Consider the following 71,923-nt stretch of genomic DNA (forward strand, 5'->3'; position numbering starts at 1 on the left):
TTTTTTTGAACTGGAATCTATTACTTTGGATGATGCATGCTGGCGTTTTCTAAAGTTTCCTTATTGATTGTGTCTTTCAAAAATAATCTGATAATATTTTAGCTTCTTGAATTTTGTGGCATATTTTTACGGCTCTGCTAAACCCATTTTTGAGTGCTATGACATTGTTCATGTATGAAGTTGTGCCAATGGAAACAAAATGCTGTCATATAGACTCCCCTAAAACTTCAAATCTGGTCCAGATCTTAGACTGACAGGTTCTGCTGTCATTGGATCTCAGTGAGACTTTTGCACCCATTTCCTCCCTTTGTGATTCATCCATGGACATCCCCATCTCTTTGAGAACAATCTCAGGAATATTCCTTGCCTTCTTTCGGCTCTCACTCCATCTCATTTCCTGCTATTCACTCGGGAATAAAGAAATGTCCCACACTTTAAAGAGTAAAAACAAAAATTGGAGCTCAGAGAGGGTGAACTTGTCAATATCACACAGAGCTGGGAGTGTGGTAAGCCCTTGAAATGGGGCTCAATGACACCGCTACCTCCCAGGGATTCTTAATGTCTGAGGGTTCCAGTGAGCTGAGATGAACCCAGGGCCTAAGAAGCACTGTCTGATCTCCTCACCTCCAAAGCCCCACCCAGTGCACATGGCCTGAGGCGTCCATGGTGATGGTAAAGAAACCTCACCTGCCATCTCTCCCATTACTGCCATGTCCTCTCTCATCCTATTCTGTGCCAAATGTCCAGATGTGATCAATAGAATCAGGAGAAAATTGAGGCCTGAGGGGAGGGGCCAGACTCTGGGAGTAGAGAGTGGATTGAAGTCAGATTAGGGCTGTTCAGCAATGAGTTCAGGGCCTTCAAGTGTTGGGAGCTTGGCAGCAATGCCAAGGGGAATGGGGGTGGATTTGGGTCCAAGTTTATGTTCGAAGAATATAAGCATGATTTGGAGACTCCTGATGTTCATATGGCCCCATCAAGCAGAGCTAGGGGTCACCAGAGGAGAGAATGATGCTAGAAGTTCAGGTGAGAACAGGGCAGACCCTGCATAAATGTGGGATCTCTCTGTTTGAATCACGGCCCAAACACTGTGGCAGGGACACTCCCAAGGAACTCAAATATGTATTTTATCAGGGCTTTAACATAAGGAATATTGATTCTTAAGAAAATTGGAAACATATGAGAATCTAATTTACTTTGTTATGAGACGCTATACACCTGGAAGAATAGGTTAACTGTCAAATTATTACCAAATTGTTGCAAAAAATTGCCAATGAAGCAATCATACAAGGCTCAGGTAACACAGTGGGTGGCCATCACTCTGGGAGAGGGAGATAGCACTGGAGAAGGTCCTTGTGACTCAGATCAAAGAGAGCAAATGGCAAAGAAGGGGGACAGTTGCTGTTTTCTGAAGTATAGCCTCTTAGGTGTTATTTGACCATTTGTTACCTGTGAATGTATAACTTTGATTTTTAAAATAAGTAGAAAAGAGCCTCTTTCCTAACACCAACCAATCTCTGAGCCCCACAGATGGTCTTCTGGTTTCTTGCAGGAGGTTCTGGTCCCACCCGCCTGCCCCCTTCTAGGACAACCCCACCAGCAAGGAGGTCTTTTAGTTCCTTCTGTGTGTGTTCACCTGCTGGTCCTGGCTTGGGCCCCAGGGAGCCCAGGAACCTCGGGGTTCTCTCAGCTGCACTTCCATCCGTGGTGCCCAACCTCAGTGCCTAGGACTCTGTGTGCCTGACCTCCTCCAGGCAGGGCTGCTCCCTCCAGGTGTCCACCTGGTATGGGCCTCCCGTGGCAGCTCTCCTCTGATGACCTAGTGTGGTGGGGGTGCTAAGGCCAACCTGCTGCTGGCATGCCCAGAACTTATTTGCTGGCTGTTTCAAAGACTCCCGAAAGGCACCATGGATTTTCCTTAGAATACAGTTCTGTGCAGTCCCACCCATCCTCTTCCCCTCTATTTCCCACTAGGGCTGATACTTGCTTTAAGGTCTGATGGCTCACCCAGTCCTTCATAATTTTCACAATGTTACGTTCCTTCCTAAAACCCTTGCAGTTTAATCTGCTCTTGGCGTCTGCTTCTCAGAGGAGCTGAGTAACAGAGACTCCAACCCTTCTTCTCTCAGTCCCTGCTGCCCCTGTGGTGAGGTTGACAGTTGCAGACCATAGAGCCAGCCTGGCCTTGCCCAGAGCATACATGACCTCTTAGTAAGGCTGGGCCCTGCTAAGGGCTATGTTTTGCACACGTTCCTGCTAGTCACATCCAGCACATCTGGGCTACCACTCGGATGGCAACATTACGTTGAAGACCACTGTGGCCATGGCAGGAGTAGACCAGATGGCAGTCTTGTCTTCAGTCGTCATGGAAATCCCAGCTATGCAGCACTAGCAGGTGTTTTATAATGGAGGATCAGATGCTTGAGCTTCTGAGCAGGCCTCCTCCCTCTACTGCCTTCTGTAAGGGTCTTGGCAGCAGCCGGCTCTGGAAGGCATCCTGGCTCTGGGTTCAAGAGCTTGCTGGGCTTCTACATGAAGGTGTGAAGTGTGAATGTCACCTTTTCTGATTCACACTTTTGTTTTCTGCTACAAATTTGGGATGTTTTCTGAGGGACACTGAATAGATGGGGGTGGATGGGGAGGGAGGCAGGGGCTAGAAAGTGTTCTCCTGGGGCCACCCTCCAGCCTAGGGCATCTGATGGATGAGGAGGGGAGAATCTTTGAGATCCTGTTTATGAGGGCACCGCAAATACCACATTTTTTTCTTTTTTGCAAATTCTAGTGGAGAAATTTTACCAGGTTGGGAGAGAGGCCTCAGGATTAACTCCCTGTCTCCTGCCACAGTTTACACCGGTGAAGCTTCCTGGCCAAGCATAAACTCCCAGGTGGAGTACAAACAGCCTTCAACAATGGCACCATCATTGGTACCAATGGCATTGAGAGGAGGTGGCACTGACACCCTAAGTGGGTGGCTGCCTTATGGTCTTCTGCTGCCTGGAGAGCTTTGCCTCCATCACTGGTGCCCACCTTGGGAATTCCCAGGAATTACTCTTCAGAGGTACACTCGGAAGCCCACTCTGCAAGGCCATTTTGTTCCCTTACTGTGTCTCTGAAATCATTTTGAGACAGGAGAATAGGGAATTAGGGTAAACAACGGTTAAGGCATAAGCAAAAGAACAGCAGGTGCAGCCAGCTCTAGACAGCATATAGGCCACATCCTCACTCCTGTTATAACAAGACAGAAGTTTCCACTTCAGCCTCTTGTTTCATCCTGGGTAAGTCCTTCATAGGATGTAACCAATTGGAGGCCTCTAAAGGGCACCTAAGGGTGTTGCTAAATTATTTTCTTAATAGCTTAAAACCCTAAAGAACATTGTAATCAGCGCTCTTGAACCCTTTACATAAGCCTGCTTCCACTCTGTGGAGTGTACTTTTGCTTCAATAAATCTGTGCTTTCATTGCTTCATTCTTTTGTTGCTTTGTTTGTGCACAACAAATCTGTGCTTTTGTTGCTTCTTTCATTGCTTTGCTCTTTTGTTGCTTTGGTTGAGTGTTTTGTTCATTCTTTGTTCAATGCTCCGTGAGCATGGACAACTCAGAGTCAAGACTTTTTACCTTGTAACAGTTTGTTATCCCAGCACTTGCAAATCCATCTGTCTTCTGTGTGTGGCTTTCTATGTGGCATAACTATAGACATTGAAGGTGAAACACAAGGTAACACTCCATTCCTTAATGAGCTCTCAGTTCACTGGATGAGACAGAAGGAAGCCACTGACTCTGAAAGGAAACAGAGTGTGGCAAAGATGGGGCAGAGGAGTGAGCACAGACAGGATCAAGAGAAAGGGGAGACAAACTATTGTCATCAGTGTGACCTTTCTAGGGAGCAATGTGTGAGTTGAGCTTTGGAGAAGAAATGAAGAAGCTGGATGTGGTGGCTCACTCCTGTAATTTCAGCACTTTGGGAGGCCAAGGCAGGTGGACAGCTTGAATCCAAGGGTTCGAAACCAGCCTGGGCAACAAGGTGGTCTCAAGATGCTCTATCACTTGTCCTTCTGACTCAACAGACCCAATGATACTTTAAGTGTGGCAAAAGGTGAAACCCCATCTGTACTGAAAATACAACAAATTAGCCAAGCATGGTGGCACACATGTGTGGTTACAGCCACTCGGGAGGCTGAGGTGGGAGAATCACCTGAGCCTGGAAGGTCAAGGCTGCAGCGAGCTGAGATCGCACTAGTACACTCCAGCCTGGGCAACCGGAGTGAGACCCTGTCTCAAAAAAACATGAATAAATAAATAAATAAATAAGAAGAGCCTTCCAGAGCAGTATGGAATGGCCAATGCCCCTCCTCCCTGCTGCTCCTCCTCCTGTAGCTGTTTCCTTCTCCCCTCTCTCCTTGTTTGGAACAGCCACAGCGACTCTCCAAATTATGACACTCAAAATGCCACTTCTAAAAAGAAAATCAGGGTTGGTGCCTCTGCTTCTTCTTACTTGACCTTCCTTCTCTGCCCTCTTCTGACTCGTCCTCCCTTCTCTTTTGGATGTAATTCTTTCCAGCCTCCACACTCCCTTGACAGAAGGTGAAAAATTTGTATCTCTGAATCCTATATCTGCTTGTCTATGATCTAAATACTTTTTGAGTCAACAAGGTGAACATGTTCCTCATATTTCGTTATGGAATGTTTAAAATGTCTAAAATAGACACTGCCACTGAGAAAGTAAATTCATGCACCTACAAAGAGAAAGGAAAGGACAGCCATCCACCATTTGACTACAGAGTTTCCACCTGCACCCTTCGACACTTATTAGAACTTTCATGAAACAGTGTGACATCTCTTATTCCTGTCAAACAAAATGGAACTTTCTTCCTTGTATGTAAAGAAGTTTGCACCCTCTACACCGAATAAGGAGATGCACAGTTCCAACAGTTATTGTATACATCACTGACCATATTAGTCACTCCTCAAAATCCATCATAGGTCCACCAAATATTCTGTTACCTTAAGACTACATTGTAAGATTAAACTCCAACAACATGTATATACAATAAATGAATGGAGAGAAAAATAAAAGTGGTGAGAATATAATATTAATGTGTACATATTACAAATATCCAAAGCTACTACCATACTTGTTTTTGTAATTTATCATGAGGCCATGACACCTTTTAAAAAATATATTTTAAAAATATAAAAATTTATTGATTTTATTTATTTATTTATTTATTTATTTATTTATTATTATACTTTAGGTTTTAGGGTACATGTGCGCAATGTGCAGGTTAGTTACATATGTATACATGTGCCATGCTGGTGCGCTGCACCCACTAACTCGTCATCCAGCATTAGGTATATCTCCCAATGCTATCCCTCCCCTCTCCCCGCACCCCACAACAGTCCCCAGAGTGTGATGTTCCCCTTCCTGTGTCCATGTGTTCTCATTGTTCAATTCCATTTATTCTTTTCACTATGCTTCTTTTATTTTGTGGAATCAGGACATGATGGTACATTTGTTTTCTTGTTTCACTACTCATTCCATATTTTCCCGGTCCTCACTGAGAACCTCAATTTGTCTCAGGTCTTTGTCTAATATGAGTGACCTAAATCACCAAAGTCCAGTCCTGAAGACAGGCTTTTCTGGGGAATATGCAGGGTTTGAGCAGCCGAGGCCCACTGAGTGAGCCCTTTCCAGGCACCAAGGGAAATGCCTTCAGGATAAGGAGGAAGAAAATCTAACCAAAGATCCAAACCATAGGACCATGTGGACATGGCTACAATGCCAGGTGATTCCCAAAGAGGAGATACTGATGAACTTCCCATGAGGGAAATTCTCTCTTGTCATCAGTCCATGAGAGGGCAAACACACTTAAAGCTCTGAGCAGTATCAGGAGAAGATGCCTGAGCAGCTTTGGTGCTGACTGTGAAGAAACTGCAGGATGACCAGAAAGACCTGAATCTCCATGCTGAGGTCTGTGCTGTGAGGACAGGGGTGTATCTAATGCATCTAACTCCACCTTCTGCCCTGACTTCAAACTCTTTAAGAAACTGCATCAGGGCAGAGGCTGAGGAACTTCAGTCCATAATAAAACGTGAGGCCTTATGCCCTGCAAGGTGTGTTAGGGACTTGATGGCAACCAAGGTTGCCAAACATGTCAATTCTTCTGGACACAGGGGCACAAGTCACGGAGGTGCCAAGAAATGTCTATGCCCATTTTGAAAAATTACTTTAACTGGATTTGGAAGTAACCGTGAACAATGGGCTGATATATCTTTGTGGGTGGGCCCTTTTGTGCCAATATACACTGGAGTGGCTGTAATTAATAATGCTGAATGTATTGTGGGAATAGATGTAGAGTGTGTATGTAATACTATGTTTAACTGTAAAGGACATTCCCTGTAAGAAAATACAAAGTAGAACAATGGAGAGGCACAAGTACATAAGCGGGAGTAACAGCACGTGTTGTTACATGCCAACATCCCTATCCTGGGGTGGGTCAGAAATGAGAACACTAACAAAGTCGGTATTGCCTGACAAGCATCCATTACTAACGGAAGTGTTACATCCAGGAAAGAAGTAAACTAGACATTAATGGCATCTCACAGCTACATGAAAAAGTGCCTAGTCACCCTCTAGATGTGGCTGTCTCAGATACAGGATCTGTGCCAGCACCCTGGGCTTCTTGGGGACTTTAGTGCACTGAAGTTGTTGAGGATACCTGGGCTTGGTTCACAGATGGGTCAGCTAAGTTCAAGGCCAGTGGGGGATATTGGGCTGCTGCTGCTGTGGAGCCCCAAAGGAAATTGCCCAAAACTGCATGGAAAAAGGAACTCTGCTCAGTTGGTGGAGTTGCAGGCCAACACTTGCCCTAGAAACACTCCCCTGCCCCCAAAATGCACCTTGTTACAGTTCACTGACTTGTGGGCAGTCAACAGTGGAATTGGCAGTGTGGTGCTGGTGATGAGATGACTGGACGATCAAGTTGTAGCTTCTATGAGGACAAACGTTATGGTGCAGATTGCACAAGATTTCAACCCCCGGTTTGTGACACATGTGGATGCCAAGAAAAAAGACCCTTCAGTAATGGACATCACTGAAATCCACAAGCGGATCAGGAGACCTGTACTGCCCTGGTGCCAGGAGCCATTAAAAGATGGAATGTGCTGCCCTTAAAGAGAAACGGATAAAGGTAACTAACAATGAAGGCTATGCACCAAGTGGAGCATACTCATCATGAAGGCACTTTGGGCAAAAAATGTGGCAGTTCCCTGAAATGATACCTTCTATTATATTTAAAAAGAATTTGTGACAGATTGGAACAGAGGAGGCCCAGGCAGCCTATAAAATTCCCAAACCACATAATTAACACTTCTTGCACTATCTTCTGTGTCTACTTCTGAGCTACTGGAATTTCAGAGTAGCAAAAATGAGCCAGAGAATAGGTGACTCTAATATGGTACATCTTCTGCTGTCTGGCTATGCTTACTGAATTTAGGCAGTTATGGACATTGATGATAATGATCATGAATATGAGGTGGCAATTCCTAAGGTAGTCCTGGTGGGCCAAAGTGCATCAGTAGGGAAGAGAGAGTTTTTAGGGTGGTACAAAGTATATAAGGAAGAAACTCCTGAGCCACTTAAGGATGAGTCTGAATGTGTGGTGTTGGCTAGACGTGGGAAGAGCTGCAAACACAGTGAAGTGACTGCTGCAAGGACTGATCATACTGACCACCCGGCTGTGCAAGGAGAAGAGCAACCCTGGTTGATGTGAGGAGAGAACATCTTGGGCCCTGGAGTGTCAGGGGTGGAGGGAGTGGTCCGCAGGGCATCTGGCCAATTTAACCCAGAGTGCCACCACCACCCTCCACTGCTGGCCAGCATAGAATCTTAATCAAAACCCTCCCAATAGCCCTTGGCACCAGGAAATAGCTTCCAGTGAAGTGAAAGAACAAGGTTAACTTCGCAGACACTCATGTTGTTAGAATTTTTAATATGCTTTTCACCGACTATTCTAAACTCTGTAGCATGAGTGATAATGGACAATCATATTGACCTGGACTTCCTGGTGGCCAGTGAGTGTGGGAGGTGTGTGGTTGATAACACCTCATGCTGCACCTGGGTTAGTAACATTTTCACTGGCTTAACTCCAGCATCTGGCTATGGTCCGATTGCACTAATGTGAGTAATAGCATGATCGCTGTCATCTAATTTTGCCCAAGACAAACAGAACAGACTTGGTCTGATACCTTTACAGTTACTAAAAGAATGTAATAATGGTGGCCTATGCTACCAAGAATTCTTCACTGCATATGTGAACAAGCAGGAGGCAGGGCATGAAGTTGTAGGGGAATGCCCCCACCTTGCACCCTGACAACCTTGCACATATCCACACAGGCCTTCTGGGCAAAGGCACAAATCACAGGTAATCTGACTCTTGGCAGAACACCCTGTTATCCTCCTGGAACACAGGGTGAGAGGCCTATGAGGAGCTGCTGTAAGGCCATTTCCCACTCCTGTATATCTGCTAAGAGGCTGCTATTGCCTCTTGGGTTCTGATGAGGTATGAGGCTTTCTATCCCACCCTCTTCAGAATAGAGTTGCATAACAGAGTTGCAGAATTGGATCCTCAGCAGTGGGTACCCTCCAACTTGTCTTGCAGTCATCTGGCTCCTTTCATTTCAGTTTCATGTGTGTGTGTGTGTGTGTGTGTGTGTGTGTGTGTGTGTAGGGATGTGGTTGGGGGACAATAACCACAGGGAGCTGTCATCTTTGACTATTCTTCCTTTCAGTGTCTACGTCTACGTACATAATAAACAATCTAAATCAAAAAATGGCTTTTGTATCTTTACTGGTCAAATCAGTCATGCTTTGCCCTTTTTTGTACATTTGACAAGTGAAAGTTCTTGCAATTTCCCCTCCCTACCAAGAATAAACCAGAAGCAAAGCATCACTCGAGAAATTGTATCAATGAATGCCACAATCAAAGACTCAAAAGAAGTGGTGATACCTGTCACATCCCCATGTAACTTACCAGTTTGGCCTGTTCAGGAGTTAGATGGATTTTGGAGAGAGGCTGTGGGTTATCATTAAGTAAATCAGGTAGAGACTCTCATTGCAATTGCAGGCTCAGATATAACAACTTTACTGGAGCAAATCATCATAACCCTTGAAACTTGGTATGCAGCTACTGACTCAGCTAAAGCTGTTTCTCATCATACCAATTTTCAGGGACCACTAGAAAGAATTTGCTGTGACCTGGTAGTGCTAACAGTATACCTTCACAGCATTGCCACAGGGTAGCTCTATTCTGTTCTCCACCATGACATGGTCTATAGAAATACTGAGTGTTAAGCCACAGACATGGTGGCTCATGCCTGTAATCCCAGCACTTTGGGAGGCTGAGGCGGGCAGATTACCTGAGGTCAGGAGTTCAAGACCAGCCTGACCAACATGGAGAAACCCCGTCTCTACTAAAAATACAAACTTAGCTGGGCGTGGTGGCACATATCTGTAATCCCAGCTACTCAGGAAGCTGAGGCAGGAAAATTGCTTGAACCCAGAAGGTAGAGGTTGCGATGAGCTAAGATCGCGCCATTGCACTCCAGCCTGGGCAGCAAGAGCAAAACTCCATCTCAAAAAAAAAAAAAAAAAGAAAGAAAGAAAAGAAATACTGAGTGTCTTGACATTCCACAAAACATAATACTGGTCCATATTGATGATATTATGCTGATTGGATTTGATGAGCAGGAAGTTACAAGTACTTTAGATGTCTTAACAAGACATATGTGAACCATATTGAAGGAGATAATACCCACACAAAATCCAGGGGCTGGTCACCTCAGTGAAGGTTTGGGGATTCAGTAGTCTGGAGAACACAGAAATATCTCCTCTAAGGCAAAAGACCAACTTCCGCATTTTGTACTACCTACCACAAAGAGGCACAACTCTTGATAAGCCTTTTTGGGTTTTGGAGGCAACATGTATCACATTTGTGAATCTACAGAGATACTTGTAAGGCTTCCCGTTTCACATGGGACCTGGGACAAAGAAGGCTCTGCTCTAAATTCAGGCTCTAGTATAAGCTGCTCTATCACTTGTCCTTCTGACTCAACAGACCCAGTGATACTTTAAGTGTGGCAAACAGTTGATGTATGTAGCTTCTCAAAAGCATGAATAGGAAAATGACACCTTGACCTCTAGAATTTTTGAATAAAATCCATGTCTTCTATAGATAACTATACTCTTTTTGAGAACAGCTTCTGTCTTGCTACCAGGCCTTGGTAGATACTGAATGCCTAATGCTTCCCATCACAAACTCACCTTGCCAAGAGATCAGGCATGTGCACAATCTATCATCAAATGGACATGGTATATAAGAGATCAAGTTTGAGTAGGTCTGGAATATATGAAGAGATTTCATAACAGGCACTTCAGATTCCTTTGACACAAACTCCTGTTGCATTGTGTCCTGTCCTTCACCCCATGCCTGTGACCTCATGAACTGCTCCTTATGACCAGTTTACTGAGGAAAACACTTGGACCTGGTTACAGCTGAACCTATGTAGTAAGCTGGCAATACACAAAAGTGGACAGCCTCAGCATTACAGGGGTGACCCTGAAGTATGATGGAGCTGCCTGCCTTGCCTGTAATGCTTCTGCCAGCAACACCATCTGCGGACTGACAGAATGCTTTATCCACATTCACAGGAATCCAGCCATCATCTGAGGAAGCAGTTCATGTCGCAGCAAAGGAAGTTCTGTTCTCACCACAGCCCCTATCTTCTGGAAGCAGCTGGTGTAATTGAAAGGTGGAATGGCTTAGATTTGGTTATGACACCCTATAAGGATGGAGTTCTGTTTTACCTGATGCAGAATCTGCTTTGAATCAGAAGATATATGGTGCTGTCTCCCCCATAGTCAGAATATGTTGGTTTATAAAAAAGAATAGAATTAAGTGTGGCTCCTTTGACAATCACATCTAGTAACCCACTTAAAGAATTTTTGCATTTTGTCTCAGCAATTTTTAGTTCTGATGATTTAGAGGAATTTGTCCCTAGGGGGTTAATATCAGAGGACAGCAATTGCTTCATTAAACTGGAAGATGAGACTTCTACCTGAATACTTAGTTAGGTTCTTTATTTTATTGAACCAACAGACACAAGGGATTACTTGACTGTCTGGTGTTAATGATTCTGATTTCCAAGAAATAATTGGGTTGCTGCTACCCTGTGGGTCGAAGGATGGCTGTGTTAGCAACCCAAGGGATTCTTAGGGTGGTTCTTTGTACTTCCACATTCAGTTGTAAAGTTTAAGGGAAAGATACTAAACTAAAAGACAGCAGGATGGCTGAGGACTTAGTCCTTTGGGAATGGAGGTTTAGGTCACTCTAAAATACAAAGACCTGAGATGAATTGAGGTTCTTGATGAGGGCAGGAGAAATATGGAGTGGATAATGAAAGGAAGAAGTCATTGTATCCATCATGGCCTGAATCCACAAAGCAAAAGAAATGTGGTGAAAAATAATTAATTAAAAAATTTTAATGGTATTACGGCCTCATGACAAATTACAGAAACAGATATGGTAGTAGCTTTCTAAGTTTTTTCTTTGTAATATGTACACATTTATATTATATGCTCACCAATTTGATCTTTTCTGTTCATTTGTTGTATATTCATGTTGTTGAAGTTTAATTTTATAAGTTAGTCTTCAGGTAACAGAATATTTAGTGGACCCATGATTGATTTTGTGGAGTCATTAATATGGTCAGTGATGTATACAATAACTGTTGGAACTGTGCGTCTCCTATTCTGTAGAGAGGGTGCCAACTTTTTCAGATACAAGGAAGAAAGGTGTATTTTGTTCGATAGAAATAAAAAGAAAGGTGTGTTTTGTCACATAGTTTCATGTAAGTCCTAGTAAATGTTGAAGGGTGCAGATGGAAATTCAGTAGTCAAATGGTGGATGGCTGTCCCTTTCTCTTTGTAGGTGAATGAATTTACTTTCTTAGGGGCAGAGTCTGTTGCAGACGTTTTAAAAATTTTCACAACTGGGTAGGCACGGTGGCTCATGCCTGTAATCCCAGCATTTTGGGAGGCCGAGGCGGGTGGATCACGCAGTCAAGAGTTTGAGACCAGCCTGGCCAACACGGTGAAAGCCTGTATCTAACTAAAAATACAAAAATTAGCCGGGTGTAGTGACACGCACCAGTAGTCCAAGCTACTCGGGAGGCTGAGACAGGAGAATCGCTTGAACCGGGGAGGTGGAGGTTGCAGTGAGCCTAGACTGTGCCATTGCACTCCAGCCTGGGTGACAGAGCAAGACTCCATCTCAAAAAAAAACAAAACAAAAAATCACAACCAATTGAGGAATATGTTCACCTTGTTGACTCACAGAGGATACAAATCATACAAAAGCAGATGGGGATTCGGAAATGCAAATTTTTTCATCTGCTGTAGAGGGAGTTTGGAGGTTGGGTGAGGGGAAAGAACTACATGAGACACAAAGAGGGCAGGGAAGGGAGGCTAAGTCAGAAGAAGCAGAGGCACCTACCCGGATGTTCTTTTTAGATGTGGCATTTTGAGCATCATGATTTGGAGAGTCGTTGTGACTGTGCTGAGCAAGGACAGAGGGAAGAAGGGAACAGCTGCAGGAGGGGGAATGGCAGGGAGGAGGGGACATTGGTCTTCCAAGAAGAGTCCCTGGAAGACTCTTCTCCCACACTCTTTAAAACCTCATTTCTTCTCCAAAGCTCAGCTCACACATTGCTCCCCAGAAAGGCTGCACTGATGACAGTGGTCTTTCTCCCCCTTCTTTTGATCCCCTCTGTGCTCACCCCTCTGCCCCATCTTTTCCACATCCTGTTCCCTTTCAGAGTCAGTGGCTTCCTTCTGTCTCGTCTAGTGAACTGTGAGCTCCCTAAGAAAAGGAACAGAGTCTTACCCTTACTTTTCACTCTCAATGTCTATAGATATGCCATATAGAAAGCCACACACAGAAGACAGGTGGATTTGCAAATGCTTGGATAACAAACGATTTCAGAGGTACAGTAAGGGAACAAAATGTCTTTGCAGAGGGGGCATCCGAGTGTACCTTTGAGGGGTACACTCAGGAATTCCCCTGAGTACACTGAGGAATTCCCCAGGTGGTCAGCAGTGATGGAGGCAAAGCTCTCCAGGTAGCAGAAGACCATAGAGCAGCCACCCGCCTACAGTATTAGTACCACCTCCTCTCTGAGGGCTGTTTGTGCTCGACCTGGGAGTTCGTGCCCGGCCAGTGAGCATCTTCAGGGTAAACTGTGTCAAGCAACAGGATCTTGTTCTTTAGGCCTTTCTCCCAATCTAGTACAACCTCTCTGCTAGAATTTGAAAAAGATATGGTCTTTGTGGTGTCCTCATAGACTGGATTTATGGGACATCTGTTGTCTAAGTTCCATCTTTAAAATGACCTTGCGATGACACTGTGCCTTTTCACTCTGTAGGGTGCATTTCTCACCTGCACTGTGGTCCAGGAAACTCAAGTCACCATCCCCACCATGTTCTTCCTGACTTCGAAGCAGTCTGGTGACCCCAGGCAGGAACTGACTAGCAGGGAAGTCTTGATGCAGGAGAATTTTTAAAGAAATTCAGGAGCAGAACCGAAAGGAGGAGAGAAGGTGGAGGTGGGAAAGCTGACAGCTGGAGACTGGGGAGGGCCCTTTGAGGCCTGGGAGAGAATATGTGGATGGTGGGGAGACCTTTCCCAGCATTTTGGTAAAGGCTCCATCAGTACCCTGTCCTCATGTTGGGGTCCCCCTCTCACAAAGTATCCTTTCCACCTTTAGCCACCTCCACCCTGTCCACTAACCTGCAGTGGGAACAGCAGATGCAACTGGTGGGGCTGAAGGTCAGTGGGAACTCCAGGGCCCCAGAGAAGGCCTGCACCACACTGAGCAGGATCCAGGAGAGTGGAGAAGGGAGGTCGAGGCCCCTGTTAGAGGAGGGTGTGAAGGGGTCAGGATGAAGGAGCAGCAGGACCTGAGGCCTCCCTCTGCACACAGACTTTCTCTGGTGGGCTCAGGCTCTGGCAACAGCCCCTTATTTACTCCCCTCTCCCTCTGTTCAGGCTCAGCCCATCCCCCCTTAGCTGATGGAGGAGGGGTCATAATGGGACCCTTGTGATGTCACTGCATCCCACCCCTCATTCCTCCCTGTGAAGTCCCCCTAGCACTGTCCCTGCGCTGCCCTGTCCCAGAGGGCCCACCCAGTGATAGCCCTTTCCTTCCTTCTAGCCCCTCCTTCCTCCCCTCCATCGACCCCCATGTATTCAGTGTCCCTCAGGAAATGTCCAAAATCTGCAGCAGAAATATGGAACTCAGAAAAGGTGACATTCTAACTTCAAACTTTCAAGCAGAAGCCCAGCAAGCTCCTGAACCCAGAGTCAGGATGCCTTCCAGAGCAAGCTGCCACTGAGGCCCTGCCAGAAGGCAGTGATGAGCCCAGGAGGCCTGCCCAGCAGCTGCAAGGAGGGGCAGAGGATTGGGGCCGCATCCGTGAGCATCTGAGCCTCTATTGTAAAACACCTGTTAGCACTGGATGCCGGAGTTTCCATGGTGACTGAAGACTATGCCACCTGGTCCACCCCTGTTATGACCACAGTGGGCCCCAATCTAATGTTGCCATCAAAAGTGACAGCCCAAATGTGCTGGATGTGACTAGCAGGAACAAGGAGAAATGCAGGCCTTAGTTGGTGGTGGAGGGGCGCTCCACTTTGCTAAGGGATAGCTTATGGTTTGGACAAGGGAAGCCAGCTCTGTTGTCCCCAACTGCCCACCTTGCCACAGGGGCAGCAGGGACTGGGAGAAGAAAGTGTGGAGTCTGTTACCGAGCTCCTCTGAGAAACAGACACCAAAACTAAATTGCAAGGGTTTTAGGAGGGAACAGACATAATGAAAAGAATGAGAGAAAACTGGGTAAGCCACTAGACCATGAAGCAAGTGTGACCCCCAGTGTGGGGGAGAGAGGGGAAGAGGATGGGTGGGACTGCTCCAGACTGTGTTCTAAGGAAAATACGTGGAGTCTTTAGGGAGTCTTTGAAACAGTCAGCAAAGAAGGTTTGGCTGTGCCAGCAACAAGTCAGCCTTAGCATCCTCAGCACACTCGGTCATCAGAGGAGAGCTGCCACGGGAGACCCGTACCAGCTGGACACCTGGGGGCAGCAGCCCTGCCTGGAGGAGGTCAGGCACAGAGTCCTATGCACTGAGGTTGAATGGAAGTGCAGCTGAGAGAACCCAGAGGTCCCTGGGGCCAAAGCCGGGACCAGCAGGAGAACACACACACAAAGAGCTAGAAGACCTGCTTGCTGGTGGGTTTGTCCTAAAAGGGAGCAGGCAGGCAGGATGAGAAACTCCTGCAAGAAACCAGAACGCCATCTGTGGGGCTCAGGGATTGGGTGTTGTCAGGAAAGAGGCGCTTTTCTATTTATTTTTAAAATCAAAGTTATACATTCACACAGAGAAACAAATGGTCAAATAACACCTAAGAGGTTTTACTTCAGGACACAGCTACTCTGTCCCCCTTTCCTCATTGCCTGCCCACAAAACCATTTTCCTTTCTATGACCTGAGTCACAAAGACCTTCTGTGCTGTCTCCCTCTGCCAGGGTGCTGGCCACCCCCTCCGTTACTTGAGCCCTTACAGCTATGCATGATTGCTGCATTGGTAATTTGTTGCAACAATTTGGTGATAACAATTTCACACTTAACCCAGTTTTCCACCTGTGTAACATCTCATAGCCGATTAAATGAGATTTTCACTCCCATGTTGCGGATTTTCTTAAGAACTGATACCTTAAGTTAAAGCCCTAGTAAAATAAATGTTTGAGTTCCCTGAGAGTACTCCTGCCACAGTGTTTGGGCCTTGATTCAAACATCTGCAGTGCCTGCGAGACCCCCGCATTTATGCAGGGGTCTGCCCTGTTCTCACATGATCTTCTAGCACCAATCTTCCCCCCAGCGGCTCCTAGCTCTGCTTGCTGCACAAGAACATAGGAGTCTCCAAGTCATGCTTGTATTCTTCCAAACATAAACTCAAACCCCAATGTCCCCCATTCTTCTTGGCACTGCTGTTGAGCTCCCCAGGTCTGAAGGCTCTGAGCTCAGAGCTTAAAGTCCCTGGTCTGACTCCAGCCCCTTTCCTCTCAGAACATTTCCCCTTGATTCTATTGATCACATCTGGACACTCAGCACAGAATGGGATGAGAGGCGACTCAGCAGTAACAGGACACAGCAGTAATGGGAGAGGTGGCAGGTGAGGTTTCTTTACCATCACCGTGGAAGCCTCATGCCATGTGCAGTGGGTGTGGTTTTGGAGGTGGGAGAGTCAGACAGCCCTTCTTGGGCCCTGGGTTCATCCCAGCTCACTGGGACTCTCAGACATTAGGGATCCCTGGGAGGCAGCGGTGTCATTGAGCCCCAGTTTTAAGGGCTTGCCACACTCACAGCTCTGTGTTTTCTTGACAAGTCCACCCTCTCTAAGCTCCAATTTTTGTTTTACTCTCTAAAGTGTGGGACATTTCTTTATTTCACAAGAAACAGCAGGCAGTGAGATGGAGTGAGAATAAGGCAAGGAATATTGCTGAGGTGGTTCTCAAATCAATGGAGAGAGATGTCCGTGGATGAATCACAAAGGGAGGGAATGGGTGCAAAGGCCTCACTGAGATCCAATGACAGCAGAAGCTGCCAGGGTCTGACGTAAACCAATTTGGTTAAAGTGTTGGGGGAGACTATATGACCACATTTTGTTTCTATTGGCACAATTCCATACATGGAAAATGTCATGAGACTCAAAAATGGGTTTAGCAGAAGCTCAAAAATACACTACAAAATTCAGGAAGAAGCTAAAATATTATCAGATTATTTTACAAAGGACACAACTAGTCAGGAACCTTTTGAAAACACCAGCATGCATCATCCAAAGAAGTAGATTCCAATAAAAAAAAAAAAAAAAGACTGGGGGAGTACATCACAAAGGAGGGTGAGATTTGGGAAGACAGTTACTCTAAGACCCTGTGAGCAACCTGCACCTGATTCCAGAAAGACAGCTGGAGTCGAGGAGAGAATGAAGCAACTTTACTGGCTGGGTTGAAGCCTACCTTACCAGAACGGAGAAGGCTAATGAGATTATCAAGATTCTCTTGAAGGAAATAATCCCCTGGTTTGGGTTGCCCCAAAGCCTCCAAAGTGATAATTGCTTGTCTTCTGCCTCCCAAATAACTCAAAGCGTTGCTAAGGCTCTCAGAATTAAATACTATTTACACTCAGCATGGAGGCCTCAATCCTCAGGGAAAGTAGAAAAGGCTAATCAAACTCTAAAACTGGCATTAGCTAAGCTACGTCAGGAAACATCAGAAACTTGGATCAACTTACTGCCCATAGCCCTCTTAAGAAACAATTATTCTCCAAGAGCAAAAATTAATATAAGCCCATATAAAATGTTATATGGGAGGCCATTTTAACTAATGATCTAATTACTGATCCAGAAACGGCTGGATTAATAAAATACCTAGTTAACCTAGGACAGTTTCAGCAGGTCTTGTGAGAGTTTGGAACTCAAAGGCTCCCCGCACCAGGAACTAACCAGCAAACCAAGGTCAGGCCAGGAGATAAGGTACTTGTTAAAACATGGAATAAGGAGTCACCTGCTCAACAACTACAACCCTAATGGAAGGGACTATTTTCACTGATGTTGGCCATGGCTTCCATGGCCAAAGTACTAGGATTAGATAGTGGGATACCTCTTTCCAGGTTTAAGCCTGCAACATCTGAAGCCCTGGACCTGGAACTGGAGACTCCCACCAGCCACTATACCTGTGAACCCATAGAAGACCTGAACTACCTATTTAAAAGACAGGCAAAAGATAAGTAAATGCCTACCAATTTTCCCTGGTGTAAAATGTTAACTGATTTTTGCTCTTTCACTTACAGATGTTTGTATAAGGGTTTCGCCAATTTTGGAACAAAATTCAAAATCAGGCCAAAATACTTACCTGTTGTGACTAGATCAAGCCAGCTGCACCTTTTATAACCATGTACAAGGCTTGCCGCAATCCATGGGTACCCACCTAAATACCTAGGGATAGAGAGCCATGATCCTCAATAGGCAGGGACAATGCCCGTGACCAGTAGAAAGTAGCTACAGAAAACTGATCTTCAGCCCTTCTGCCTCCTATAAAGATTTATGGGGATCATATCTCTCAGAGGGAAATCAGGCAGGAGAATAGGGAATTAGGGTAACCAGGGTTTCAGCTGGTGCAGCCAGTGCCTCAGGGGTGGAAGAACAGCAGGTGCAGCCAGTTAAATGAGCATGAGAACAGCAGGTGCAGTATATAGGCCACATCCTTGCTCCCATGATAACAAGCCACTTCAGCTTCCGATTGGTCTCGGGCCAATCCTTTATGAGGTGTGGTCAATTGGAGGCCTCTGAAGGGCACTGAGAGGTGTTGCAGGGTTTTTTCTTCAATAAAAACCATAATTGAGGGGGCTCCTGAGCAGTCGCTTGCTCAAGCCCAATCCCACTCAGAATTTTCTTCAATAAATCTGTACCCACACTGGCATTTTGTTCAATTCCTTGCCCAATACACCAAGAACAGCAGGTGCAGCATACAGGCCACATCCTGGCTGGACAACTCACATTTAGGACACTCTATCCGGCAACAGGTGACATCATCCTCTTAGCCTGTCAAAATGTTGGTATTACAGGCATGAGCTGCCCTGCCTGGCCTAGAACTTCTTTTTTTGCTGAAAAATATTCTCTTGTATGCATGTATTACATTTAGCCATTCATCAGCTGGTGGACATTTGAACTGTTTCCACTTTTGTTTACTACGAATAAAGCTGCTATGAACAGTTGTGTAAAGGTTTGCATAGACATGTTTTCATTTCTGTGTATATATGTAAGAGTATAATTTCTTTTATTTATTTATTTATTTATTTATTTATTTATTTATTTACTTATTTTTGAGACAGAGTTTCACTCTTGTTGCCCAGGCTGGAGTGCAATGGCGTGATCTCAGCTCACTGCAACCTTTTCCTCCCAGGTTCAAGCGATTCTCCTGCTCAGCCTCCCGAGTAGCTGGGATTACAGGCACAAGCCACCACACCTGGTTTAATTTTTGGTATATTTAGTAGAGACAGGGTTTCACCATGTTGGCCAGGCTGGCTTCGAACTCCTGACCTCAGGTTATCCACCTGCCTCAGCCTCCCAAAGTGCTGATTACAGGCATGAGCCACCACACCTGGCCTATGATTTTTGGGTCAAAGTGTAACTCTGTTTAATCGTTTAGGGGAATTTCCAACCTATTTTATGGTTTTATTGTTGTTATTGTTTTGAGACAAGGTCTCGCTCTGTCACCTAGGCTGGAGTGCAGTGGCACGAACATGACTCACTGCAGCCTTGACCTCCTGGACTCAAGCAATCCTCCAGTCTCAGCCCCTCAAGTTGCTAGGACTACAGGCGCAAGCCACCACACGCAGGTAATTTTTTGTTTTTTTATTTTTTTGTAGAGATGGGGGTGTCACCATATTGCCCAGGCTGGTCTCAAACTCCTGAGCTCAGGCAATCTGTCCACCTTGGCCTTCCAAAGTGCTGGGATTACAGATGTGAGCCACCACACCTGGTCACCAACCTGTTTTCTAAAATGACTGTACCATTTCACACTCCCACTAGCAGTGTATGAGGGTTTCATTTCTCCTTCTTCCTCACCAACACTTGTTCTTCTTGTCTGTAGATTTTATCATAACCATTCTAGGGGGTATAAAGTGGCATCTCATTCTGCTTTTGATTGCCTTTCCCTAGTGACTAATGGTGTTGAGCATCTAATTATGTGATTATTGGCAATTTGTGTATCATCTTGGAGAAATGTCTGTGCAAATCCTTTACTCATTTTTTCACTTGGGTTACTTGCCTTTTGTTGAGTTGTTAAGGGTTCCCTATGTATTCTGATACAAGTCCCTTAACAGATAGACAAGTTGCCAAGTTTTTCTCCCATCTTATGGGTTGTCTTTTTAGTTTCTTGGTGGTGGTCTTCGAAGTCATAAGTTTTTAATTTGATGAACTCCAATTCTGTTTTTGTCACTTGTACTTTTTTTTTGAGACAGGGGTCTCACTCTGCCACCCAGGCTGGAGCATGATGGTACAATCATGGCTTACTACGGCCTCAAACTCCTCGGCTTAAGTGATCCTTCTGCCTCAGCCTCCTGAGTAACTAGAGTAGACCTACAAGCACATGCCACCATACCCAGGTAATTTTTAAATTTTGTTTTGTACAGATGGGGTCTCTTTATGTTGCCTAGACTCGTTTCAAATTCCTGGGATCAAGAGATCCTCCCACTTTGGCCTCCCAAAGTGCTGGGATTACAGGTGTGAGCCACCATGCTCGGCCACTTTTACTTTTGGTGTCATATTTAAAAAATTATTTTTCTGATCCAAAGCTACAAACATTTACCCTTATGTTTTTTTCAAAAAGTTTTATAGTTTAGTTCTTATATTTAGGTCTTTGATCCATTTTGAAATTAATTTTTATGTATGCTGTGAGTCCTAGCTTCTCTAGAGACTAAGCTGGGAGGATCAGTTGAGCCCAGGAAACCCAGGCTGGAGTGAGCCATGATGGGGCCACTCCACTCTAGCCTGGATAATAGAGTGAAACCTTGTCTTAAAAAAAAAAAAATGGCCTCATGACAGATTAGAAAAACAAGTAAGAATGATAGTAGCTTTCCATATTTTTTCCTTGTAATATGTACACATTTATATTATATGCTCACCATTTTGATCTTTTCTCTGGGTTCATTAATTATATATGCATATTGTTGAAATTTAATTTTATAATTTAATCTTCAACAAACAGAACATTTGGTGGACCTGCAATGAATTTTGAGGAGTAGTAAGAATGGTCAGTGATGTATACAATAACTGTTGAAACTGTGCTCTCCTATTCTGTGTAGAGAGTGCCAGCTTCTTCAGATACAAGGAAGAAAGCTGTAGTTTGATAGAAATAAAAAATTGTCACATTGTTTCATGTAAGTCCTAATAAGTGTTGAAGGGTACAGAGGGAAACTCAGGAGTCAATTGGTGGATGGCTGTCCCTTTTCTTTCTTTGTAGGTGAATGAATTTACTTTCTCAGGGGGCAGAGACTGAGATGTTTTTAAAAATCCCGCAACAAAATGGGGAATATATTCACCTTGTTGACTCACAGAGGATACAAATCACACACAAGCAGATGGGGATTCAGAGTTGCAATTTTATTCATCTGCTGTCCAGGGAGTTCGGAGGTTGAGTGAGTGGAAAGAACTACATGAGACACAAAGAGGGCAGGGAACGGGGGGTCAAGTCAGAAGAAGCAGAGGCACCTACCCAGAACTCGGATTTTTTTTTTTTTTTTTTTTGACAGAGCCTTGCTCTGTCACCCAGGCTGGAGTGCAGTGGTGTGATCTCGGCTCACTGCAACCTCCTCCCCCCAGGTTCAAGTGATTCTTCTGCCTCAGCCTCCCAAGTAGCTGGGATTACAGGTATGCACCACCATGCCCTGCTAATTTTTTTTTTTTTTTTTTTTTAGTGGAGACAGGGTTTCACCATGTTGGTCAAGCTGGTCTCAAACTCCTGACCTCAGGTGATTCACCCACTTTGGCCTCCTAAAGTACTGGGATTACAGGTGTGAGCCACTGCACCCAGCCATGATGTTCTTTTTAGATGTGGCATTTTGAGTGTCATGATTTGGAGAGTTTTTGTGACTGTGCTGAGCTGGGACAGAGAGAAGAAGGGAACAGCTGCAGGAGCAGAAGTGGCAGGGAGAAGGGGCATTGGTCTCTCCATACATCTCAGGAGGGCTCTCCTCCCACACTGTTTTAAAACCTCATTTCTTTTTCAAAGCTCAGCTCGCACATTGCTCCCCAGAAAGGCTGCACTGATGACAGTGGTCTTTCTCCCCCTTCTTTTGATCCCCTCTGTGCTCACCCCTCTGCCCCATCTTTTCCACATCCTGTTCCCTTTCAGAGTCAGTGGCTTCCTTCTGTCTCATCCAGTGAACTGTGAGCTCCCTAAGAAAAAGAACAGAGTCTTACTCTTGTTTTTCACCCTCAATGTCCATAGATATGCCACATAGAAAGCCACACACAGAAGACAGGTGGATTTGCAAATGCTTGGATAACAAATGATATCAGAGGTACAGTAAGGGAACAAAATGTCTTTGCAGAGGGGGCATCCAAGTGTACCTTTGAAGAGTAGTTCCTGGGAATTCCCCAGGTGGTCAGCAGTGATGGAGGCAAAGCTCTCCAGGCAGCAGAAGACCATAGCAGCTGCCCACTTACAGTGTTAGTGCCACCTCCTCTTTGAGGGCTGATGGTGCCATTGGTGAAGGCTGTTTGTGCTTGACCTGGGAGTTTGTGCTTGGTCAGGGAGCTTCACCAGGGTAAGCTGTGTCAAGAAACAGGATCTTGCTTTTGAGGCCTCTCTCCAAAACTAGTACAACCTCTCTGCTAGAATTTGCAAAGAATAAGGACTTTGTGGTGCCCTCATAGACTGGATTTAAGGGACATGTGTTGCCTGAGCCTCATCTTTTTTTTTTTTTTCTTAATTATTATACTTTAAGTTCTAGGGTACATGTGCACAACGTGCAGGTTTGTTACATATGTATACATGTGCCATGTTGGTGTGCTGCACCCATTAACTCGTCATTTACATTAGGTATATCTCCTAATGCAATCCCTCCCCCTCCCCCCACCCCATGACAGGCCACGGTGTGTGATGTTCCCCACCCTGTGTCCAAGTGTTCTCATTGTTCAATTCCTACCTATGAGTGAGAACATGTGGTGTTTGGTTTTCTGTCCTTGTGATAGTTTGCTCAGAATGATGGTTTCCAGCTTCATCCATGTCCCTACAAAGGACATGAACTCATCTTTTTTATGGCTGCATAGTATTCCATGGTGTATATGTGCCACATTTTCTTAATCCAGTCTATCATTGTTGGACATTTGGGTTGGTTCCAAGTCTTTGCTATTGTGAATAGTGCCACAATAAACATACGTGTGCATGTGTCTTTATAGCAGCATGATTTATAGTCCTTTGGGTGTATACCCAGTAATGGGATCGTTGGGTCAAGTGGTATTTCTAGTTCTAGATCCTTGAGGAATCGCCACACTGTCTTCCACAATGGTTGAACTAGTTTACAGTCCCACCAACAGTGTAAAAGTGTTCCTATTTCTCCATATCCTCTCCAGCACCTGTTGTTTCCTGACTTTTGAATGATCGCCATTCTAACTGGTGTGAGATGGTATCTCATGGTGGTTTTGATTTGCATTTCTCTGATGGCCAGTGATGATGAGCATTTTTTCATGTGTCTTTTGGCTGCATAAATGTCTTCTTTTGAGAAGTGTCTGTTCATATCCTTTGCCCACTTATTGATGGGGTTGTTTGATTTTTTCTTGTAAATTTGTTTGAGTTCATTGTAGATTCTGGATATTAGCCCTTTGTCAGATGAGTAGATTGTAAAAATTTTTTCCCATTCTGTAGGTTGCCTGTTCACTCTGATGGTAGTTTCTTTTGCTGTGCAGAAGCTCTTTAGTTTAATTAGATCCCATTTGTCACTTTTGGCTATTGTTGCCATTGCTTTTGGTGTTTTAGTCATGAAGTCCTTGCCCATGCCTATGGCCTGAATGGCATTGCCTAGGTTTTCTTCTAGGGTTTTTATGGTTTTAGGTCTAACATTTAAGTCTTTAATCCATTACCTAAGCCTCATCTTCAAAATGACCCAGCAGTGACACTGTTCCTTTTCACTCTGTAGGTTGCATATCTCACCTGCACTGTGGTCCAGGAGTCTCAAGTCACCATCCCCACCATCGTCAGTCACCTGGTGACCCCAGGCAGAAACTGATCATCAGCGGACCTTGGAGGTAGGAAAATTATTAAAGAAATCCAAGAGCAGGACAGTAATAAGAAAGTGTGGAGTGGGAGAGAGGACAACTGGAGACCCAGGAGGGCCACTGAGACCAGGGAGAGAATGTGGGGATGGCAGGGACAGAGGGACAGAATCTTCATTTACTGAGATTGGTGGAAGCCCCGTCTGTGCCCTGCCCGTGTTGAGGTCCCCCTCTCAGGTGATTTCTTCTGCACCACCAGTCACCCCTACCCTGTCTACTGACCCATGGCAGAAACAGCAGATGTGACTGGGGGGCACTGAGGCAGGTGGGGACCAAGGGACCAGGGACAGCAGGTGCCACACTGAGCAGGATCAAGGAGAGCTGGAAAAGGAGGTGGGAGTCGTTGTTAGAGGAGGGTGTGAACTAGTCGGAATGAAAGAGGCCAGGAGGAGCCCCAGGACCTGAGGCCCTCCCTCTGCACACAGCCTTTCTCTGTTGGGCTCAGGCCCTGGCAACAGCCCATTATTTACTTCCCCCAACCCTGGCTCATGCTCAGCCAATCCTTGCTCCACTGAAGTTCTCTCGCCCAGTGTTGTTCCTGGCAGTAAATTGTAAGGAGGAGTAGTGCTCACTTGAAGGGCCTAGGGCCTGCCATGGGTCTTTGTACGTAGAACTTAATAGCAGCCCTCAGTGTATTAGTGAAGTGGTTTCTCTTATCATTTTGAGGCAAGAAAAGAGGTATAAAGAAGCTGGTTGAACTTGCCCAAGATCACACAGCCAGCCTGTGGCCCAGCTGACTTTTGAGCTCAGGCACATCACTCCACATTTTCTGACACATTCTGGTTCCTCTGACTTCTTCCCATCTGAGGCTCCCTGCCCTGCACTCAGATGCCCCATACCCTGCATTCAGATGCCCCCTCTGACTCGATGTTCAGGAGCACAGACTTCCAGCAGAGAGAGCCAAGGAAATGGAACCAGCCAGATGGGGAAGGACTGAGTGTAAATCCCAGGCTTCTCTCCAAGTCCAGGCCTTTTCTGGCAGATATCAGCAGCAAGACCAAGGTAGCCACAGAGGCGAGCTCTGCTGGGCGAGAACTCCCTGAATAGTCAAGTGTGCATGTGATTCTTCCAGGGGTCAGCCAGATCCTGTCCTGTTCCAGGCAGGAGGCACCGGGCATCTGGGTGCTCACAGCCTCCCTTTGCACAGAAGACTGAACCAGTAAGGCCACACGCCAGGCACGGGTCCCCATTTTCAGAGGATGGAGCCAGCCCTGTCGGGGCTGCTCATGTGTCCAGCTCCTTCAGGCTCCCTCATTATCCCAACGGCATTTCCACACATGGGAATTTGCAAAAGGAGAGAGTGAAAGGCCCAGGGCATTTCTCTGGTCCCTGCTAACCATCCTTTGGTTCTCTTGGTCTTTGTGTTCCTCATTTTCAGATTAGAAGCTAAAGATGGACAAGGCCGGTAGCAGAGTGTGCAGGTCTCCTGGCCAGCCCTGTATTTACTCCTGTCTCCAGGCAGAGTGGCCAGTGCCACTTGCTCAGGCAGCAGTCACGTGAGGTCCATCCTCTGGGAAGGCCCTCCCTGATGGTCCCTCTGTGATTCTGACCATAGGATGCCCGCAGCGCAGCAGAGTCCCAGGTGGAGCAGAATCGGCCATGAGAATAAGCTTGGTTCCGAGGTCTTTCTGCTGTTATGTCTGTAATTACTAAACTTTTTTCATATAATTGCATTTTCCAAACATATGACGATGACAGACAAATAATATAACAGGTAAACAGAAGGGCCGTTTTGTTTCCATGGCTCTGGCCCCCTAAGGGGCAGGAAAGCAGGTGACCTTATTCCCGGTATCAAAATGGCATGGCTGGAGTTCAGGTGGGCTGATGGGAAGCTGTGCATCCTGTAGCACCCTGGAATGGCTGAAATTAAGTATTTTATATGGCAAAATTGACTCATGGAGCAGAAATCGCCTGCCCATATGGACATGGGAGCAAGATGTCCTTCAGGCCCCCAAACCTCTTCTGAGCCTCTTCGCCTGCAGATAGCTGGGCAGGCGTGTCTGACCATTCCATGTGGCCAGGGTCCATCTTCAGCAGTTGTGGATTGAGACGTTTGTCCTTGTCTGTGCTGATTTGAGAGGTATTGGAGAAAGGCCGTGGTGTCTTGGTCTTCATCCCCAGTGTTAGCCACTTGCAATGGCGGGGGAGGAGGTGGTAGGCTGAGAGCACGGACAATGAAAAGACAGTCATGGCTGATTGCTAGAGAGAAAGATGAAGGAGACATTAACTCTTCTCCTGAAGCACAAATCAGAACAGATATTTTTCAGGTGTTGAGCGTGTATGTGCCTCACTTTGGTACTGGGCAGCATTTCTTATTGAACACTGCCACAGCGCTTAATGCAGGTTTACGTGAGCCCCAATTTCACGAGGAGGTCCCCTCTCCTCCCTCCCTCGGATGTCTCATGTCTCCATCTGTACTCTTAGTGGCCTGGTCTTTCTCTGAGACAATTCCAGGCTGGTTCCCCTGCTTTGCTATCCCCCACAAACTCTCCCACACCATTGCCCAGCTCCCAAGAGCTCATTGTGGCTGAGGAAAGGGGGTGCCTTGACACGGAGTTCCCTTCACATAAGGGTCCCCAGACACTCCTCCTGGAAGTGCTCCACCAGGACCCCTGCCACATGCGCCTCTTGGTGCAGGGAGGAGAGGAGAGCAGGTTGTGTCTGATGGGTGTGTCTGTGTGCAATGGCTGCTTGTATCCTTGTGTGTTGTGTACCTGCTCAGCAAACTGAGTCCTGTGGCCAAGAATGATCCTTGGCAAAACTGAGCACATTTAACCTAAGTGTGATTTCAACTCAACACTTTCCCATTGTGCCTCCCTCTCATCCCAAATGTGCCAAATACTTCTAGTCTAATCTTAGTATTTATTCTTTGCTTTGTCTGTCAGGTCCTGTTCTCTACGAGTGAATATCCTAATGACCATAATAAAGCCAGTTCCCTTTTTGGGGACTGACATTTGTTGAGAACTCCCTCTAAGAATGCTGTCTTGCTGCAAAACTTCACCTCTGGATAAAGTGGCTGTGCTCCTTCTGGGTGTTTGCATTGAGGCTGCTGAGGCACAGCTGAGAATGCACCACACAGCTGACTACGCTGCTGAGCATATCTCATTACTAAATGCATGTCCCTTTCAAGGATGCCAGGCCGTTAGGGCTGCATTGCAACTTTGATGGACACTGGGGATTAATGCCTGTGTGTCCTTGTTCCATTAAAAAGTTTGAAGTTTGCCGGGTGCGGTGGCTCATACCTGTAATCCCAGCACTTCGGGAGGCCAAGGCGGGCAGATTATGAGGTCAGGAGATTGAGACCATCTTGACCAACATGGGGAAACCCCGTTTCTACTAAAATACAAAAAAGTAGCCAGGCGTGGTGGTGGGTGGCTGTAGTCCCAGCTACTCGGGAGGCTGAGGCAGAAGAATGGCTTGAACCTGGGAGGAAGAAGTTGCAGTTAGCTGAGATGGAGCCACTGCACTCCAGCCTGGCAACAGAGCAAGACTCTGTCTCAAAAAAAAAAGTTTGAAGTTTGATTTTATGAGTTACTGATATAATGATAAATATATTAATATCATATAGTTCAATTTTTTTTCTCCTGACTTTGAAATTGACACTCTTTTGTGGGCCTGTAAGTTTCCTGGCCCTGGTCACTGTGTCCACCCTGCCCATGGCTAAGGGGTCCTAGCAGCAAGCCTGTATGTAACTGGCCCCTATACCCTCCCACTCTGCCAGAGATTTTTTCCGAAAGGAATCTCCCTGCACGGAGGGTAGAGCTCGAGATCTCCATGTCCCAGGGTGGCTCGCAGGTCACCACTGCCCAGCATGTCTCTGGCTGCTGACAGGACTCTGTGCTTTCTTAACTCCTTAATGGAGTTCCTGGAGTTGGAGGGATGTGCTTCCCACCAGAAACCCACTTGTGTCAGTTTTTCTTCCATTTGAAACAAATGATCAAAGTGATAGCGTTTTCTATGTTACATGTCTGTCTCTGGTCACTTAAAAACAAAACAGAGCAGGGGGTCCCCTGACAGCCCAGGAGAACAGGAAGGCAGCCCTGGGGTAACCTGTCAAGGTTCAGATCATGACCTCCAGCATCGGCCACGGCTGGGTGACATCATCACTCCCCAGGGGACAGGTGAGCCCCTCCTCACCCCACAGCTCAGACCCCAGGATCAGCCCCAATCCCTGCGCCGTAAGCTCCTTCTATTTCCCCTTTCCATCCTAAGCTTGTCCCCAGCCAGCGCCGAAGGAGGCCAGCCCTGTGAGACAGGGAGGGGTCCAGCCTGGGACCCGGCCTGAGCCGGGAGGAGGCGCTTGTCCTGCCCCGGCCCCTATGATGAGTCCCCTCTTATCCAGCAGGTGGTGACTCCCCTATCTGCGGCCGACCCCAAGTCCCCACCGGTCTGTCCTTCTCCAGGGCCTGGCACAGAAGCACCCTTTGTCCCTGGGTGGCCTGATCCTGCTGACCATGGATCACCTCCCTGACCACGAATACTCTGCCAACTGTCCCTGAGTGACCAAGACAGCTCAGTCTAGAGTCTAGAGGCCTGAGTACCCAGGATGACCTAATAGTCCCGACTATTAGGACCCCAGGACTGCAGCTTTGTCAGTTTAATGGATTCCACCTCTAGGAATCAACTGCCACGAGATTCTAATTGGCTGAGCTGCGTGTCCACGTGACCGATTGAACCATCCACCTGGGTCTTCCAGCTGACTATCAAACGCACAGCCCTGTGGGGGCCGGGGGAGGAAGAGCCAAGAGGGAGGTCGGGCCGGGGCCTGGCGGCTTCCTCTGCGAACTCTGCCACTTTCTGGCCTCAGGGACCCATCGAGTTCTTGCAGTGCCCTGCAGTCTTCAGAGTCAGATCTGTCTCTGGAAGTTTCTTGATGTGAGACCCACAGATGGGCTCCATAGAGACCACTGAGTTCCTGAAAGTATATTCATCTTTGTGTAAGGAGAGGTCATAGTACCTATCTAGCTCTCAAAAATGACTATCTTAGAATTCAAAGATATTAGGAGTCACTTCTCCACGGAGACCCTCCAGAAGGTCAGGAAGGTCCCCAAATAAAACTCACTAAATCCCATTTCACCCTTGCTCCTAGAAACCCAAGGTATCATGGAGGCACCTTGGCGGGATGCCAAGGACTGAGCTGGGGGTGAGGTTGTCAGGGAGGAGGGTCGAGACCCTGGGTGCCCTCTGAGTTCCAACTGAGGCTCTGAGCCCTTCACTCAGTTGTCCCTTGAAGAGCAGTTGCCATATGCAAGGTGCACTGGTGTAAGGTGGAAGTCTCCCTTTACTTCTGGTCTAGGACACCCAGAACAGTAGAGAATTCCTGCCTCAGCTCAGCACCAAAGGCCCACATTTTTACCTGAGATTCCCGGCACCGGCCACTTGGAGCTGGAAGGGCTGTGCACCTGATTGTATATAGGGACACTGGAGTCTGTGGACATTCACACCAGGACATGGTTTATGCCACAATGTGTTCATGTCCCTGGTGACTGTGTGTTGATCATTGAGAACACGTGGTGTCTGCACACGAAGGTGGAGCCACCGGCTGCCTGTGACCCTCCTTACCAGAAAGCTCCACCTGGCTTTGTGCTGCATGCTGACTGTGATCATTAATGTGCCAGGAAGGGCAGGATGATCGGTAACAACTAGGTCCTCTGAAAACACTCAGCCCTGGAGAATCTCACCAGGTGGCGAGGCAGAAGCCCCACGTGAGAACCCCTCCCATGCTGGCCACTGGTGCTGATGGCCATGGTGCTGATGATCACTGGTGCTGATGGCCACTGGTGCTGATGATCACTGGTGCTGATGACCCACTGGTGCTGATGGCCATGGTGCTGATGACCACTGGTGCTGATGATCACTGGTGCTGATGACCCACTGGTGCTGATGGCCATGGTGCTGATGGCCATGGTGCTGATGATCACTGGTGCTGATGGCCATGGTGCTGATGGCCATGGTGCTGATGATCACTGGTGCTGATGGCCACTGGTGCTGATGGCCCCTGGTGCTGATGATCACTGGTGCTGATGACCCACTGGTGCTGATGGCCATGGTGCTGATGATCACTGGTGCTGATGGCCACTGGTGCTGACAACCACTGGTGCTGACGACCGCTGGTGTTGATGGCCACTGGTGCTGATGGTCACTGGTGCTGACAGCCACTGGTGCTGTTCTTACCATGTGCTGTCATCCTGGCTGCACATGAGACTCATTGGCAGTTTCATCAAAGTTACTGCCTCTTGGACCTCACTTCCCCAGCTCTTGCTACTGTTTTGTGGGGCTGAGTGAATATCAGCAGTTTTAAAGCCCTCAGATTATTGTGATGAGCAGCTAGCTGTCTGCTCCAATCCTTCATTCTTCTAGCAGCCACCTCCTCACCACTTGCCACCTCTCTCACCCAAGCACCTATAGCCACTATGCTGACCAGCTGTCCTGTTGCGCAGGGATGAGGGAGGTCCCTTGGAAACACCAGCTCAGTTCTGGGAAATCGGGACCCACACTCCAACCTGGCCTTCCAGTTTCCTACCAAGGATGGAGCTTTCAGTCTAGCTCACAAGTTCTTTCTTTGCTTTGACTCCCCACAGTGAGGGCAGAAAGCATGACTGGAAATTGTGATGTCCAACTCCACAGAGGCTCCTTTGCTACATGGCATTTATCCTTGATGCCAGGTTCTTTTAGCTAAGCTGTGGGGCGCGGGTAGGCTGCAGCCCATGGCAGCTGTGCTGCCTAAATAGTTCTCCAATAGTTGAAGTGCAATAAATTTATCCAAGTCCTTCTCATGTCACGTTCAGCATTTAGTGTTATGGAGGAGGGTTTCTTCCCCGGTGTAGACATGTGCTTCAGAAGAGGCCCAGGGGTTGATTCCTGGAGTGATTTAGCAGAATGGCTGCACTTCCTTGGGGTTTGGAGCTCCTGAGACCCTGAGCACACAGGGATGAGTCATGCCCTATGCTGCCACCTACAAAACTGTGATTGCAATAATGATTTATTTTTATTTTTATTTTTTTTGAAAAAGGGTCTCACTCTGTTAACCACGCTGGAGTGTAGTGATGTGATTTTGGCTCAGTGCAGCCTCGACTTCCTTGGCTCAAGCTATCCTCCCACCTCAGCCTCCCGAGTAGCTGGGACCACAGAGGTGCACCATCATGCTTGAGTGATTTATATATATATATATATATATATATATATATATATATATATATATATATATGTTTTGGTTTTTTTTTGTAGAGACGCCATGAAGGGGCCATAACCCAGGTGATTCTGTGCAATGCTGCATATTCCGAAACAGGCTGCATTCCCCTGAAGGAACTAGGTCCAGATTGCAGAAGGGTCTTGAAGTCTCAAACAGTCTGAGCAGAGCAGGTCCCAGAACCCAGAGCTCCTGATGGCGGGCTCCTGTGCCAGCCACATTAACTCTCCATTCCCTTATTCCCTCAGTCCCTAAAAACCAGCATTCTACTTTTTGTCTTTATTTTGACTAAGTATGTAGATTCCATATAAGTGGAATCATATGGTATTTTTCTTTTTGTGACTGGCTTATTTCACTTAGCATAATATCTTCAGGTTTTAGCATAGCATATTACAGAATTTCTAAGGTGAGTAATATCCCATTGTATAGATACACCACATTTTGCTTATCCATTCATCCACTGATGGATAATTGGATTTTTCCATGTTTTAGCTATTGCTATGAACAAAAGTGTACAAATATCTCTTTGAAACCCTGCTTTCAATTCTTTTGAGTATATACCCAGAAGTATAATTACTAGCTTATATGGTAATTCTATTTTTAATGTTTTAAGGAACCACTATACTGTTTCCTCCACAGCTATGCCATTTTACATTCCCACAAACAGTGCACAAAAGTTCCAATTTCTCCATATCCTCACAAGATGTGTTATTTTCTGTGTGTTTGTGTGTGCACGTGCTTTTTTTTTTAAAGTAGCCATCCTAATGACTGTGAAGTGGTATCTTGCTATAGTTTTGATTTGCATTTCCCTAATGATTAGTGATGCAGAGCATCTTTTCAAATGCTTATTGGCCATTTGTATATCTTCTTTGGAGAAATGTCTACAAAAGTCCTTTGCTCATTTTCAAATCAGGTTTTTTGTTGTTGTTGAGTTTGGGATGGTGGCTTTTTTGTATATTTCTTGATTTGGTGCTGGTTACACAAGTGAGTTGAGGTTGTGAAAATTTTTCAAGGGCCAGGCGCAGTGGCTCATGCCTGTAATTCCAGCATTTTGGGAGGCCAAGGTGGGTGGATTACCTGAAGTCAGGAGTTTGAGGCCAGCCTGGCCAACATGCTAAAGCCACATCTCTACTAAAAATACAAAAAATTAGCCAGGCATGGTGGCAGGCACCTGTAATCCCAGTTACTAGGGAGGCTGAGGCAAGAGGATCGCTTGAACCCGGGAGGCAGAGGTTGCAATGAGCCAAGAACGCACCAGAGCACTCCAGCCTGGGCAACAAGAGCAAAACTCTGTCTCAAAAGAAAAGGAAAAGAAAAGAAAATTTATCAAGATGTACCCTTATGACATTTGCACGTTTTTCTGTGTGTGTGTATAATACTATTACATGTAACACACATATATAATACTTCAATAAAAGTTAAATTAATACATTAAAAATTAAGAAATGGGAGGGTGGGAGGGAGAGGGAAATTGAGGGAAAGAGGGAGGAAACACCAGGCAGAAGCTGTATCCTCTTGAGCTAACCTTAGAAGTCACCTAGAATCACTTCCACCACACTTCACTGCTTGGAGAAGCCACAAGCTTCCATCCAGATTGATGGGGAGGGAAACTAGACCCCACCTTTCAGGAAGAGGAATGTAAATCACATTGCAAGAAGAGCAGGTGGTATGGAATAAATATATAGATGTGTCCATCTTGGGAAAATACGATCTGTCCTGGCAGTGTAGGGGAGGTAGAAAGTGGTGGTCAGGTAGCTAAAAGTGCAGGCTGTCTCAGGCCCCAGCCCAAGACAGCCCAATTCAGTCTGTGCAGGGAAGCCGTGGGAATCTGTACTTTCACAGGATGGGGCTGACATGCAAATGCAGTGGGTGACCCTTTAGAATTACTGCCACATGAATTGAGGGTTTGAATTCTAGAGTTAGAGGAACTCTCTTGCACAAGTCCATTAACTTTTATTACTCTCAGCTTCCTCAGCCACAAAACTGGCATCGTGGTTCCTATACCATAGGTGTATCATAAGGATTGAAATAGCATACTTAAAGGGCTTAGTGGAGTGCCTTGCATGTAGAAAGTGCTCCACAGATGGTATTATTATTGTTATCATTTTTTTTAAATTATGAGAATAGACCTACCTGAAAAATTAGAGCACTGACAACCCATTCTGGAGTTCTCAGGACACCAAGTCTCCATCAGACTCTGCCTTCGCATCTGGAGGCCAGCTGGAAGGCCAAACTGCTTTGGTGACAGGGAGAGGATGGCATGGCTGTCAGTGGGTCTTGAGACTGAGAAGGTGCAGGGCTTGCTTATGGACCCCACAGTTGGAAAGTGGAAGTGTCAGGTAAAGCCCAGGGATCCTGGGACCCCGACTTGTGTTCCACTGCTGGTCTCCTTCCCTCAAGAGCCCAGCTGGCCTCAAGTTTCCTCTCATTGAGTGAGGCTTGTTTCCAGCTTCCCCACTCACCCTGGGGAAGCAGAAAGTCTCAAAATGCAGGCAGGCACTGTGGGCAGGAAGGGCATCTCCTGTCACAGTGGGTGGTACCTACATAGGCATAGGGGACTCCTGCGGGAACCGCAGTATCAGGAGAGCTGGTGCCTTGTCACTGAAACCAGTGGAAAGAAACATTTACTTATAGAAGCTATGCAAACATACCTTTCATCACACCACTCTCCAGATCCCTAACCCTCAATGGCTCCCCTGTGCCTTAAGAAAATCTAACTGTGGACCTTATAAGAGAAAAATATACCTAAGCCCTCCAACCCAGGGAAAATAAACCAAGTACTCTCCTTTAAGCACATCCCAAGCCTTCCTGTCTTTGTTCCCAGCTTCTCTCTACTGTCCTTCTTGCTCAGATCTTATTGTCATTACCATTGCAATGACAGTAAGTTCCATTCTCTCTTCTTTCCAGCCTCTACCAGCCACTGTGGCTCCAGAGTGAACTCCTCACATCTTCCTCTGAATTCTTCTAGAGTAAGTCTGTAGCAGTCATCGACAGTAGGTCCCATTTCATCAGTAGGAAAAGCCTGTTTCTGTCTCCCTTTGAAGACTTTTCTGTCAGTCTGCCTTAGATTTTTCTAATTCCCTGCAGCTCCTGTTCAAAAACTGTTTCCCCCAATTGACTCATACAGTGCCCAAATTGTACACAAGCCAATGCAGATTTCAGAAATCCTATTGTCACAGGATCCTTTGGGTGTCGCTTCACCAGCTGGAAACCTCGCAGCTGGCAGTGCCTCTACTTGAATATTGCTCACACCCACTGGGTTCATTCCACCCATTCAGCCTGGCAGGCTGTGCCCAGCTTGCACTACCAGCCCAGATCCCATGCCTGCCGAGGGCAAGCCAGATGCAGAAAGGCGAAGGGTGTGTGAGTGAGCAAGTGCAGAGTGTGGCCACTGCACACAGCCAGGCACACTGCAGCAGGGCGGGCAGCTCCAGGCACCGGCATAGGCGCTGGCTCCATGCAAGGCTGTGGCTGGACCAGGCGTACTACAAGCGGCTTCTCCTGCAGTTGCCAGCATCTGAATGAAGGGAATGTGGTGGCTCCTGACAACCTGGAGATGCCAGCAACTGCAGATCCTCTACGGGTTGGGAGTGCATGTTACAGCTCTCTCATTCCCGCCGCCCGCAGCATGACAGCATGGCAAACAGTGGTGGGAGGCAATGCGTTTCAGCCCATTTGTGTTACAGCTTGTTCAATCCCATCACCCCAACTCCAGCCCACAGCTCCTGGGCTGGCCTGCCCCGCCACTGCTTCCTGTCACATGGGGCAGCCACCCAGCGCTGGTGGAGGGCGGGAGGGCTATATTGTTACAGCTCTGGCTTGGGAATCCTGAGGTCTGGGTCCCCAGAAGAGTCACCACTCTTCGCTCCCACAGTTTGGTGAACAGGGAAGCATATCACGACCTGCAGCTCAGTGGGCTGGCCAGGAAAGTGTTACAGCCCTTTTTGTGCCCTCTGTTCTCAGGTCCTGAGTTCTTATCCCAGGTCCAGGAACAATGAGGTTACTCAGGCAACTGGAGGGTGAGGATGGAGAAGAGCTTTATTGAGCAACAGAACAGCTCTCAGCAGAGAGGAGACCCAAAGTGGGTAGCTCCTACCTACAGGAAGGTAATCCCAATGTGTGTCTGAGTCCTGCTGAGTCTAGGGGTTTTTATAGGTGAAGAATGGAGGAAGTGCATGCTGATTGGTCCATGAGTGGGAGGAAGTGCATGGAGATTGGTCCAAGGGTGGGTCCAAAAAACCAGTCACCATCAACTGGCAGAAAGGCATCAAGGAAGTTCTTACTCCCAGTCATGTACTCCACCTGGAACTGGCAGCTTGGCCTCCAGGCTTCAGGCCATCCCTGGTTTGAAGGTTGGGCCTCACCGGGGACCCACCCCTTCCCACCTAGGTACCTGTCTGCCTCCTGCCACCATCATTATTGTTAAATCTCAGGGTGGAAGGCATGAGGGGTGGGCAATGGGAAGTGTAAATTTGTGAATTATCACTTTGGCTAAGTGAATGACATAGTTTACAGTAATCTGTGATCCTATTTTATGATATCAAGTGTTTTGAACATTTGATATTAGACAAACTTTTCAAAATCAAAGCTTCAAATTCTAAATTTAGTCTTTTTCACCTTAAACTAACCTTTTAGATATTAGTGTCCCTGAAAGTCCAAGAGAGACATATTGGGTTTATTTGGTATATTAAAATCCTAGAGAAAGCCTTGTCAAATATGAAACAGTGTTTGCCTTTCCTTGGATTATATTTTATGGGTGTTATTAATATGTCTTCCAAAATTACATGAGATACATATAATTCTGATGTCTTAATGCATGGTATTAGTAATAATTATAATTATTATGTTAAATTTTTGTCTGTTACAGAAATAATCAAATTTTCTTGCCAATTGTGTCTTTAACCATGGCTGATCTAAGACTTTTGCCATCCACAGACAATTATTGTTTTACTTTTTGATTCTTCTCAAAAGAGTTTCATAATCAGCTGTAGACCAAAATTTGCTTCTATATGGAAATTCATGGAAAAGACTCTGACAAGTATTCTTAAATACAGGTTTCTGAAGGGGGCCAAGATGGCCCAATAGCAACAGCTCCAGTCTGCAGCTCCCAGAAAGACCAACGCAGAAGGCGGGTGATTTCTGCATTTCCAACTGAGGTACCCAGTTCATCTCACTGGGACTGGTTAGGCAGTGGGTCCAACCCACAGAGGGTGAGCAGAAGCAGGGTGGGGTGTCACTTCACCCAGGAAGTGCAAGGAGCTGGGGGACCTCCCTCCCCAAGCCAAGGGAAGCCATGAGGGACTGTGCTACCTGGCCAGGTTACTATGCTTTTCCCACGGTTTTTATAATCTGCAGATCAGGAGATTCCTTCATGTGCCTATACCACCAGGGCTTTGGGTTTCAAGCAGAAAACCCAAGTGGCTGTTTGGGCAGACACGAAGCTAGCTGCAGATTTTTTTTTTTTTCCTATCCCAGTGGCACCTGGAACCCCAGCAAGACAGAACTGTCCACTGCTCTGGAAAGGGGGCTGAAGCCAGGGGAGCCATGTTGTCTCGCTCAGTGGGTCCCACTCCCACGGAGCCCAGCAAGCTAAGAACCACTGGCTTGAAATTCTCACTCCCAGCACAGCAGTCTGAGGTTGATCTGGGACGATTGAGCTTGCTGTGGGGAGGGGCATCTGCCATTACTGAGGCTTTAGTAGGCGGTCTTCCCCTGACAGTGCTAAGGAGGCTGGGAGGTCTGGGCTGGTTGCAGCAAAGCAGCTGTGGCCAGACAGCTTCTCTAGATTCCTCCGCACTAGGCAGGGCATCTCAGGAGGAAAGGTAACAGCCCCAGTCAGGGGCTTGCAGACAAAACCCCCATCTCCCTGGGACAGAGCACCTGAGGGAATAGGCGGCTGTGGGTGCAGCTTCAGTGGATTTAATCGTTCCTGCCTGCCGGCTCTGAGAAGAGCAGCTGATCCTGATGAGAAGTATTCTCCCAGCACAGTGCACCAGCTCTGCTAGGGGACAGACTGCCTTCTCAAGTGGGTCCCTGACCCCTGTGCCTACTGACTGAGAGAGACCTCCCAACAGGGGTTGACAGACACCTCATACAAAAGAGCTACAGCTGGCATCAGGCTGGTGCCCCTGTGGGACAAAGCTTCCAGAGGAAGGAGCAGGCAGCTATCTTTGCTGTTCTGCAGCCTCCACTGGTGATAATACCCAGGCAAACAGGGTCTGGAGTGGACCTCTAGCAAACTGCAGCAGACCTGCAGAAGAGGGGCCTGACTGTTAGAAGAAAAACTAACAAACAGAAAACAACAACATCAACATCAACATAAAGGATCCCCACACAAAAACCCCATCAAAAGGTCATCAGTCTCAAAGATCAAAGGTAAATCTAGAAAGATGAGGAAAAACCAGGGCAAAAATGCTGAAAATTCCAAAAATCAGAATGCCTCTTATCCTTCAAATGACTGCAACTCCTCTTCAGCAAGGGCACAAAACTGGATGGAGAATGAGATTGATGAATTGACAGAAGTAGGCTTCAGAAGGTGGGTAATAACAGACTCCTCAGAGCTAAAGGAGCATGTTCTAACCCAATGCAAGGAAGCTAAGAACCTTGGTAAAAGGAACTGCTAACTAGAATAACCACTTTAGAGAGGAATATTAATGACCTGATGGAGCCGAAAAACACGGCATGAGAACTTTGTGAAGCATACACAAGTATCAAAAGCCGAATTGATCAAGCAGAAGAAAGGATATCAGAGATTGAAGATCAACTTACTGAAATAAGGCATGAAGACAAGATTAGAGAAAAAGGAATGAAAAGGAACAAACAAAGCCTCCAAGAAATGTAGGACTATGTGAAAAGACCAAACCTATGATTGATTGGAGTTCCTGAAAGTGACAGGGAGAATGGAATCAAGTTGGAAAACACACTTCAGGATATTATCCAGGAGAACTTCCCCAACCTAGCAAGACAGGCCAACATTCAAATTCAGGAAATACAAAGAATACCACTAGGACAATCCTCGAGAAGAGCAACCCCAAGACACATAATCGTCAGATTCTCCAAGGTTGAAATGAAGGAAAAAATGTTAAGGGCAGCCAGAGAGAAAGTTCAGGTTACCTACAAAGGGCAGCCTATGAGACTAACAGTGGATCTCTCTGCAGAAATCCTACAAGCCAGAAGAAAGTGGGAGGCACTATTCAACATTCCTAAAGAAAAGAATTTTCAACCCAGAATTTCATATCCAGCCAAACTAAGCTTTATAAGCAAAGGAGAACTAAAACCCTTTCCAGACAAGCAAATGCTGAGGGATTTTGTCATCACCAGGCCTGCCTTACAAGAGTTCCTGAAGGAAGCACTAAATATGGAAAGAAAAAACTAGTGCCAGCCACTGCAAAAACACACCAAAATATAAAAACCAATGACACTATGAAGAAACTGCATCAACGAATGTGCAAAATAACCAGCTAGCGTCATGATGAGAGGATCAAATTCACACATAACAATATTAACCTTAAATGTAAATGGGCTAAATGCCCCAATGAAAAGATGCAGACTGGCAAATTGGATAAAGAGTCAAGACCCATTGGTGGGCTGTATTTAGGAGACCCATCTCACATACAAAGACACACATAGGCTCAAAATAAAGGGATGGAGAATATTTACCAAGCAAATGGAAAGAAAAAAAAAAAGCAGGAGTTACAATTCTAGTCTCTGATAAAACAGACTTTAAACCAACAAAGATCGAAAAAGATAAAGAAGGACATTACATAATGGTAAAGGGATCAGTGCAACAAGAGCTAACTATCCTAAATATATATGCACCCAGATTCATAAAACAAGTTTTCAGAGACCTACAAAGAGACTTAGACTTCCGCACAATAATAGTGGAAGACTTTAACATCCCACTGCCAATATGTTAGACAGATCAACAAGACAGAAAATTGACAAGGATATTCAGGACTTGAACTCAGCTCTGGACCAAGTGGACCTAATAGGCATCTACAGAACTCTCCACCCCAAATCAACAGAATATATATTCTTCTCAGTGCCACATAGCATTTATTCTAAAATCGACCACATAATTGGAAGTAAAACACTCCTCAGCAAATGCAAAAGAACAGAAATCATAACATTCTCTGACCACAGTGCATCAAATTAGAACTCAGGATTAAGAAATACATTCAAAACCGCACTACTACATGGAAATTGAACAACTGCTCCTGAATGACTACTGGGTAAATAACAAAATGAAGGCAGAAATAAGGAAGTTCTTTGAAACCGATGAGAACAAAGAGACAATATACCAGAATCTCTGGGACACAGCTAAAGCAGTGTTAACAGGGAAATTTATAGCACTAAATGCCTGCATCAGAAAGCTGGAAAGATCTAGAATCAACACCCTAACATCACAATTGAAAGAACTAGAGAAGCAAGAGCAAACAAATTCAAAAGCTAGCAGAAGGCAAGAAATAGCTAAGATCAGAGCAGAACTGAAGGAGATAGAGACACAAAAAACCCTTCAAAAAATCAATCAATCCAGGAGCTGGTTTTTTGAGAAGATTAACAAAATAGATGAACCACTAGCTAGACTAATAAAGAAGAAAAGAGAGAAAATCAAATAGACACAATAAAAAATGATAAAGGGGATATCACCACTGATCCCACAGAAATACAAACTACCATCAGAGAATACTATAAACACCTCTAAGCCAGTAAACTAGAAAATCTAGAAGAAATGGATAAATTCCTGGACACATACACCCTCCCAAGACTAAACCAGCAAGAAGTTGAATCCCTGAATAGACCAATAACAAGTTCTGAAATTGAGGCAGTAATTAATAGCCTACCAATGAAAAAAAGCCCAGGACCAGATGGATTCACAGCCGAATTCTACCAAAGACATAAAGAGGAGCTGGTACCATCCCAATATTCCAAATACCAATATTCCAATACCAATATTCCAAATAATAGAAAAAGAGGGACTCCTCCCTAGCTCATTTTATGAGGCCAGCATCATCCTGATACCAAAACCTGGCAGAGACACAATAAAAAAAAAAAAAAGAAAATTTCAGGCCAATATTCCTGATGAACATCGATGTGAAAATCCTCAATAAAATACTGGCAAACCGAGTCCAGCACCACATCAAAAAGCTTACCCACCATGATCAAGTCAGCTTCATCCCTGAGATGCAAGGCTGGTTCAACATACACAAATCAATAAACATAATTCATCATATAAACAGAACCAATGACAAAAACCACATGATTATCTAAATAGATGCAGAAAAGACCTTCAATAAAATTCAACATCCCTTCATGCTAAAAACTCTCAATAAGCTAAGATTTTGATGGAACATATCTCAAAATAATAAGAGCTATTTATGACAAACCCATAGTCAATATCATGCTGAATGGGCAAAAGCTGGAAGCAGCACAAGATAAGGATGCCCTCTCTCACCACTCCTATTCAACATAGTATTGGAAGTTCTGGCCAGGGCAATCAGGCAAGAGAAAGAAATAATGGGTATTCAAATGGGTATTCAAATAGGAAGAAAGGAAGTAAAATTGTCTCTGTTTGCACACAACATGATTGTATATTTAGAAAACCCCATTGTCTCTCAGCTCAAAAACTCCTTAAGCTGATAAGCAACTTCAGCAGTCAGGATACAAAATCAATGTGAAAATATCACAAGCATTCCTATACACCAATAATAGACAAGAATAGAGCCAAATCATGAGTGAACTCCCATTCACAACTGCTACAAAGAAAATAAAATACCTAAGAATACAACTTACAAAGGATATGAACGACCTCTTCAAGGAGAACTACAAACAACTGCTCAAGGAAATAAGAGAGGACACAAACAAATAGAAAGACATTCCATGCTCGTGGATAGGAAGAATTGATATCATGAAAATGGCCATACTGCCCCAAATAATTTATAGATTCAATGCTATTCCCATCAAGCTATCATTGACTTTCTTTGCAGAACTAGAAAAAACTACTTTAAACTTCTTATGGAACCAAAAAAGAGCCCACATAACCAAGACAATCCTAAGCAAAAAGAACAAAGCTGGAGGCATCATGCTACCTGACTTCAAACTATACTATAAGGCTACAGTAACCGAAACAGCATGGTACTGGTACTGAAACAGATAAATAGACCAATAGAACAGAACAGAGACCTCACACATCTACAACCATCTGATCTTTGACAAACCTGACAAAAACAAACAATGGGGAAAGGATTCCCTATTTAATAAATGGTGCTGGGAAAACTGGCCAGCCATATGCAGAAAACAGAAACTGGACCCCTTCCTTACACCTTATACAAAAATTAACTCAAGATGGATTAAAGACTTAAATGTAAAACCCCAAACCATAAAAACCCTAGAAGAGGCCAGGCGCAGTGGTTCACGCCTGTAATCCCAGGACTTTGGGAGGCTGAGGTGGGTGGATCACCTGAGGTCAAGAGTTCAAGACCAGCCTGGCCAACATGGTGGAACCCTGTCTCTACTACAAATACAAAAATTAGCCGGGCATGGTGGCATGCACCTGTAGCCCCAACTACTTGGGAGGCTGAGGCATGAGAATTGCTTGAACCCAGGAGACAGAGGTTGCAGTGAGCTGAGACTGCACCATTGCACTCCAGCCTGGGCAACAAGAGTGAAACTCCGTCTCAAAACAAAACAAAACAAAACAAAACAAAACCAAACAAAAAAACCTTAGAAGATAACCTAGGCAATACCATTCAGGACATAGGCGTGGGCAAAGACTTCATGACTAAAACACCAAAAGTAATTGCAGCAAAAGCCAAAATTGACAAATGGGATCTAATTAAACTAAAGATCTTTTGCACAGCAAAATAAACTATCATCAGAGTGAACAGGAGAACTACAGAATGGGACAAAATTTTTGCAAGCTACCCATCTGACAAACGTCTAATATCCAGAATCTACAAAGAACTTAAAAAACTTTACAAGAAAAAAATCAAACAACCCCATCAAAAAGTGGGCAAAGGATATGAACAGACACTTCTCAAAAGAAGACATTTATGCAGCCAACATAAATGAAGCATGCTCATAAATGAAGCATGAGCATGAAGAAATGCTCATCGTCACTGGCCATCAGAGAAATACAAATCAAAACCACAATGAGATACCACCTCACACCAGTCAGAATGGCAATTAATAAAAAGTCATGGTACAACAGATGCTGGTGAGGCTGTGGAGAAATAGGAATGTTTTTACACAGTTGGTGGAAGTGTAAATTAGTTCAATCATTGTGTAAGACAATGTGGCAATTCCTCAAGGTCTAGAACCAAAAATACCATTTGACCCAGCAATCCCATTACTGGGTAGATATATACTCAAAGGATTATAAATCATTCTACTATAAAGACACATGCACACGTATGTTTATTGCAGCAGTATTTACAATAGCAAAGACTTGGAACCAATCCAAATGCCCATCAATGATAGACTGGATAAAGAAAACGTGGCACATATATACCATGGAACACTATACAGCCATAAAAAAGAATGAGTTCATGTCCTTTGCAGGGACATGGATGAAGCTGGAAGCCATCATTCTCAGCAAACTATCACAAGGACAGAAAACCAAACACCACATATTCTCACTTATAGGTGGGAATTGAACAATGAGAACACATGGACACAGGGAGGGGAACATCACACTGGGAGGGGCCTGTCAGGGGGTGGGGGGTAAGGGGAGGGAGAGCTTTAGAACAAATACGTAATGCATGTGAGGCTTAAAACCTAGATGACAGGTTGATAAGTGCAGCAAATCACCATGGCACACGTATACCTATGTAACAAACCTGCAGATTCTGTACATGTATCCTAGAACTTAAAGTAAAATAAAAATAAAAAAAATTACAGGTTTCCAATAACTTTAGAGAGCATACCATTGGATTAGAAAAAAACTTCCAAGGCTGTAATTAAAAAGCCAAGGCTGGGAGCAGTGGTTAACATCTATAAGTCCAGCACTTTGGGAGACCGAGGTTGGTGGATTGCTTTAGCCACAGGAGTTCGAGACCAGCCTGGGCAATGTGGTGAAATCCTGTCTCTAATACAAAATACAAAAATTAGCCAGGCATGGTGGCATGTGCCTGTGGTCCCAGCTACTTGGGGGACTGAGGTGAAAGGATCCATTGAGCCTGAGAGTTCAAGGCTTCAGTGAGCTGTGTTCGTGCCACTGCACTGCAGTCAGGGCGACAGCAAGATCCTGTATCAAAACAAACAAACAAACAAAAAAAGCTAATGAATTCATGAGGATTGCTAACTCAATATCAAGCAGAACAAGAATTAATTACATGGGACTAAACTAATAGAGGACTGAAATAACTATTTACTTTTGGGTTTGAAACATTACTGATTCTTTTGTTTTCCAGTCAAGAAAACTTTTTTTTTTTTTTTTTTTTTTGAGACAGTCTTGCTCTCTTGCCCAGGCTGGAGTGCAGTGGCACGATCTCAGCTCACTGCAACCTCCACCTCCCAGGATCAAATGATTCTCCAGCCTCAGCCTCCAAAGTAGATGGGATTACAGGAGCGTGCCACCACACCCAGCTAATTTTTGTATTTTTTAGTAGAGATGGGGTTTCACCATGTTGGCCAGGCTGGTCTTGAACTCCTGACCTCAGGTGATTCACCTGCCTCGGCCTCCCAAAGTGTTAGGATTACAGATGTGAGACACTGTGCCCAGCCAACTTTTTTCCTTTGAACTGTTTACAGCACACAACAAATTAAGTAAAGTATACTGTTTTGAGCAATATTTAAAGCATATTTCTTTCCCTCTAGCTGATTTCTTCAGAATTTGGAAACTATTGTGAGTATTATTAATTTATGGCAACATGGTTATTTGCATAAGTTCAATAAGAATCTGTTTTCTTGTGTAACAGGACACAATTAGAGACACTGGTTATTTTTCCAAGGCTTTAATTGGAATGGTATATATTCAGATATGACCAGAAAGCTTTGAGGAATGGAGGTTGACTCTACAGAGCTGATAAAAATCCATTGGAAAGACTGGCCTATTACCTTGTCTCTGCAATTCCTTTACAAAGTTCCTGACCCATGTCACTTTCTAATGAGCCTGGGAAACTTGAGTTATTTTGAGACCTTGAGAAGAGAGAAATTTTTTTTTTTTGAGTTGTGGTCTCACTCTTTCTCCCAGGCTGGAGTGTAGTGGCATGATCACAGTTCTTGTAGCTTCAACCTCCAGGACTCAAGTGATCCTCCTACCTCAGCTCCCCAAGTAGCTAGGACCACAGGCATGTGCCACCACACCTGGCTTTTTTTTTTTTTTTTTTTTTTTAGATAGGGTGTCTCCCTATGTTGCCCATGCTGGTCTTGAACTCCTGGGTTCAAGCGATCCTCCCACCTTGGGCTTCCAAAGTGCTGAGATTATAGGCGTGAGCCACTGTGCCCGGCCTGAGAAGAGAGGAATGTCCCCAATTTGTAGAGGTATCTGTGGGCACAGATAAAACCTTGGATTGGCTAACCTCAAGAGGCTTTTAAAAGTCTAATCTGAGATTCCTTAGGAAAAGTTCCAGCAAAGCCAGTTGAAAAGGGGCCTTATCTGGTCATGGTGGCTCACACCTCTAATTCCAGTGCTTTGGGAGGCTGAGATGGGAGGACTGCCTGAGGCCAGGAGTTCAGGACCAGCCTGGATAACATGGTAAGACCCCATCTCGACGAAAAAAATTAACTGGGCCTGGTGACGCATGCCTGTAGTCCTAGCTACTCGAGGCTGAGGTGGGAGGATTGCTTGAGCCTAGGATGTTGAGGCTGCAGTGAGCCATGGTTGTGCCACTTCACTCTTGCCTAGGTGACTGATAATTAAAAATTTAAAAAATAAAAGAAACCTATATGGCCCAATCATCATTCTTGCTGTGCCTTATGCAAATAATCAGGCCAAGGATAATGAGACTAAAACATATTTTGCAAATAAATTGGTCCTAATATGATTTGTTTTTTGTAGAAATGGGGGGCTGGAGATTAAAAAAAAAAACATATGTTTCAAAAGAAGCTATAGTACACTTCTTATTAGATTCTAGCTTTGATGATGATGATGATGATGATGATGATGATGATGATTGAGATAGAGTCTTGCTCTGTCGCCCAGGCTGGAGTGGAATGGCATGATCTTGGCTCATGCAACCTTCACCTCCTGGGTTCAAGTGATTCTCCTGTTGCAGCCTCCCAAGTAGCTGGGATTACAGGTGCGTGCCACCACACCCAGCTAATTTTTGTAGTTTTAGTAGAGATGATTTTCACCATGTTGGCCAGGCTGGTATTGAACTCCTGAACCTCAGATGATCCACCTGCCTCAGCCTCCCAAAATGCTGGGATTACAGGCGTGAGCCACCGTGCCCAGCCTTTGTTCATTATTTTTAAGATCTTATTATTTGTCTACAGTTTAGACTGGATCCTGAACTTTTTCCTGGCTATACGCCTCTAAACTAACATTAAAAAATTTTTTTCTTTTTCTCCCATTTTTTTCCCTGACTTGAAATTACTAGAAATTAAAACTGTGCTTTTCTTAAAACTCTGCAAACTAATGCTATATACCTTAAGCTTTGGGAGAAATAATAGCAACTTACATATAAGCAACTGTTTTGCCTGCTGACGTATGCACTTTTCAGAAAGTTCATTTAAACGCTTGATTCAAACTACAGTCCAGAAAAACCTGTCAGATTGCTGCTGTAATGAAAGTGCTTCAGAGACTCATAAAAAACTAACCTAGGGTTAGAATAATTATTGCCCAAAGAATATTTTAATTGAAGACACAGTCACATAGCTTAAATCAGCTTCCAGGATTACTTTCCCTTTGTTGCTGTAATTTGGCATTGGTCCTTTTCTGATGTAATTTCCCCCTCTCTAGGATGTGACCACCTAAGAGGAAGCCTTCATGGTGACATAGGATTGGATAAACCAATAAACCACAATCTCGTGTCTTCCTCAACGCTTTCTCCAAAAGCTTTGAAGAATGGGGGAAATGTAAAGGAAATTAAAAAATGTCAGGACCCCCAGACTTAAGCCCAGATGCTGAGTCGTGCAACACCCACTTTCAAATGAGTAGCTCTTACTAGCATTATGCATTAGGTAGATCCCCATGGAAAGGTAAAAGGCCTCAAGCATCTACAAAGGCCTGCCCCCACAGATCATAAGTAAATTCTTTGCTGGCCTCCTATAAGCAAGGGAAACAGGAACATAGGAGAGCCAGGGTGACACCATTTTAAAATGAACTCCATTTGAAAACCAGGAAGGCACATTCTTTGCCAATCACAAACTGTGGTCATAAGATATTTACAATTGAGGAAACAGCCCAAATATACCTACAAGGACACAATCCTACAACCAAAGAAAGTCCAGATGTCTCAATACCCATAATAGTATATACTTTCAAGATAATTATAATTATGCTTTGATGCACTCACACACTAAAGTGTCAAGGATAGATTCCTTTCCTTCTCTTTTCTTTTTACTTTTCTTTTCTTCTTTTTCTTTTTCTTTCTTTCTTTCTTTCTTTTCCTTCCTTCCTTCCTTCCTTCCTTCCTTCCTTCCTTCCTTCCTTCCTCTTTCTTCTCTCTCTTTCTCTCTCTCTCTTTCTCTCTTTCTTTCTTTTTTTTTTTCCAACAGAGTCTCACTCTGTTGCCCGCGATGGAGTGCAAATGGTGTGATCTTGGCTCACTGCAAACTCCGCCTCCCCACAAACTTCGCCTCCCCACAAACTCCACCTCCCCGGCTCAAGAGATCCTTCCACCTCAGCCTCCTGAGTAGCTGGGGCCACAGGCGTGTGCCACCACGCAGGCTAATTTTTGTATTTTTAGTAGAGATAGGGTTTTGCCTTGTTGCTCAGGCTGGTCTCGAACTCCTGAGCTCAAACAATTTGCTGGCCAGCCTCCCAAAGTGCTGAGATCACAGGAATGAGTCACCGCACCCAGCCAATAGTTTTCTTTTTCTTTTTTTCTTTTTTTTTTTTGAGACAGAGGCTCGCTCTGTCGCCCAGGCTGGAGTGCGGTGGCACGATCTCCGCTCACTGCAAGCTCCGCCTCCTGGGTTCATGCCATTCTCCTGCCTCAGCCTCCCCAGTAGCTGGGACTACAGGCACCTGCAACCACGCCCGGCTAATTTTTTGTATTTTTAGTAGAGACGGGGTTTCACCGTGTTAGCCAGGACCATCTCGATCTCCTGACCTCATGATCCGCCCACCTGGGCCTCCCAAAGTGCTGGGATTACAGGCATGAGCCACTGCGCCCGGCCTTCTTTTTCTTTTTAATTTTTTTATAGAACAAATTTTATTTTAAAAATAGAGACGAGATCTTGCTATGTTGTCCGGGCTGATGTCGAATTCCTGGGCTCAAGCAATCCTCCCACTTTGGCCACCCAATGCTGGATTACAGGCATGCGCCACCAGTAGTTTTCTTTAAATCAACAGAATAATAAATTTGGTCATGCTTCCAGCCTACCCACAGGTAGACACAGCTTAGTTTAGTCTCTACATAGACAAGACTCCTATATAAGAAAAATGTAAAGACGAGGCATTCCTCCGCTTGCTTTCTGAGGACACCCTACCCTGTATTTGAGTAGCCTTCAGTAAACCTTCCCTCCCCACTGAACTCTATGACTCGCCTGGAATTCCCTCCTGCGTGAGATCCAAGAACTTTCTCTTAGGGTCTGGATTGGGACCCCTTTTTTTTGGCAACACAAGGACATGCCAATTGTAACTTTAGGTCTATAAACTAAGTCTAGTTCTTAATTTTTTTTTTTTTTTTTTTTTTTTTTGAGACTAACTCTCATTCTGTCGCCCAGGCCGGAATGCAGTGATGGGATCTCGGCTCACTGCAACCTCTGCCCCCTGGGTTCATGCGATTCTCCTGCCTCAGCCTTCCAAGTAGCTGGGATTACAGGTGCATGCCACCATGCCTGGCTAATTTTTTTTTTTTTTTTTTTTTTTGAGAAGGAATTTCATTCTTGTTGCCCAGGCTGAAGTGCAATGGCGTGATCTCAGCTCACTGCAACCTCCGCCTCCTGGGTTCAAGTGATTATCCTGTCTCAGTCTCCTGAGTAGCTGGGACAGGCATGCACCACCGCACCCAGCTAATTGTTGTATTTTTAGTAGAGACAGGGTTTCACCATGTTGGTCAGGCTTGTCTCGAACTCCTGACCTTAGATGATCCACTTGCCTTGAACTCCCAAAGTGCTGGGATTACAGGCATGAGCCACCGCACCTGGCCTTAATTTTTGTATTTTTAGTAGAGACGGAGTTTCACCATGTCGTCCGGGCTCGTCTCTAATTCCTGACCTCAAGTGATCTGCCCGCCTTGGCTTCCCAAAGTGCTGGGATTACAGGCATGGGCCACCGTGCCCAGCCTAGCTCCTAAAAATTAAAGTTGATTCCATGCTGATAATGTTAATCGCAAACTTAGATAGGAATGAAGGTGCAGAATAAAGACAAGACTCATTCCTCTACCTACCCAGAGACATCTGCATACTTGACTCTTCCTTTACTCTCTTTTTCTTTTCAAACATCCAATTTGTCTTATGTAAAATGTAGATTTACCAGGCAGTAGCTAGAGTCTCACAGGAATGTAGCCATTCGCCTTACCACCTATCTGCTCTTTTTCCTAAGAGCCTTCCCCCCATTTAAGGAAATGTGTAAATACTGAATCCCCTGAAACTCTCTTGAGAAAAACAGCCACAGATGTACCTGTGGCTTGTATTTTTCCAGGAAGCACCCTCAAGCTGACTTAATAAACCTCGATGATTGAGATTTATGCCTTGGTCATTCTATTCAGATGTCAGAAGGACCCATGGGAAGAAGCAGACAGAAAGGTCTGTAGGAAGAGGCTAAGGAGCCCAATCTTCTCCCAGAAAATGGACACTTCGGGTGGTCATGAATTGCAGGGCTATTGATACTGGGGTGAGTAAAGAGGAAGAGAAAGAGAGCAAGGCCCCAAGGAGAAGGGGAAACAGAGAGGGAGGAAGGGGCCATGCCCTGTCCTCCCCTCCTCCAGTGTCCCTGCCCCTCCCCAACCTCAGAATTCCCATTGCTCCTTGAGAACTCAGACACTAGCTTCCCCACCAAGGCCTCCTCCCTCTGTATTCCCCCAGCCTGTCCATTCTCGGCCACACTGACTCCGAGTCTGGTCAGCTGCTTGTATGCCTGTCTCACCCAGTTAACTTAAATTCCTTAGGATCAGGAACAATGTTTTCTTCTTATTTTCCATGCCACAGCTCCAGTTACTGTGACTGACACACAGAAATGTTGGTTTGGAATCGATTATCTCAGGGATGCAGCTCAAAGTAAATGTGTCTTGTACAGAATGGGCATAGGGATGCTTTCATGAGGAACGAGCAAGTCCCAAGAGGAGCAAGGAAAACGAGCTGCAACCACTTTCAGATGATGAATTAGAGCGGTTGTTATCGAATCTGCCACCAGAGGGCGATCCAGGTAGAAAGATCTTCGGGCTACTCTTCAGCCCGGTGACCTGATCTTCCCCCAAACTCAGATCCTTGCTGCCTCCCAGAAACAGCAGACACCTAAATCCAATGTAGCTTGCCAGGATCTCAGGGAATGAAATTTTATAGTTTGCTGGCATTTTCCTCAGGGGAGCAGAGGCAAGAAAACAATCAAATCCGAGTTTGCACCACTGCACTCCAGCCTGGGCAACAGAGTGAGACTCCGTCTCAGAAAAAAAAAAAAAAGAAAGAAAGAAAACAATCAAATCGATGGTCTGCTGTTTGCTGGATGAAGAATAAGACTGCCTAAAGGCAATGTGTTTAGTACAAAGGTGTCATAAGCTCTGAGTTGGTTCCTTCTTTACCAATTTCTGAAAGTGTGACATTAAAGCAACCATTCTCTTTTCTGGGCCTGGTTTTCCTCTGTAAAATGTCAGTTCAAGTTCCAGCCTGTCTTGGGATGTCATCAGTCTTTACAACCTACCTGGGCTATGGCCCTGCGATTAAGTGCACAGTGGAAGCTTAGTCCCCTGCTTTTCTGCCTCTCTTAGGGAACCACAGTCATGGAAACCAGCACTTGCTGCCATAGGAACCGCTAATATCTTGGACATTCCCCGTATTCTTTCCCAGACCAAACAGGCATAGCCAGAGGAGTGAGACAGGCAGAAAAATGAAAGAAGCCCAGGGCATTGTTCAGCAGTGAACCTAAAGTCTGTACATGCAATAGCATAATATTCGTGCAAATTCTTGCAAAATGCAAAGCTGATGGCATATGACTTGTAACTCATTCTTGTATATAACAGTAGAACAACATGCAACTGAAGAAAGCATTACTCAGGATGGAAGTAGCCTTGGGAGGGAGGCAAGGAGTACTGAGGAGGGAGAGAATGAGCTGTTTCTGTAACATTTCATTTCATAAGAGAGACGGATGGACTTCAAATATCTATGGCAAAATGTCACCTCAGATAAATCTGATTGGTTCCAAATTATTTTCTGTAATCCTATGTTTGACTCATTCTTTTAATTAAAAACAAAAAATATTTAAAGTAATTTAAAAAATAACAGAGCTCACCAGCCCCTTAGAGCGCAGCTTGGTCTAGGGTAGTTTCTTTAACTAGCAGAGCTTTCTGTAGATACAGACATGCGTTCACAAAGTATCTTTAGGTTTCCCAGGCCCAGGAGGGATGGGATAACACTAAGGGAGGGGGATCTGCTCTCGGAGGAGGGACCTGCTCTAACCAGCCCTGTAGCTCTGCAAATCTTTGGGATTTTGTCCTTATCTGTAAATAGGGATGAAGTTTGTCCCATTTATCTCACTCATTTATAATGTGCATCAGATGAGATGATATTTATAAAAACAACTTGAAAATACAAAATGATGTACACAGGTATTATTTAGTTGTCAAGCTCTAAGTCCTGAGGCCTCGTTTATATTAACAATAGTAATAACAATAACAATACAGACTGGGCGCGGTGGCTCACACCTGTAATCCCAGCACTTTGGGAGGACGAAGCATGCAGATCACGAGGTCAGGAGTTTGAGACCAGCCTGGACAATATGGTGAAACTCAGTCTCTACTAAAAATACAAAAATTAGCCAGACGTGGTGGCGTGCGCCTGTAGTCCCAGCTACTCGGGATGCTGAGGCAGAAGAATCGCTTGAACTCAGGGGATGGAGATTGCAGTGAGCTGAGATCTCACCACTGTACTCCAGCCTGGGTGATAGAGTGAGACTGTGTCTCCAAAACAAACAAAAACAAACAAACAAAAAACAATACAATGGCAAGGGAAGAAATAAAAGGAGGGTGTGTAATGTGGTAAGGAGGGAAGGAAAAATGAAGAAAGAAGAAAAACCTATTGAAAATAGCCAAGAAAACAGCTGCCCTTCTAAGATACTGACTTGAGGGCTTTCAAAATAATGGAAATTATGCTTCATAAAAAATAATCCCAATGGTCATGGTCATTAGAATTTAGAACAATATTTATATGGCTCCCTGTGGTGAATCAACAATTATTTTCTATGGCTTCAATTTTCAGAGTTTAAATAATGAACATAGCAGTACCACCAAAGAAACATTCATTAAATATCAATATAAAATAAAGTGGAAGAAAAAGAGAAAAACAGCAAGCTGCTCATTGCAGTGTTTCCAACCGAGACTCTGTTCTGCAAACCCTGGGGGATCAGCGTGGATTGAGCTATTACTAGAGGTTGGGGTTAAACACGGTAGGCTATAGACTTTCTGGGGGAGAAACAAGTCAATTTCTATCCTGAAAACCTGGCACTGCCTAAGAAAATGCAAACCCTTCAAACAGAAGCTTCGCAGGAGTGTAGTTAATGGCATAAAGAGTGCTCAGAGACTCACCCACAGAGACTTTCTGATAGCTGATGCCAGGGACAGCAAAAAGCAGAATGTCCAGTTGGGGATAGTTAACCAAGCCCCTCTCAATTCTTCTTCTTGAGCCCATCCTCTGCTCACTGGTCCCCATTTTATAACCATGCTCAAGGAGCCTAGGCTTCTCTTCTTCTCTTACAGCATGTTTAATGTCACTACTTTATCCATTCTGTACTGTTGCAGGCTGAAGGTGACATTACACTTAGAGGGATCCACAGATTCAACAGCCTGCTTGGGGAGGGCAGCACAGTGAGGTACAAGGACTTTGATATCAGAGAGGCCTGGATTCAAGTCCCAATTTCTGTGTGTGATAACCAGTCTGCAAGACAGCCTGTGATGATTCCTGCCTCCTCATATTCATGTCCTTGTTAGTTCCCTTGCACATTGAATCAGGGCTGGCTCTGGGTGACCAATAGAATGTGGAGGAAGTGATGGGGTATGAATTCCGAGGCTAGGTCACAAAAGGCATTGTATCTTCCTCCTCTTAGATCTCTCTCTCTGGGGAAGCCAGCCACCACTCTCCAAGGACTCTCTAGCAGCTCCATCTGCAGATTCACATGGAGAAGAATTAAGGGTTCCTGCCAATCACCAGCACCACTTTGCCAGCCTTGTAAGTGGGCCACCTTGGAATTGGAGCCTCCAGCTCCTACTGACATCTGACTGCAACATCATGAGAGACCCTGGGTTTGAACCACCCAGCTGAGCTGCTTCTGAGCTAACCCACTGAAACCGTGAGAAATAATCATTATTGTTTCAAATCCTAAATTTGGGAGTGATATGTTATATAGCCATATTAACAAGAACTTAACCTTTCTAAGTATTGGGGGTATTTAGGGCTGATATTTGTTTGGGAGGCGCCTGTGCAGCTGTATCAATTGTTCAATTATTTAAATATTTCTAAGTTGCTTGGTAAAAAGTCCTATGCTTGAATTAACCTGATCTTGAATTGCAAGCTCCCTGAGGTGCCTTGCAAAGACAAATCAAATCCTCCTCAGAGGAAGGTAACATTATCCCTGCCCTCAAATTATTTCAACAAGCATTTTACAAATACCATGTTCAGCACACAACCAAAGATAAACTGACATATGGTTAAAAACAGAATTTTTCAGACACCCAGAAGACATCCTTCACTGAGGGCTTATGTGATAGAAAAATTAAGCATATGATGACAATGGATTCAGTGTATGGCACAGAGGAATAAACCAATAGTTGGGAAAGGTGTAAATGGCCCTATTGAGAAAGGAGAGGCTTCCATTGCTTCCCAAGACTGGGACCCATCTCTAAGAATCACAGAGAACAAATCTGTCTCCTTGCTGTTCTCCAGAGGGTAGTTGGACCTCAGATGGGTTAACCAGAGAACCAGGACCCCCAGAGCCCAAACTCTCATTTTTCTGAAAATTGCGATGCCCAAGTTTGGCTGGAGAACATTCAAGTTGCCTCTTCCAGGTAGCCGGCGCCATGGACCTTTAAAAGGGACCAAAGTGTTCAGAGGACCAGGAATCCTTACTTGGATGTTCTAGGACTGCATGACACCTAGAGATTCATAAAAAACATGACTGAGGGAAAATGCTCCTCTAACCAGAAGGATGGAGACTTAGACCAGCTAGTATCAGATTGAGAGGAAAAAATGTGTTTTTTTTTTTACCAAGTATGTAAAAAAATTAAAACCCTCTATAGAATATTAGCAAGATCTTCAACAAGTCTCTCATTATACAGATGAGGAAATTAAGAACCAGGAGGTTAGAAATTCAGTCCCAGCATGCTGATTCACAGACCATATGTAGCCTTTTCTTACACCCCACTGCTCTGATGGATATTGTTAAACACTATTTCTTCCTTACTCTTAGGATATCAGTGCCTTGAATGTCACAGGCTACCTGGCACTTGTTTCCCAACAAGCTAATATTGACCCACACAAACTGAAAGCCTCAATTTGACATTATTTGTAGCATCCCCTTGTCCTTTGCTTTCTAAACCCAAATTCCAGTATCCACTGCAACCTTCTAGGTAGGCATCCACAAAAGATCTTTCTTCTGATCCTGCCAACTCATCATGGCACATGGTTTTGAGTAGCACCATAGAGAATATCTTATTTCTCTGAGCTTTAGTTAAGGGTGATATACACTGGAAACAAGGAGCTTCCTGCTTCCTCTTTGTAAATTTTGATAAGGGATTCCCCAGTGGTCGGAATTTGCCAAGGACCCCCAGCCCCATTCATGCATGAGCTCTTTATCCCTAAAGATGACCAAGGAGAGCCTCAGTGCCTCTCTGCCAGTCTTGGGAGGCAGAAATGATCCACATAATTTCAAAGATTTCTCCCAACCCTAAGAACTCTGGTCATTTAGGGGGAGGAATGCATTAATTACTAAAAATAATTTAAAAAATGATTTAGCATAATTTCTGCAGTGTCTACTCTGTTTTACCAACTACGCCTTCCACCTCCATCTACCACCATGATTTTCATTATCTTCTGTGCACCTCCATGGCAGCCTCTGTCGTGGTCTGGAGAAACTTAGCTTTCAATTCCAACTATCTGTCAAGACCTGAGCAAGTCCACTAACTCCTCTGAAACTCAGGCTCTTCAGTAAATGGGCCTAATGAAGAGGAAAGAGGCTTCCATTGCATCCCAAGACTGGGACCCAGCCAGCTCTAGGAATCACTGAGAACAAATTCATCCACATCCACTTGCTGTTCTCCAGAGGTAGCTGGACTTCAGATGGGATAACCAGAGAACCAGAACCTCCAGAGCCCAGAGTCTTATTTCTCAAAATTCCCATGTCCAAGCTTGGATGGAGAACACCCAAGTTGCCTCTTTAAGGTGGCCTGAACCATGGACCTATAAAAAGGACCAACATGTTCAGAGGACCAAGCATCCTTACCTAAATGTAAGGCTCTCTTCCTGCATCATGGCATTACTGTCAGGAGGGACTGTATTAGTGTTTTTTCACACTGCTGTAAAGAAATATCTGAGCCTAGGTAATTTATAAAGACATCTAATTGGTTCATGAATCCACAGGCTGTACAGGAAACATGGCTGGGGAAGCCTCAGGAAACTTACAATCATGGTGTAAAGGGAAGCATGGAGAAGGAGAAGCAGGCTTGTCTTACATGGCTGGAGCAGGAGGAAGAGAGAGAGGGAGGGTGCTACACACTTGTAAACAACCAGATCTCGTGAGAAGTCTGTAGAACAGCACTAGAAGGATGGTGCCAAACCATTAAGAAGTGGCCCTATATACAATCACCTCCCACCAGGTCCCACCTCCAACATTGGGGATTACAATTGAACATGAGATTTGGGTGGACACAGAGATCCAAACCATATCAGATAGTAATGAATATGGAGGAGCAGCCCAGTATCCAGCACAAAGGCCTTCAGTAAACAGAAGACTCAGAAGGAGGGCCACCCTGTCTCAGGAGCACTGATTGGCCTGCCCTTCTTTCCTTCAGCCTCCTGGAGGGCAGGGTCTGTGTCTTCTTTATCTGTACCCCGAGCCCCTAGTCCTCATGGCTAGTAGGCACTTCACGAACTCATTACTCCAACATTAGAGGTAGAGAACCAGGAGAGTGGCTAAAAACAAGATTTAGACTCTTTAAGCAGGTAATATAGAAACACAGCCAAATGTTCTTAGAGATGAGTTGTACTTTTCAGCTTTACTTGGCCTTTTAATATGACTGCTGCTTTAGAATATGTCAAAATAATTGACCAAGATGGGCAAAAAGTCACTAAGAATGAAAGCACTTCCATTAAGGAATATTTTATTTTCCATGAGGTTTTTGAGAGCTTAGAGAGAAATTGAAGCAATAGTGAAATAATAGAGAGTAGACTGCTGCAATTAAATGTGATTTACCACAACTTAAGTATCACTTTCAGATAGTGTCAAATTAAAGCATTTAAGAAGATTGCTGAAAATAGGAGACTTTTTTCTTATCTAAGTGAAATGCTGGCACATGAGGCCTCCAAAGGGAAACTGCCAGATGCTGCTTTATGTGCTTGGCATGTTTGTGCCTAACATCTCCTTAGTGTTTTTGAATTTTACATTATCTGCAAAATTGCCACTTCATTAGAACTGCCTCAGAAACTCCCTTTTAAACGATGGAGGTAGCTGTCAATGTGCATCTGTGCTGCCCTGTTCTCATTTCAGAAATGTGGGAGTTATTTTCAAAAATACCTTTTTATTTAATTTTGAATTTTGTATGCCTTCAGGAAAAATATTCATTGGTTCAGGAAGTCAGAGGGATGACTTTAAAATCAGTATATTTAATATAACTCTTTGTTTAAATGGTTAGGAGCTAACAGTTCCTGAAGTTCGACCTCATTGCAGTGATATATGGCATAAATCTCCAACATAATTTTGTTTTAGCTTTGACAGTAGTCTCTTACAATTTGAGGTTTAAAAGAATTTGAGTAAGAGTGGATATAGAATACCCTTTCTTTCTCTTGCCTTATTGCCCTGGCCAGAACTTCCAGTACTAAATTGGATGGGAGTGGTGAGAAAGAGCATCCTTTTCTTGTGCCAGTTTTCAAGGGGAATGTTTCCAGCTTTGGCCCATTCAGTATGATATTGGCTGTCAGTTTGTCATAAATGGCTCTTACTATTTTGAGGTATGTTCCTTCAGTACCTACTTTATTGAGAATTTTTAACATGAAGGGATTTTGAATTTTACTGAAGAACTTTTCTGTGTCTATTGAGATAATAATTTGGTTTTTGTTTTTAGATATCTTTATGTGATGAATTACATTAATTGATTTGCATATATTGAACCAGCCTTGTATCCCGGGGATGATGCCAACTTGATCATGGTGGATAAGCTTTTTGATTTTCTGCGTATTTGGTTTGCCAGTATTTTAGTGATAATTTTTGCATCAATGTTCATCAGGGATATTGGCCTGAAGTTTTCTTTTTTTGTTTTATATCTGCCAGATTTTGGTATCAGGATGATGCTGGCCTCATAGAATGAGTTAGGGAGGAGTCTCTCCTTTTCAATTATTTGGAATAGTTTCAGAATAAAGGGTATCATCTCCTTTTTGTATTTCTGGTAGAATTCAGCTGTAAATCCATCTGGTCCTGAACTTTTTTTGGTTGGTAGGCTATTTATTACTGCCTCAATTTCAGAACTTGTTATTTGTCTATTCAGGGATTCAACTTCTTTGAGTTTCAGTCTTGGAAGGGTGTGCGTGTCCAGGAATTTATCTATTTCTTCCAGATTTTCTAGTTTATTTGGATAGAGATGTTTATAGTATTCTCCGATGGTTGTTTGTATTTCTGTGGCATCAGTGGTGATATCCCCTTTATCATTTTTTTATTGTGTCTATTTGATTCTTTTCTCTTAGAGGAAGTAAAATTGTCTTTGTTTGCAGATGACATGATCCTATATCTAGAAAATCCTTTCATCTCAGCCCCAAAGCTTCTTAAGCTGATAAGCAACTTTAGCAAAGTCTCAGCATACAAAATCAATGTGCAAAAGTCATAGGCATTCCTGTATACCACCAAGAGGCAAGTAGAGAGCCAAATCATGAATGAAATCCCATTCACAATTGTTACAAAGAGAATAAAATACCTAGGAATACAGCTAACAAGGGAAGTGAAGGACCTCTTCAAGGAGAGCTACGAACCACTACTCAAGGAAATCAGAGGGAACACAAACAAATGCAAAAACATTCCATGGTCATGGATAGAAGAATCAATGTCATGAAATTGGCCATACTGTCCAAAGTAATTTATAGATTAAATGCTATTCCCATTAAACTACCATTGATGTTCTTCACAGAATTAGAAGAAACTATTTTAAAATTCATATGGAACCAAAAAAGATCTCATATAGCCAAGATAATCCTAAGGAAAAAGAACAAAGCTGCAAGCATCATGCTACCAGACTTCAAACTATACTACAAGGGGACAATAACCAAAATAGCATGATACTGATACAAAAACAAACACGTAGACCAATGGAACAAAATAGAGAACTCAGAAATAAGGCCACACATCTACAACCATCTGATCTTTGACAAACCTGACAAAAACAAGCAATGGGGAAAGGATTCCCTATTTAATAAGTGGTGCTGGGAGAACTGGCTAGTCATATGCAGAAAATTGAAGCTGGACCGCTTCCTTACACCGTATACAAAAATTAACTCAAGATGGATTAAAGACCTAAATCTAAACCCCAAAACTATAAAAACCCTAGAAGAAAATCTAGGCAGTACTACTCAGGGAATAAGCATGGGCAAATATTTCATGATGAAGTCACCAAAAGTAACTGCCACAAAAGCAAAAATTGACAGATGGGACCTAATTAAGCTAAAGAGTTTCTGCACAGCAAAAGAAACTATCATCAGAGGCCGGACATGGTGACTCACACCTGTAATCCCAGCACTTTCGGAGGCTGAGGTTGGTGGATCATGAGGTCAGGAGTTTGAGACCAGCCTGGCCAATGTGGTGAAACCCCGTCTCTACTAAAGATACAAAAAATTAGCCGGGCATGGTAGTGCACACCTGTAATCCCAGCTACTTGGGAGGCTGAGGCAGGAGAATCACTTGAACCTGGGAGGCAGAGGTTGCAGTGAGCCGAGATTCCGCCATTGTACTCCAGCTTGGGCAACAGGGCGAGACCCCATCTCAAAAAAGGAAAAAAAGGAAACTATTATCAGTGAACAGGCAACCTACAGAGTGGGAGAAAATTTTTGTAATATATTTATCTGACAAAAGTCTAATATCCAGAGTCTACAGGAACTTAAACACATTTACAAGAAAAAAACAAACAACTCCATTAAAAAGTGGGCAAAGTATATGAAAAAGACACTTCTCAAAAGAAGACATTCATGCAGCCAATAAACATGAAAAAAAGCTCAACATCACTGATCATTAGAGAAATGCAGATCAAAACAATGAGATATCATCTCATGCCAATCAGAATGGTTTTTATTAAAAAGTCAAGAAACAACAGATGATGGCAAGGCTGTGGAGAAATAGGAACGCTTTTACACTGTTGGTGGGAATGTAAATTAGTTCAACCATTGTGGGAGACAGTGTGGTGATTCTTCAAAGATCTAGAACCAGAAATACCATTTGACACAGCAATCCCATTACTGCGTATATAACCAAAGGAATATAAATAATTCTGTTACAAAGATACATGCACACATATGTTCATTGCAGCACTATTCACAATAGCAAAGACATGGAATCAACCCAAATGCCCATCAATGATAGACTGGATAAAGAAAATCTGGTATGTATATACCATGGAATACTATGAAGCCATAAAAAGGAATGAAATCACGTCCTTTGCAGGGATATAGATGGAGCTGGAAGCTGTTACCCTCAGCAAACTAATGCAGGAACAGAAAATCAAACACCATATGTTCTCACTTATAAGTGGGAGCTGAACAATGAGAACACAGGGACACAGGGAGGGGAACAACACACACAGGGGCCTGTCGGGGGTTAGGTGTGAGAAGGGAGAGCATTGGGAAAAATAGCTGATGCAGCTGGGCTCAATACCTAGGTGATAGGTTGATTGGTACAGCAAACCACCATGGCACACATTTACCTATGTAACAAACCTGCACATCCTGCATATGTACCCCAGAACTTAAAATTTAAAAAGAGTAGATATAGATATAAATATGTAAGTGTGGATGATGTAAACATATTGATATGGATGGCAAGGTAGGAAAATATTAGTTTCATTTGTAAATTTAAAAAGCAATACACATACACAGAGAGAGGATTCAGCCTGGGGTTCAACAAATTAGTGTGGTTTATTCCAGGCTGAGGTCAAGGCTTGCTGTGGTTCAAGTGCCAACAGTTTATTTCCCAGGAAAAAAATAAGTGGAGAATTAAAAGCAGTGGTCAGAAAGGATAACTTTTTTTTCTTTTCTTTTGAGACAGAGTCTTGCTCTGTCACCCAGGCTAGAGTGCAATGGCATAATCTCAGCTCACTGCGATGTCTGCCTCCTGGGTTCAAGCAATTCTCCTGCCTCAGCCTCCCGAGAAGGTGGGATTACAGGCGTCTGCCACCACACCCAGTTAATTTTTGTATTTTTAGTAGTAGTAAATTTTGTATTTTTAGTAGAGATGGGGTTTCACCATGTTGGCCAGGCTGGTCTCGAACTCCTGACCTCAGGTGATCCACCTGCCTCAGTCTCCCAAAGTGCTGGGATTACAGGTGTGAGCCACCAAGCCCGGCCAGAACATTTTTTTAATTAGCAAAAGCCAAGGTAAATTACAGTTGATAGATTGCATGAACAATATTTGGCAAGCTTGATAAAATATGTGGGATATGAACACTTTGTTGATGACAATTTACATCAGATCTTATATTTATTTAAAATGTTAATATTTTATCTTTTATTCTATAACTTACTTTTTTCTAAACAAGTGAAATGTTTGTTTGTATAGACGTGTGAACATGAAGTTCCTTTTGTATTCATATAACATCCAGTTGTTTGTTTATTGGTTAAAAATGATAATGTTCAACCCCATTGAAGTGAGGGGGGGGCAGAAAGATGCTGACCTCAGTAACTTTGGAAATGTTTTAGTGTGTAATACTAAAGGTGAAAAGAACTGAATTTAAGCACTGTACTGTGGTTGATAATATTGCTTCCCATGGGTCAATAATTCTGACACTCTTATACATATATATTGGAATTAAATAATTGAGTAAATGAATGGCAAGTGTTGGGAACAAGATTTCTCTCTTTTGGGATGAAACTTTACAGATAAGCAAGGGAATTAGGAGAATAGAATGATCCATGTGGTAAAGGATTACAGTTGGAGAGATCAGTAGGAACTCATGTCTAGCTTAATATAGATGTAAATGGTTACACATAGAAATATTTATAGAGATGTTTTATATACAGGTGAGTATACATTCATATATTTCCTTGCTTTGTGAGGTGAAAGTACCTGAATGAAACAACACCCAGTAGCCACTAGCACACCTAGCTCCCAGATCTCAGTTTTTGATGCCATTCTTCAGTAAAAGGAAGCAAGGCTCCTTGAAGAAATTGCTATCAAGGACTGGGGTAGAAAATATACAAGATGAAATTGGAGCATCTTGTAGTGCTTGAAAGTAAGGAAGTGTTGTTTTTGTTGTTGTTGTTTTAAAAAGCATTGATGGGAATATGTCAAAAGGACCGCAGAAGAGCTCTGTGTATGTGAAAGAGCTCCCAATGACAAAACCGGAATGATTATTTAATTGATACATATTAGATATACATATTTTGGGGGTACATGTGATAATTTGATACATCCATATAATCAAATCAGGATAATCAGATACCATCACCTTAAATATTTATTTTTTCTTTACACTAGGAACACAGCTTGAACAACAAAATAAATAAAATGATGGTGGATTATAAAACAAAATACACTTGTATAAATAAATTACTGAATAAATACATAAATAGGGAAGATGAGGCAAATATCCCATGTTGAAAAACTCCAAATAATTGATGTAGATACTGTGCTCTCAAGGAGGGGGGCATAAATTTTCACTCCTAAATGTGGGCTGCTCATAGTGACTTCCTTACAGAGAGCACAGTGTGGTAAAGGGACGGGATGAAGGGTAACCTTGCAGTGGAGAAATCTGACAAACACGTCTTCAGTCATCAAGGTCAACATCAACAGTGAAAAGTCATGTTGATAGTATGTTCCCTTGATATGTGATGAAAATGGCATGTTACCTTCAGGGTCCTCCTCCTCAAGAAACCAGCCTAATCATGAGAAAAGTGTAAAATTCCAATAGAGGGGCATCCTACAAACTACTTGACCAATATGCCTCAAAATTATTAAGTTCATAAAAAAAGGAAAGTCTGAGAAACTGTCACATCCAAGAGGAGCCTAAGGGAACATGGTGACTAAGTGTAATGTGATATTCTGGATGGGATTCGAACACCTAAATAGGACATTAGGTAAAAATAAGGAAATCTGAGTAAAGCATGGATGTTAGCTAATAATAATAATGTATCAATATTGGTTCATTAATTGTAACAAATGTACCACAGTAATTTAAGATAGTAGCCATGGTGGAAATTCGGTACAGGCATATGGGAACTCTACTGTTTTCTCAACTGTTCTGAAACTCTAAAACTGTTCTTTAAAAATTAAGTCTATTGTTAAAAAGTCAAACAAAATGATATGGGCTATAGGCTGGATAACAATTCAAGGCTATGGACATACACAGAAGAATATTATTAACACTGATTTGACTTATTAACAGCAAAGGTATTTAATTTTCTGAAAAGATTTTCAATTGACCAACTTAAACCCTTCATTCTCCAAGTATGATCTACACAGTTTGAGAAATAAGAGAAACTGATAAGGTTTTTTCAGCATTGCAATGATTGCCTTAGCTCTTACTTGCCTGTTTAATCCTTACAATAACTCTAGGAGGAATATGCTATCTCCATTTTAAAGATGAAGAAATTGCAGTTTAGTTGATTGCCCAAGTTTGGACAGTTAGTAAACAGTAAACAAAGATTTGAACTTGAGAAGTATGAATCCTATACCCACAGTCTTAACCCTATGCTGCACACATACCAACATTAACAGCTGAAAATATTCCCAATAACTGAGTTGACTGACTTGCTATATGCTGTTATCAGCAACATAATAGTTAGAAATTGGTGGCAGCTATTATGAATAATGACTTTTGCTTTAGACAAGTTGATTTGTAGATTATTTTTCTGGCAGAAATTTGAAACCAGAGAACTGTTGACTATTGGATATCCTATGTTTTTTTTTTTTAACAGAGGCGGGGTCTCACTGTTGCCCAGGATAGTCTTAAACCCCTGCGCTGACGCAATCCACACGACTCAGCCTCCCGAAGTGCTAGGATTACAGGTGTGAGCCACCACACCTGGCTCTTTTTTAAAAGTCATAAAGTGTGTGAAAAAATTACCATGTCAGTAAAAATTCTCTTCATACCAGAATTTGGCATAGTGTAGAAACAGGTTATTATTGAACTTAGAACATCAGGTTTTTGCCTGCAAAATTATTTCTACTTATCAAGAGATGTTCTTGAATGGAAGTGAACATTATGTCCAAGGCACTGACCTTTCATAAAAATAAACTGGAGAAAAATGCTTTTTTGAAAATAAGAACATTGACCTCACCGTTGGCTACTGTTAATGTGTTGTGTGTGAAATTCTGATTAAAGTATGATAACATTTCAAAAATGTTGCTTAACCTAGTATACACTTTCAAGATATAATCTTTGACTGAGGAAGACTCAGTCTAGCAAAAGTCTTTTCTATAATGTGAACATGACTTTCAGACCAAGATGGTGATGGTACCATCAATATTTTGCCTCAAGAAACTTAAGAACTTAATACAAAAAATTTAAATGTACTCCCTTTAAGGGAAAACCACCAGCAATTTCTAAACTTAAAGCAGGAAGATGAAAGGATAGAATAAATTGTGCCTTATATTCTACAATTCTAGAAGAAACATGAGCCCCACTCCGGGGTTGCACACAGTCATGCCAGTGTGATTTGGGGAGGAATCCCGAGGCTCCAGCCCTGGGCTCCAAGTTTTGATCCCTCAGCATTGGGTACAGAAGGCGGATTGATGCTGCTGGTGTGGGATTTCCCGGGGCCTGACTTCACCAACTCATCACGTCTCATCATTCTTCCGTTCTCTCCTCTCTGAATCCTTTCCTTCAGCTGTTGCACCATTTCTACTTTGTTCAGGGGGATAATGCTGGAAGGTATAGGATGTCAAATTCACTCTGCTTTTATTTTGTATTCCCTTTGGCAGACAGTCGGCAGCTGTGTGAAGACGGGAATGGAGGAGGCAGGGTAGGCAGTGAGTGCCGCAGCCACAGCTTGGGTTCTCTGCAGCCCTGGCACAGAAGATAGGAACACCCATGGGGGATGTGGCCACCATGATGTCTTCCCACACAAGAAGAGTGCCAAGTGCTTTTCTCATGCTTTTCTGGATTGTTCTATGGTGGATGAGTCAGCAGGAGTGAGATGGAGCAGCACAGTAGAGGGGTACCTGGCAAGGCCCGGAGGGAGAACCCCCTGCCCCAAACATTTCAATGGTATCAGGTGACAGCAGCGATTCTCTTAGCACCTGGTCTGTTTTGTCCCAGGCCAGGATATCATTGTACAGATTCTCAGCTGACTGAGCACCAATAGAGGAGAGGGAGAGTCTCATGGAAGTTCCTTCTAAGCCTTTGGCTCTTTTTACCTTCAACAAGATGTGCCACCTCTTTGTTCCAGCAAGTGGGAGGAACAGTCCGGGCCTCTTTGCACACAAGACTGTGATATGAATGCACCATCACGGGCCCCACAGGGGAGCTGTCTGCTTCCCCACACAGCTGCTAGGGGCTCTTTTGCATGTTCCCAACCTTTCCTGCCTTTATCTGATATTCGTAAGTACAATTGTAGAAAAGGGAAGTGCTTTACTAGTCAGCAAGTGTCAGCAGGTTGAGGATTCTGTAAAGGCTTCTTGGAAAATCAAGGAAGGAGACACATGCCTGACTCCTATGCTCTGTTACCCTGGCCTCCAGCAAAGCCTACCCTCGTATCAGAGAGACCCATTGTAGATAAATATGGGCTGCCAAAAGCAAGACAAGCCTCGGGCAAACTGCCCAACAGATGGTTCAACTCTGTGTGTACCAGCCAAGGGCCAATGTGTCAGACAGTAGCTTCTGTTTGTGCCTTAAGTCAGAGTTGTGAATATAAGATAATTCTGGGATGGCAGGGATCCCACAATTATGGATGTGGGATGCTTTATTTCTATCCAAGAGAAACTTAGGACATCCTCTTTCAGGGGTTTGAATACATAGCTTTCTCTGCTACCCCTCAAAGCCTTGGCCACCGGAGCTGAGTGGTTAGAAGGGTGAAGGGCTTTAGACAGGAGGGAAGGAATGTCCTTGCATGGCTCAGAGGATGGGGACCCTAGCCAAGATCTTGGTGCTTTGGCCTGCAGGCAGCATCAGAAGCCAGACCAGGGAGTGGGGCAGTGGCCTTGTACAGAGGGCTAGTGGTGACTAAATTTATGTGTCAACCTGACTAGGCTAAGGGATACTCATACAGCAGGTAGAACATGATTCCTAGGTGTGTCTGTGAGGCTGTCCCCTAGAGGTTGGAAGTGGACTCAGTGGATTGGGTGAAGATCTGCTCTCACCCGTGTGGGTGGGCACCGTCCAATCCACTGAGGGCCCGAATAGAACAAAAAGGTGGAGGAAGGGTGAATTCACTCCCTCTACTTGAGCTGGGACATCCATCTTCTCCTTGGACATCTGTGCCCTGCTTCTCAGGCCTTCAAATCCTGGGACTTACACAGACCCCCCACCCCCTGTCCCCCCAAGGCTAGTCCAATTCTCACTCTGTTGGACTTGAACCAAATTACACCACTGGCTTTTCTGGTTCTCCGCTTGCAGCTAGCAGATGGGAGTACTTCTCAGTCTCCATAACCACATGAGCCAATTCCTATAATAAATCTCCTCATAGCTATTTATCTATAACTATTTATTCTCTAGGAAACCTTTACTAATACAGGGCTCTTGTTTCCCTCAGGTTCCTTAGATCCTGGGATGAGGAGGTGGACCAGCAGAAGGTGGATTTGGGAAGGCAGCCCGGGGTCCAAATCCTCCTGGCTCTTCAGCTTAGCGGGTTAGTTAACATTCAGAAGCCTTCATCTCCCATCCGCAAAATGGGCATGTCCAACTCAGAAGCTGCCTTGAAGAAAGGGTCTACCCAGCATGGTGCGTGAAGCCTAAGCAATCAGTACTTCAGGACTTCACCCGGCCCCTTTCCAATAACTGCTGCTGTCGCCCTCACAGGATGTCACCCTCAGTGTCTGAAAGCTGGGTTTGATGCGTCTGGAAAGGCTCCCCTGACAGGCATCATTGCCGGGAGCCCCTAGTGCCGCCAGCAGCCAGCAGGGGAGGGCGTCCTCTGCCCGCTCACTTCTGACCCTTCTCAGGGAGCAGCCTGGGCTGCGCGGAAGGCTCAGATTTGGGGACGGCCCTTGCCAGTGACAGTGACCTGGGGTGTCTTGGAAACTCCCAGTCTCAGCTTCTCCATTTATAAGATGAGAATGATCATACCAGCCTCAGGCAAGGTTGTTTGTGCATTAGTGAAATCAGACGTATTAAATAAAGTACCATATTGATCATGGAGTTGTTGAATAACCAAGAACACACCTATCTGTCTCCAAAAAATACATGTTGAAAATGATGAGGGCGTGGCTCTACGTTGGGAAGGGAAATAGGGTGCTTGGATGAGAATCCTGAGGCAAGGGACAGTGGAGGGATCCAGGATAGTTCCATAAGAAAATGTGCTTGCACTATGGTTTCTTTGCAGAGGCTCTTGTGTGCTGGGAGGCTGGCTGGGATGGGGAGTTGGTGGCAGAGAATAGTGTCTGTTTTCTTCCTCGTAACTGGAGAGCTCTGCAAAAGAGGACTGGGGTCATTAGGAACCAGTGGGCAGGTAGGGACAGGCGTTGGAGTGGACTAGCACTGGTTCTCCTGAAGCTCTCTGGGGTGGAGGTGAAGGAGCTTCCAGGACAAAGTTTGCCAGTTAAGGAGGAGACACTGTTTGGGCTGCTCTCCGAAATGGAGAATTTTTGTGTGTGCCTGGAATGTTTCTATTTGAGAGGTGGGAAGGTGAATTATTTACCAGTAAGTTTATCCTTCTCTCCTCAGATTCTGCAGAACTTGCAGACCCATAAACAAATTAGAAATTGCTTTTCTCCTCTTGCTTAACCTAAATTTCTTTGTGGAAGCTGAAGGAAAATATGAGTAATTTTCTAATATATTCAGTTACAGAGACAACAAAGAGAAATATTAAAAAAAAAAAAAACCAAACAAACACTGAGGTGCTACTAACTTCGTGTATGTCTTAGCTGTAGACAGAATTGGGATTTCCTAATATAGGTTTGTTCCAGTACAGCCCCTCAGAAAGATTTTCATCAGCAAAACACACATTGGAGGACCAGCTGCTGTGCAGTTGTCTCCTTTAAACCATTTTCTCACTTCATTGCTAATTTTCCCAGCACCTTTCTTCTAACAGTTCTACATTTTTGATCTGCAAACAACCTGAAATTATTTCTTTCCCTCTTGGTAAATAAAAGAAATTTAAAGTAGATTCTAGAATGGGTTAGACTGGTTTATTCCAGGTCCCTTTAAAAGAAGTCTCTGTTAAAGGTTAAGCCATAAATACAATAAATGGAGAACTGCCTGGTTAACTGAGGGCTGATTCACAGAGACGCAACCAGGGGGAGCTTCCTGAGCAAGGTAGCTGCTCCCCACCAAGGTAACCACAGCTTTCTAACAATAAGTAAAATGTTTCTACTCATATCATAGGGACCCTGCAACAACATGGCCCTTTTCTCTCTGCCATGCAAAAAAGCATCAAGATAAGAAGGGGCATTTTTGAGAACAAACTAGGAATCTTAGCATCATGCCTTCTCTCTAATTATGTTGGAAACAGGCTTTGAAAAAGAAAAAAACTGAGGAGAAGATCATTAAATAGAATTCAACTAAAAATGGCTTTTGATATTCTGTAGCTTGAAAGCATTTGTATTGGGTTTATGTTCTCATGGTTTTTGTTTAAAAGAGTTTAAGGTAAATTTGAATGTCCCATTCCTCTGAGAACTCAGAGAAAGCCAGGTTGATTAAGAAGTAATTAAGAGGCTGGGCGCGGTGGCTCACACCTGCAATTCCAGCAGTTTGGGAGGCCGAGGTGGGCCAATCACCTGAGGTCAGGAGTTCGAGACCAGCCTGGCCAACATGGTGAAACCATGCCTCTACTAAAAATACAAAAATTAGCCAGGCGTGGTGGTGCATGCCTGTAATCCCAGCTACTTGGGAGACTTAGGCAGGAGAATCACTTGAACCCAGGAGGCAGAGGGTGCAGTGAGTTGAGATCGTGCCATTGCACTCCAGCCTGGGTGACAGAGCCAGACTCTGCCTCAAAAAAAAAAAAAAAAAGTAAGACCAGATTCAAGCTTACTTCTTAGGGGGGAAAAAAAAAAGGTGACTAAGAACAGGTAGACATTTTAGATAAACTAGCTAATTAGCATTCATAGTTCCTTAAGTTTTGCTCTAATAGTCTGTTATTTTTTGCAAGTATATGATGTGCATATGTAGATATAGTAGTTTATCATTAAGCCTCACCTCATGATTATTAAATGTGATAGTTTGCTCTTTTAATACTTGCAGTTTCTATTTTTAATGTGCAACAAAGTGCACAATTTTCCTTTGGTTCCAGGGAATTTGGTTAATGGAAACTCAGCTAGTTTTCCCTAAGTCCCTTTTAGTCACACAAAGGCAATTCACCTGAATTTTCAGTAAATCTCATGGGAGAAAAGAATCAACTTTGGTGGTTCTCAACCTAACTTTTTTTTTTCCCCCAACCCAGTTTTTGTTCAGCCTCCACTGCATTTACCAAGTAGAGTAGCAACTGTGGAATTATTGCATTCTTTCTACTGAAAATATACTATTGAAAGGAGACAGAACTTGATCTATAGAAAATGGGAAATCATTCTTTGGTATGGAGGCCAAAGGAATTTCAAAGGCTACAACCTGCTATTAAACTGCTATGTAAAGAGAAGAGCAAGTATTAAACAGAACCCTGAGACACTCAAATTTAGGAACCAGCATTGACCTTACCCTACAATTACTCCCCAATGAGGAGTGATGAGTGGCAAATGACAGTCCCTGGACTGGGAGAAAGAGGCAGGTTCAAGACATAGTCTCCCTTATCCTGGTATCCTGGTATCCTGATCTCTAAAACATTCACTATTCTTCTTCTTTTTTTTTTTTTTTTTTTTTTTTTTGAGACAGGGTCTTACTCTGTCACCCAGGCTGGAGTGCAGTGGTGGGATCTCTGCTCACTGCAACCTTCACCTCCGAGGCTCAAGCTGTTCTCCTGCCTCAGCCGCCTGAGTAGCTGGGAGTACACTCACCTGCCACCATGCCCAGCAAATTTTTGTATTTTTTAGTAGAGATGGGGTTTCACCATGTTGGCCAGGTGCGTCTGAAACTCCTGACCTCAGGTGATCTGCCCACCTCAGCCCCCTAAAGTGCCAAGATTACAGGCGTGAGCCTCTGTGCCTGGCCTAATAGTCACTACTCTGTCTCTCTCACCTTACGGGGTTGCTATGAGGTTTAGTGAGTTCAGGTATGTGACTCTAGAGGGGGCTGAGTATGTGTAAGGTAGGGACCATGTTCTCTGTGACTTTTGCATCCTCCCAGCACAGCTTTTGTGGAATTGTACTTTAGCTCTGTGATGGCGCATATGAAATGAAATAAATGTACACAATAAAGAAAAACACAAATGAATGTAGCACACGTTTTCCAGTTCAGATTAATGAGAAGAGGCTTAGTTCTCATCTCCTTCCCCCAAATTTGACTTTACAGGGTTGCTTAGACTTGGTGGTGTGCTGGAGCAGGCTCCTACCAGCTGGAAAGAACCAGTTCAATACATCTCAACTCCATGTTCAGAGTTGTCAAGTTGGTAGCTTGAAATTGGCCATGCTGGAAGTATTTACAGCATGAAAATTGGCAGGTGCTACATATTATGGCTTTTTTTGTTGTTTCAGAGAACCAATTGTTAAATATTTACTGGCACTCCACTGCTTAGATTTTTCCAGTGCTTGTAAGTAATTTTGGTTTGATTTTATAGACTACGGTATCCATGAGTGTTATGGTTTTAGGGGATATGGAGTGAGCTGAAAACCAAAAGAAAAGCTCCATTCATTTACTACTCACAAATGCATCTTTGCCACTTCCCACAGAAAGTATGGAGACAGACATGGTTTTAGGTCCATTCGCATTAGTCACCCTGCACGGAGACTGTGGACTGTAGTGCGTGCCTTGATTCTAGTGAAGGCCTCCTAAAGTCACAACTCTGAGAGGAGATTTGAAGCTAGGAGACCTAGGTTCAAGTTCCTTCTCAGCCATTACCAACTGTGTGATCTTTGTCAAATAATCTGATTTCTGTCATTTGAGCTGATTTATTTGGATTGCTCATTTGTAACATAGGATAAATACTTATTTCACAGGCTTGTTAGAATAAATGGGATATTGCATGTAAAACACTTAGCATGTGGCCTCACCTATAGTGACCTCTAAATAAAAGAAGGGCAGCTATCCATCAAATTACCACTGTCATCCCGATGCTTGTCATCATGAAGGGATCATGGGTAGTCACCATGGTTCATAACTATCTGTGAAAAGGCCTTCTAAGGTCACAGGTGATTGAACCATGGTTTACTTACTCCATTTTTTTTTTTTTTTTTTTGAGACAGAGTCTCCCTCTGTCACCTACGCTGGAGTGCAGTGGCATGATCTTGGCTCACTGCAACTTCCACCTCCCGGGTTCAAGCGATTTTCCTGCTTCAGTCTCCTGAGTAGCTGGAATTACAGGCGCCTGCCACCATGCCCAGCTAACTTTTGTATTTTTACTAGAGACAGGGTTTCACCCTGTTGGCCAGGCTGGTCTTGAACTCCTGACCTCAGGTGATCCACCCACCTTGGCCTCCCAAAGTGCTGGGATTACAGGTGTGAGCCACCATACCTAGCCTACTACATCTTTATAATTCTCTGATAATCTTAGATTCTCTACTGGAGCCAAGAAATCTCTTTAGGCTCTCTTTTCCCTTGATAAAGCTCCATAAAACAACCAGGTCAAACAACAGGTCAAATATTAGCATTTTATAGGTTTAAATATATCATCCAATTAACTTAAAAACCATCACATCTCACTGTTGCTTGAGAAATAAGAAAAAGGAACAGGAGGAGGAGACCAAAATATTACCTCATTACTAAGATGGAGGGTGTAGTTTAGTGCAAGAACCATATGGGCCTGCTTAATAGGACCTCAGAATTGGACAGACTTGATCCTCTGTCTCAGGCAGTGCTAACCAGGAGCTCATCCCTGGAGGAGAGGCAGAGAATGTGTACTCCCAGATGCGGCCAGCTTCCAGGAAAAGAGGGAGGAGCCAAGCAGAGCATGCCCACATCAATCTTCCAGCATTTAATGGCCATAGAAGTTACTGAACCTCCCTTGGATGGATAGAAGATGGCATTATCTTTCTTAAATATGATACCTCTTTTCTTTTTGTTCCCTTGACACTTGAGGAGGGAGGCCAAGGGTTGATCATGCAAGCAAGTTTGTGCATTTTGCACATTTATTAAGTTACGTTTTTGAGGAAATTAAAAGATCACAAGGGCTTCAATTTTCTGTGACCCTTTATTTATTTATTTCAAAAAGTGCTCAATGGGAAATGCCTATGTATTCTCCCCAGTGCTTCCATGTGGGGATATGTCCTCAGTCCAAAGATATTCCTCAGTCTAGTAGTTCACAGTTGGATGGCATAAACAAGTGTATTAACTCATCATTACAAGACCAAGTGACAAATGCTGTTCTGAAATATGACAAAGGGCTATGGGAGGATACTTTATCTAGGACCATCTGAGAAGACTTTTCAAGGGAAGTCTTTAAGGATGAGCAGGCCTTTGCCCATAAGACCTTTTTGTAGCTTCTAAATAGATGGTGATATAGATACATCCCAACATTTCTCTCCATAGATGTGTTTCACTGGAAGTTGTAGGGGAGAGCTCCTGTTAATGTCTCTTTACCTTTCATCTCAGCCCTGTGTCCTACTCCATTTGTCTTCTCATAGCCAGTTATAGATAAACTATTAACACTCCACACTCTGTGGCTGCCAAAGCATTTGAATGAAAAACCAACATTTCAGGAAACCACAATGGGTCATGGAGGCTTCTATTTTACATACGTTGTACCTATCAAAGTGGTTTCCAGTCCTTTAGTTCAGGGGTCCCCAACCCCCATGCTGTGGACCAGTACTGGTCTGTAGCCTGTTAGGAACTGGGCTACACAGCAGGAGGTGACTGGTGGGCGAGCAAGCATTACTATCTGAGCTCCTCC

General features: G+C 44.2%; 1 protein-coding gene and 3 long non-coding RNA genes across 5 annotated transcripts in view; 2 read left to right on the forward strand and 2 right to left on the reverse strand.

Annotated features, from left to right (window-relative positions):
* The window catches only part of LOC100454882 (uncharacterized), a 14,448-nt gene extending 10,982 nt beyond the window's left edge, over nt 1-3,466 (forward strand). The window contains exon 2 of the long non-coding RNA XR_008516862.1: nt 1-3,466. This exon is cut by the window's left edge and continues 2,324 nt beyond it. This is a non-coding gene — a long non-coding RNA (uncharacterized LOC100454882).
* A 14,421-nt stretch (nt 3,467-17,887) lies between these two features.
* Nucleotides 17,888-27,365, forward strand: LOC129052095 (uncharacterized). Its single transcript, XR_008516861.1, has 4 exons — nt 17,888-19,505; nt 20,130-20,273; nt 23,808-23,916; nt 26,829-27,365. It is a non-coding gene; the product is annotated as an uncharacterized LOC129052095 (long non-coding RNA).
* Nucleotides 27,366-28,463: 1,098 nt separating this feature from the next.
* On the reverse strand, nt 28,464-34,641 carry LOC129052096 (uncharacterized). 2 transcript variants are annotated; one of them, XR_008516863.1, is made up of 2 exons: nt 33,266-34,641; nt 28,464-28,858 (listed from the first exon to the last, which is right to left on the reverse strand). XR_008516863.1 is itself a non-coding variant. In XM_054541683.1 (2 exons), exon 1 carries the CDS (start codon nt 30,118-30,120, stop codon nt 29,734-29,736), a length of 387 nt encoding a protein of 128 aa, XP_054397658.1. In that variant the 5' UTR covers nt 30,121-30,257; the 3' UTR covers nt 28,527-28,858; nt 29,506-29,733. The 2 variants fall into 2 exon arrangements, 1 of the variants encoding a protein (XP_054397658.1); XM_054541683.1 differs by lacking the exon at nt 33,266-34,641 and adding an exon at nt 29,506-30,257 and having other exon boundaries at nt 28,527-28,858.
* An 8,417-nt stretch (nt 34,642-43,058) lies between these two features.
* On the reverse strand, nt 43,059-52,643 carry LOC129052097 (uncharacterized). Its single transcript, XR_008516864.1, has 2 exons — nt 51,979-52,643; nt 43,059-43,376 (listed from the first exon to the last, which is right to left on the reverse strand). It is a non-coding gene; the product is annotated as an uncharacterized LOC129052097 (long non-coding RNA).
* Between the last annotated feature and the right edge of the window lie 19,280 nt (nt 52,644-71,923).

Source organism: Pongo abelii, chromosome 21 (assembly GCF_028885655.2).
Source record: "Pongo abelii isolate AG06213 chromosome 21, NHGRI_mPonAbe1-v2.0_pri, whole genome shotgun sequence".
NCBI classification, from domain to species: domain Eukaryota; kingdom Metazoa; phylum Chordata; class Mammalia; order Primates; family Hominidae; genus Pongo; species Pongo abelii.

Excerpts from the sequence above, each read along its gene's own strand:
- LOC129052096 (XM_054541683.1), bottom strand. The coding sequence starts at position 30,120 with ATGGTAAGAACAGCACCAGTGGCTGTCAGCACCAGTGACCATCAGCAC.